The sequence below is a fragment of the Trichechus manatus genome, unplaced genomic scaffold, assembly GCF_000243295.1.
Source record: "Trichechus manatus latirostris isolate Lorelei unplaced genomic scaffold, TriManLat1.0 scaffold00197, whole genome shotgun sequence".
NCBI classification, from domain to species: domain Eukaryota; kingdom Metazoa; phylum Chordata; class Mammalia; order Sirenia; family Trichechidae; genus Trichechus; species Trichechus manatus.
In genome coordinates, this window is record NW_004444133.1 from 1,107,623 (window position 1) to 1,179,711 (window position 72,089).

At 44.0% G+C, this 72,089-nt stretch overlaps 1 protein-coding gene across 4 annotated transcripts; it reads right to left on the reverse strand.

Annotated features, from left to right (window-relative positions):
* Window positions 1-10,498: 10,498 nt before the first annotated feature.
* On the reverse strand, window positions 10,499-38,449 carry GDNF (glial cell derived neurotrophic factor). Of its 4 annotated transcripts, none has more exons than XM_012558929.2 (3): window positions 38,390-38,449; window positions 33,664-33,840; window positions 10,499-11,054 (listed from the first exon to the last, which is right to left on the reverse strand). In XM_012558929.2, the coding sequence occupies exons 2-3, from the start codon at window positions 33,812-33,814 to the stop codon at window positions 10,570-10,572; spliced, it is 636 nt and encodes a 211-aa protein (XP_012414383.1). In that variant the 5' UTR covers window positions 33,815-33,840; window positions 38,390-38,449; the 3' UTR covers window positions 10,499-10,569. The 4 variants fall into 4 exon arrangements, with proteins under 4 accessions (XP_012414383.1, XP_004387948.1, XP_004387947.1 ...); XM_004387891.2 differs by lacking the exon at window positions 38,390-38,449 and adding an exon at window positions 34,631-34,655 and having other exon boundaries at window positions 33,742-33,840; XM_004387890.2 differs by lacking the exon at window positions 38,390-38,449 and adding an exon at window positions 34,631-34,655.
* Between the last annotated feature and the right edge of the window lie 33,640 nt (window positions 38,450-72,089).

Genomic DNA, 72,089 nt, shown 5'->3' on the forward strand with positions numbered 1-72,089 from the left:
CATTGACTCTGGACTTGGTGCCATTCTGATCCCACCTCAACTCCTCTCGCTCTCTCGACCTTCTCATACCAGTCCTTGAGCAAGCCCTCTCAGCCACTGCTTCCCATAGTCCAAGCGACCATCACCGCTCCTGTGGACTATTGGGGTGGCTTCCTAGCCAGTCTCCCTGCATCCACTCTTGTCCCTCTACAGTCTATACTCCACAAAGCAGCTAGAATGATCCATTAAAAACACAAGTCAGATCCTGTCACCTCTCTTCTTAAAACCTTTTGGTGGCTTCCTGTCTGAGTCAGAATGAAATCCTTTAAATCCCTACCATGGCCTAAAAGACTACATGATCTGACCCATAGCTACCTCTTTGACTAGATTTCCTACCACTCTTCCATCCCTTTGAGCCTTTATACTTGCTATTCTCCTACCTCTGCTTGACTGCTGTCCTTCTCTTCAGGGCCTATAACATACCTCATCATCGTAAGAGCTTGTTTCTGTCAGGATAAGTTAAGATATGCCACAGTAACAAACCAACCTCCAAATCTCAGTGACGCAAAATAACAAAGGTTTATTTCTCACTCACCACACCACATCTGTCATGGGTTGGCAGAGTGGCTGTGTTCACTGTACTCATTCAAAGTTGACAGAACAGCCACCATCTCAAATGTTGCTGGTTGCTATCTTAGAGGAGAAGAAAGGGACTATGGAGGGTCTCATAATGGCAATTAGATACTAGGCCCAGAAGTGACATGCATCATTTCTGCTTATAGCTCTTTGGCCAGTCACTGGCCTCAACCAATCACAAGGGACACCAGACAGTGCAGTCCTACCACATGTCCAGAAGTGGCAGAGGTCTGTAATTATTTAACAGACAGCACTAACGACAACCTTAATGGCTAACTTTTCTGTGTATGTGGGATGCATTAGAACCCCTTTGAGTGTCTTCCACTCCACAACTATAAACTATGGCAAGGTCAGCTGGGTAGGGTTAGGGTAAAGGGTAGAGGGGGACTGAGGACAGGGAGGAGAGTGAGTCAAGCTCAGGGAGAAATGAGAACATGATTGAGTTTGGCTGCTCACTGGCCTGGTCCAAATGATGCATGTAAGAAAACTTGGTAGCCATTTGTCAGGTCCTTCAAGCTAAGGGTGCCTTTACACAGGTGGTGGCCTCTGGGGTGTATAAGGAGTGGGCTGGGAAGATTCTCCTGTCCACGCATAATTTACCTCCTGATGTCTATAATTTTCCCATTAGAGATTCATTTCTTTGGTTCTAGAACAGCATTTTCCAAGTTGTGGCCAGCAGAACACTTCTATTAAACGTCAGTAGATGCTCTATCGTCAAATAAAATTGTGAGATACTGGGTTCAACAACATTAAACAGACTGTTCCTCTGCTGGCCTTCTCAGTCTTGTTAAATATGCTAACGTGTGTTGTCACTCTCTGATCCGGGCCTGAAGTACATAACATTCCCCAGTTTTTAAAATCAAGGAACCTGCTCCCATGAATGCTTCCCTAGTGTCCAGTTGGGTAGTTTGGCCAACGTTGCTCTGGAAGATTTTTCAGTCCCCTTGAGTCCCCTGTGGAAAGGCGCACTTGGTGACAGAATGAAAGCAGCGCAGGCAAGGCCTTGGGAGAAGGGGGCTTGGGAGCGGAGTTAGGAGAAGACGAAGGGTTCAACAGGGACAGAGCAGGTGTGAAGACCAAAAGCGATCTTTTTGCCAAAGATTGACCTAGACCTGAAGCCTGACAAAGCAAGAGGTCTCTGTGCCCCCTCCCCCATGCCCCTCACCACCCCCAGCTTCGCTGCTGCCATTCCCCCCAGGAAAGACGCCTTTTCCAATGAGGCCCGTGAAGGCTTGCCACAGCTTCATCTCCACCTTGCCAAGTTAACAGCAGCCAGGCTGCTTCTAGTCTTCATGCCTTCATCCTTGCAATCCCTTCCACCTGGAGTGCTGTTTCCTTCCCACTCCTGTACGGGAAATCCCTACTCATCCTTCAAAAGTCTGTTTAGGCAACCGCCTCCAGGAGATGATCCCTTGATAGCTTTCCCCACCCTCCAGTCCTCTTTGAAGCTCCTATAACACACTGGACATCTTTATCACTGCCTCCATTGTGGTTTTTTTTTTTTTTTTATTGTGGTGAAATTCACACATTTAAGTTAACCATTTTAAAGCGTACAATTTGGTAGCATTTAGTACATTCACAGTGTTGGGCATCACATTGTATTTGAATATTCTGTTTTCTTCTCTCTAACCTGGGATCCCCTTGAAGGCAGGTAATATCTTTGTTATCTTTACATCTTCCTCTGGCAGGAGATAAATGTTCAATAATTAATTGAAAAATTAGACCCAAGCACAGAGCAGGGAGTGGGTTAAAATCACCTACATGTACTACTTTGAAGACTTTCCCAAGTTGAAATAATCCCTTCCACATATTTAAAAACCCCAAGCTTGTGTGTCATTGCCTGACTCTGCTGGCTTTCTGATTCCCTGGGGCCTGAAGTCTTCGCTCTACCTCTCTCCCATCCATTGGGTCCACCCTGTCTGACCTTGTTCTTCCCTCTCTGAGCCCCTTTCCTGGTCACCATTCATTTGACCATCATAGACATGATTGCAGTCCTCCGCAGGAACCTCATTCCTGTTGCCCTTTCTCAAAAATCATTCATGAGTCCTTAGGTTTGTGTTTCCCTAAGTAGGAAGTGGAATCTCTGGTTAATGCACTTGGCACTCAGCTGCTAACCGAAGGGTTGGAGGTTCGAGTCCACCCAGAGGCGCCTCAAAGAAAGCCCTGGTGATCTACTTCCAAAAAATCAGCCATTGGACTTATGGAGCACAGTTCTGTTCTGACACACTTGGGGTCACCAGGAATTGGAATTGACAGAAAGGCTACTGGGGAGAGAAAGTAGGAAGTAAATGTAAATATCTTCTGGCTTGAGGAGACAATTTAATTTGAAGGGTGGGAAGAACTTTTTTTTTTTTTTTTAGGAAGAGGTTGGCATTTATGATTGGACAAGACTGGGAAAACTAGAAGCTGGAAGGACACAAAAAGTTTGTTGTCAGCAGCCCTTTCCTCCATTAAAAACATTAAAATTATATTGTATGAGCAATTAGTATAAAGACAAATAAAATCCAGGCTGAATTTATAATTATATATTCATTATTATTTGTATATTTATTTTTCCTTCTGATTTCAAAAGAAATTAAAGTATTTTTGTGGGTACCTACAAGTATCATGGGCCATAGGCACTGTATCAACAGTACCTAATGGCTAAGTCAGTGCTGAGCCCACCACCCTATCTACTACTTCTTGAATGCATCCTGCCGTCTCATCCTTTTGGGTCACACTGTTCCTTCTGACTGGAATGTCTGTCCCCCACCTCACTCCTGCTTCTGCCCCCCGCCGTCCTCAATTTGACAGATTCCTGCTCACCTCTCTGTCCAGCCTGTATGTGACTTTTTCTTCTCAGGAGGGTTGCCAGATTTAGCAAATTAAACTACAGGATGCCCAGTTAAATTTGAACGTCAGATTAACAACAAAGAAATTTTTAGTACAAGTATGTCCCCAGTCTTGCATGTTCCAAATGTTGCACGGGACATACTTGTACTAAAAAATTATTTGGGTTTATCTGAAATTCAAATTTAGCTGGGAGTCCGGTGTTTTGTCTGGCAATCCTACTCTGTACTGTCTGTGGTCTGTTTTCCTCCCAGCCTTTCTTCCCAGACGTTGCTCGCTCTGAGCTGTTCTAGAACTCTCTCTGCAACTCTGTAATGGCATCTCACCTCCCGGCTTGTCCACCCCAGTCTGCATTTCCATCATCATTCCCACGCCTGCTACGAGACCGAATGCGTGATGTTGTACTAGTCATCATATATGAGCAAATGTGCGCTTCCCTTTATTTCCCCAACTATCTATTTTCAGGGATGACTTGGCAGCACTTGGTTTTCATTTCATTCGGGATGCTGTATGAATGAGACTAAAGACTAGTTAACTATTGCATGAAACAACAGCATAGTTTCTGTTAAAAAAGATGTGTCCCAAGAAGAAACTTTGGATCAGGCATTTCATTACCTGAGGGGGAAAGTCCCAGAGGCCTGAGTTTGAGACCTGTGCTCCCTCCACCATTTTGCTCTGGGAAGCAAGCATGGGCAGTATGAAGTCTTGGGTTTCCTCCCTCCTCCCCCATGCTTCTGGTGCAGACAGTAAATCAGCCCCGTGTGAAGGGTTCAGGTCTTTCTGTTTGTGAGACTTTGTTGTTGTTGTTAGTTGCCTGGAGTGGATTCACTCATAACCACCTCAAAGCTACCCCATGTGACAGAGAAGGACACTCCCATAGGGTTTTCTTGGCTGTGGTACAACGGCTAACTGCTGGGCTGCTAACCGAAAGGTTGGTGTTTCAAACCCACCCAGTGGCTCCTCAGGAGAAAGACCTGGTGATCTACTCCTATAAAGGTTAAAAACCAAAAGCCATTGCCCTCAATTGATTCCATCTCATAGTGACCACATGTGATGGAGTAGAACGGCCCCATAGGGTTTGCAAGTCTGTGATCTTTACAGAAGTAGATCCCAAGGAGCGGCTGGTGGGTTCGAACTGCCAAGCTTTTATTTAGCAGCCCAGCACTTAACCAGGGTTCCTTCTGTAAAGATTACAGCTTAGAAAACACTGTAGGGCAGTTCTTCTCTGTCACATGGGGTTGTTATGAGTCATATCAACTCTACAGATCCTAACAACACCAAGAATCTTTGCAGAAGCAGATTGTCAGGTCTTTCTCCTGTGGAGCCGCTGGATGGGTTCAACCACCAACCTTTCAGTTAGCAGCCGAGTGCTTATCCGTTTGAGAGGCACAGGGAATTCTGTTCTGTGTTTACCATGGGAGTGGACTGATTACTTCACACAGCGCTCACTACCACCCAGAGCACCTCCCTTAACACATGAAAACCGGCTCAAGAAGGTCTCATGTGCATGAGCTACAGCCCATGCCAGGGCCTGGTGTCTGGGCTCCTAATCCAGTGCTCCTACAACCATTCTCAGCAGCAAGGAATTCGGGGCTGTACCCCCAACGAGATCAGCATTCCTTCCAAGAACCCCTGCAAGGGGACATAAAGCCTCAGACTTTTGAAAACGAGGCAAATCACCAGCCTTTCCAAACAACTTGAGCCTGGTCAGGGTTTTTCGGCAAGCAATGGTGAAAGTTCCTTTTTTTATTGCTGCCAAGAGTTTCCCGGCTTTCAACACCCTCTCTGTTTCTTGGCTGGGTGAAATTTCCAAAGCTGACCGCTGGTTCATTGCTGGTTCATTGTTTCGTTATTCATGCTGAACAAGAAACCACAGTGCCCAAATGTCCAGAATGTGTGTGTGTGAGGGGAGGCGTCCTGCCCATGGAGGATGCCTTGCTCAGTAGTTCCCGCCTCTTTATTGATCTTTAGTCTCTACAAGGAAGACCGAAAAAGAATTGACACCTTTGAATCATCGTGTTGGTGAAGAATATCGAATATACCATGGACTGCCAGAAGAGTGAACAAATCTGTCTTGGAAGAAGTACAGCCAGGATGCTCCTTAGAAGCAAGGATGGTGAGACTTCCTCTCATGTACTTTGGACATGTTATCAGGAGGGACCAGTCCCTGAAGGACATAATGCTTGGGAAGTAGAGGGTCATTGAAAAAGACGAAGACCCTCAACAAAATATATTGACACAGTAGCTGCAATGATGGGCTCAAGCATAACGATTGTGAGGATGGTGCAGGACTGGGCATTGTATCGTTCTGTTGTACATACGGTCCTATGAGTTGGACCCTATGGATCTAACAACAACAAGTCCTGGTCTTAGCTCACCCCGATGCTTACAGGGCAGGCAACTCACCCCAAAGTACTTTCAAGAGGAGGTCAACAAGTGTTATGAGAAAGAAAACAAAGCAATAAATTGTTTCATGGCCAAATCCATTTGGAGAATTCTGCCCACTATGCCCTTGTTGGACTGCCACAGAGTTCTTTAGTAAAGGCTCTGATAAGTCCTACAATTACACTTTTAACTTTAAAAAACTGTCTGATGTTATTTGACTCAATGTTTTCCAAATTTATTTCACCAGAGAGGTTGTTAGTGGTAGAATTCTCACCTTCTATGTGTGAGTCCAGGATTCGATTCCCATTGAATGCACCTCAAGTACAACCACCATCTATCTGTCAGTGGAGGCTTGTGTGTTGCTATGATGCTAAACAGGTTTCAGTGGAGCTTCCAGACTAAACAGACTAGGCCTGGTGATCTACTTCTGAAAATCAGCCAATGAAAACCCTATGAATCACAATGGTGCAATCATGGGAATGGCACAGGACTGGACAGCGTTTTGTTCCATTGTGCATGGGGTCACCATGAGTCAGGGGCCAACTCCACTGCAACAACATTTCACCAGAAGACAACCCCCTCTTCTTTCTGAGGAGCATCTCAGCAGGTTAGTAAACCTGGGAACATATTTGGGAAAATGGCTCTGAAAAGGGAGTGGAGGTAAGCCAGAGTTTACCATATTTGGGTTTCCTCTCTGAGTCATTTCTTCCATATCAGAATCATGGCTTAGAGAAAATGCAGCTGGACTCATCACTGCCCTCGGCCTCTTCCAGCCAGCCTCGGCAGAAGGACTCTAAACACCTGAGACCACAAATTGGTACGAGAGACTCTGCTGAGTCTCGATGTGGGGGACAGTGTGCATTGGGAAAGGAAGGACATTTCAGGCAAAGCCTAGCACTGCACTAAGTGCTGTCCATTGGAAAGCCTAGGCTAGTGGCCACTTCGAAGAGTAATAAGAGCTCCTGGGTTTTGTTTTAGGCTTTAATTCACATGGAGGAATTAGTCATGAGATTGCTTGTGGCATAATATGGGGTGTGTGTCATCTGAGGAGGAAGCATGCTCTCTTCCCCAACCCAGGGCACTCACATCTCCTTTCTTCAGTGTGTTTTTCTTACCACCAGAATACACCAAGCTCAGGGCCACCGTTTGCACAATCCCATGTAGAAGCAATGTAAATGGGTCACCGAGAGTTGTGCAAAGTGGTGGCCCTGGCCGAACTTATGCCTGCCTCGGAGCTTTGCACAAGTGCTTCCTCTGATGGGGGTGCCCCTTATTTGGCTGGCACCTTCCAGTCTTTAGGAGTCCCTGGGTGATGCAAATGCGTATCATGCTTGGCTGCTAACTGAAAGGCTGGCAGTTAGAGTCCGCCCAGAGACAGCTCGGAAGAAAGGCCTGGCGATCTACTTTAGAAAAATCAGCCATTGAAAACCCTTTGGAGTGCAGTTCTACTCTGAAACACAGGGGTCGCCATTAGTTGGAATCAACTCAATGGCAACTGGTTGTGTCTAGTCTTAAGTTTAGCCTAAATGTCACCTCCAGTGAAAACAGGCTGCCCTGTTGTTTTCTACTATAGCTTCCTGTTTGTATTCTTCGTAGCATTTTATCACCACCTAGAACACTGTATTATAGGGTCGCTGAGTTGGAATTGACTTGACATCAGTGGGTTTGGGTTTTTTTTTTTTTTTTTTTTTTTGGTTTGGAACACTATATATTTCTTTGAATATTGTTTGTCTTCCCCACATTAAAATATCAGCTCTAGGAGGGCAGAGATTTTGTTTTGGCACTGTTGGATCCCCAGTCCGACTAGTAGTGCCTGACACAGAGTACGTACATTCTAAATATTTGTAAATAAATGAAGAACAACTTTGTAATTTTTCCCCGCCTGGATGGTGATTGGTTGTGGAGAGTTGATAGGCAAGGCAATTGCCCAACCAGTGGGCTGGATGGTGGTGAAGGGGATGGCCTTCTAACCCAGGACCCAGATGAAAATAGATACTTGTGGATGGCGGGCCAGGGCCAGCTGTGGCCCACAGGCACATGAGGTAGCACAGAAGTACAGACAGTGATAGAAATGAGTTTTTATTCGTAAAAAGTTACAAAATGATATTGTACAAAAATAAAGTCTGAAGAGAACTTTGGTTGTATAACACAAACGACTGAGACAGATCAGAGAAGTCAGAACTTCCAAAGAAGTGCGCTCCTTACCATATCGGATGGTAGTAGCAATGATAAAGAAAAATCACAAACTTTACCCTTTTGTGAATTTGGTGGAGCAATTTGCTTAAAAGTTAAAACCTGCTTATGGTGTGTAGATGATGCTGGGAACAAGTTGTCAACACCCATTGGAATCCTATAGCCCTTATGGGCAGGGATCTTCCTTGGGGAGCTGGGGGCTGAAACCTGGAAACCTTGGCCACCAAATCTGCCACTGTTATCTGAGTCAGACAGATGACCCTGGGGCTACGTCCAAATTGTGCCTCAAGAATGACAAGGCAGCTGGGTTTACCCTGCTTTGAGCAGGCTGCTTCTCAGCAAGTACCCTGCTTTGGCCCCAGGAGAGGGTGAGAGGGAGGCCGTTTCCTCTATTTCCGAGTCATGTAAAAGGAGCAGGAAGGACAGAGATAGCAGAATGATGGAGAGCTTAGGTCTTTTGGGGCAGGGGAGGGGATGTCTGGTAACTGCTGCTTTTTGGTTACTTAGTAAAAATAACATGATTACTTGTGGGAAGCCAGGAGGTCATTTATTCGTAAAATCTGTCATCCTTTTGTGGTTAATAGCCACTAAGATAATGATAGGGTATCTTCTTAATAAAAATCCCTTTTATGATATTTGTAAAAAGCTCTAATACAGGGCCCAGTGCATCCCGCCTGTGTTGGCTGCCAGAAAAATCCACAATTTGGGGCACTTACGAGGGTTGTTCCCATCCTACGCTTCCTCCCCTCCAAACTCTTTCATCGTCAAGGTAGTGCACTCTACGGGTGAGTGTGAGGCTTTGCGCGTATAGGCGTATACCGTGGCTAGGCCAGATGTCTTCCTTATCCACCCTGCTCAGCCACCTTCTTCCAGGGTTCGGGTATACAGAAGCAACAACCATTGAGCCAAGATGACAGCCAAGTGGCTCTTACGGGAACCAGGCTGACCTCACTTCTGGATTGAGTGATCCTTGGCCTGCACTGGCCAAACAGACTGTGTCTCCTGAAGGCAGTGGGTAGGCAGGGATGGAGGAAGAGGCTCAACAAGTCAGGCAAAACCATGGCTACCTGACAGAATGTTTTACTTTACTTTTGGGTCAACATTAAATCCAAACTACCTACTAAAAGGAATTTAACCTTTACATATATGGTTACGCATATTATAGATAGATATATAAGGAGGGGAATAAAAGCTTAAATATGACAGGAAGTGGAGCTTATGGCATAATTTGTTCAGTGATGGAGCAACGAAGAAATAAAGCCAAGTGCCAACGGTCTCTGCATGCTGCCCCCAGAAAGGTGGCCTGGCAGAGACATTCCTTCTGACTTTTTTTTTTTAAATAAAAAAATGGAAAATGCTGAAATCTGGGGAAATTAACCAGGGCTTTTCTTAAAAAGGTAAAGTAAGTGATTTTTGGCTAGCAAAAAGACTTTTTTTTTTAATACTTTGAAAAGCATGGACCCTTGTTCCCAATTAAAATTTCCTTTGTCACCTTTCTTTGTGTTTTGCAAGCACATATACTTTGGCACCTTTGAAAAGAAACTTTAATAAATAAGGGAAAAAGAGAGAAATTCATTAGTGAACAGTAATAAATAATAATAACTTAAATCTCAATAAATAGCTTCTCTATATTTCTGTATCTGAAACAGATGCATTGCATCGAGTAGCTTCTCTGGTCACTGGTGACCACGCATAAACGGAGCTGGGGTGTATGTAACATCTGTCTTTCTGTAAACCGACAGGCCATGTGGGTCTCCCTGTCCCCCTGCAGAGGGGGCCCTCCCCACTTGCTCTCCTACAAGAATGCTGCCGAAAGCCACAACTTGTTTCCTGTTTCCAAGGAGAGAAAGGAAATACCTTCAGGTTTGTTTTAGTCATGAGGACAGCCTCGTTGGTGCCTATCCAACTTCTTCCCACCCCACACACCATGTTCTGAATCAATCGTCAACTGTTCACAAAAACGCTGGTTGTCGTAAACCTCAGGCCTCAACTTTCAAATTCAAAGGTTATTATCTCTTGTGTCTTTGTTTTTTGTTGTTTTCTTTTCGGGGTATGTCTCAACTGAGTGACAGAAAAGAACCCTTTCTGGCTTTCAGCAGTAACACGTCATGACAAGTGGGCTCACCCCAGGATTCCTGTTTCCCTGGTGTCTTCGAACATGTGAAAACGAACCACAGGAGACACACTGGTTTGGTTTCTTCAAGTGCATCCGCCACTGTGCCAGTGATTGGTGACGGTGGACTGTATCAGATGAAATGATGGCAACACCCAACCAGGGACGCCAGCCCTGAGCTTCTGATGACATTGGCTGCCGTCCTGCAGGAACCAGACGGCCGCTTTCTCTGTCTCCTGTCCAGTTTTCTGAAGCTGGATCTCCTTCTACCAGGCTCCCACAATGGCTGCCTTCCTCCTCCTCCTCCTCCTCAGCCTCCGCTTCCGCCTCCTTGGTCCTCATCTTCCAATCTGGGCAAACACTTCCTGGGAACCTTGGTCCCTTACTTTGTACTGTAGCAGGAATGCAATACACAGCAGTCTCTGGAGCCGGAGTCAGATACATCCACACCTTTTAGCGGAATGCTTTCTTAGAATATGGTAAACCAGGTTATCATCTAAAAATGACAGGTCATCGTCAAAGGCGATGGGTCTGCAACATGCCTGCCCCACTTTGTCACTCACCAGCCTTCTACTTTTGGATAAGTTTTTTAATATTTTGTCGTACATATTCTCAGCCGCATCGCAAGAGCCGCTGCAGTACCTAAAAATCAGTTCCTCCTTGGTTTCGTAGCCCAAGCCCAAGTCAGTGACATTTAAATGTACTGAAGTTAAGACACAACCCCGATTTCTGCCCCTCTGGCCTCTCCGGCCTTTCCCTCTGGAATTCTCCAGGTTAGCAGCTGCAGCTTGTCGATTCCGCTCTCTTCTAGGAAACACTGCCATTTGTTTATCTGGTGACCTTTTCAGTCTTTTAATGGTGGCTTGAATAAAATCCATGACATCATCAAACTGATCAGGATAATCCTCTGGCATATTTGCTGTTCAACAAGAAAAGAGAAAATGTCACACAAGACCATAACAACGATCATTTCAAGCAGTTTTCCAGATCAAAGTGCCTCCCCCAAAGTTAGCCAGAATTAGACCCACAGCAAAACTATTGGCCAGTTGAGCTAAGTGACCACTGTAATCCCCCAAGAACAGAGGCTAAAATGCACCTTCTGAGATTTCAAAGAAGAAGGATTATTTAGTTGAAAGAGGCGGCTAACACGGTGGATGACACACTTCCTGGTAGGAAACAAATCCTTAGAAGTGTATTTTTTTCATCAGAATAGCATCTGTCATTTTTAAACAAGCCTAGAAAGATGTTGGAGATCCTGGGTGGTGCAAATGGTTAACATGCTTGGCTGCTAACTAAAAGGTGGGAGGTGTGAATCCACCCAGAGGCACCTCAGAAGAAAGGCCTGGCGATCTACTTCCAAAAAATCAGCCTTTGGAAACCTTATGGAGCACAGTTCTACTCTGACTCGTGGGGGGTCGCCATGAGCTGGGGTCGACTCGATGGCCCCTGGAAAAAGAGATGTTGTTCCCCTAAGTCCATTGTTCCTGCTTAGTACCATAATCTTGAGTAGTGGTTCTCAAATGTGAGTGGGCATGAGAATGCTCTGGGATGTTCCCTGAAATGCAGATCCTGGCTTCACCCCAGACATCCTGAGTCACGTGGTCTGGAAGGGGGCCAAGGGATCTGTATTTTTAATAAGCCCTTGAGGAATTCTGACGTAGGTGGTCCATGGACCAAACATTGACAAGCACTGTCTCAGAGGGTCATAAAAGGATTATCTTGGATCTGGGAGGTCTTTCAACATACTACTTTATTATGAATATCAAGTGCCACTGTAGGGGTTACCATGACAGCCGACTCAACACCTCTGCATGGCTGAGTGGGTTGAGAACCATTTTGAGAGAACAAATCAACTGCATTTAAAACTTCCTTAAAAACATTAAGGGACTAAAACAAAGTCAAGTTTTCACTAACAAAGATACTAATTTACCACCTCCTTAGAATAGCATGACTTGAAAAAAAATAGCCGGGTGATACTGTACTATGATATTTAAATGATTCATGGTAATGAATGGAAATGAGATGCTGTTTGTGGATAGATCCAGCCCTGACCTCAGGCTGTCGGTAACAGTAACCAGTTGCCTTCAGTCAGCTCTGACTCATGCCCACCCTATGTGTGCCAGAGTACAACTGTGCTCCACAGGGTTTCCAATGGCTGATTTTTTGAAAGTAGATTGCCAGGCCTTTCTTCTGAGGTGCCCCTGGGTGGATCCAAACCTCCAACCTTTTGATTAGCAGCTGAGTGTGTTAACTATCTGCACCATCTAGGGACTCTGGGCTGTCACTGTTGTTGTAGCGTGCCATCGAGTTAATTTCAACTCATAACAACCGTATATGACAGAACAGAACTGCCCGGTAAGGCTTCCATTATGGAAGCAGATTGCCAGGTCCTTTCTCCTGTGGAGCTGCTGGTGGGTTTGAACCACCTACCTTTCAGTTAGCAGCTGAGTGCTTAACCATTGTACCAGCAGGGACTCCAGGCTGTCCCTAGGACTCCCATTGTCCCTGCTGCTTCTTTAGTTGTTAGTAAGACAGAAGATGTGGACTTTAGCGTGATTACATGGCGGGGAGGGGGAGGGAGTGAGACCTTTGGATAAGAAATATGAATTAGCAATTTCTTGGTGTTTTCAGCAGTGTCTCAGTATTTGTTCTGGCTGATCATGTAAGAGAAAAATAACTATTTGAACAATATAATAAATTTATAAAAAGGAAAGCAACTTTTTCCTATGTGTTAGGTACTAGATCTTTGACATTCCTCACACCCCATTTTCAGGTAATTTAGTCTATTTAGGGTTACATGTGGCTTAGAAAAATATAGCTCAATTAATTTTACTCAAAAGAATTGTCAGCAAGAGTGAATGTTTTTTCGCCAAGACGATCTTAACACACAAAAGGATTATATTGTGCCTAACCCATGTCAAGTTGTTTTGTCATAAATCTAATCCATTTAATTGTTAAAGCAGACACCAGATATCCTATTGTATAAAACAAAACCTAGCTAAGGTAACTTAACTGGCAGCATGATACGTAGTAATGAAAAGAGTGAGGACTGCATGGAATCCCCAAGATCTCACCGCCTGATATCTGACCTTGGAACTGGATGGTTCTGCTGCTCAAAGTCAGGTAGCTGCTTCTGCCCTGGCCCAAACCCTCATCATCTCTTGCCTGGACAACTGCAACAGCCCCCTAAATGGTCTCTCTCCTTCTGCCTTTGCCCCCCTTCAATCTCTTTCCCACCTAGCAGCCAGAGGGATCCTCTTAAAATGTTAAGTCAGATCATGCTCCTCTTCTGCCCAAACCCCTCCAACAGTTCCCCAATTCTCTTGGAATAAAAGCCAGAGTCTACACTGGCCTAAAGGCCCACCTGGCCTGGCCACTCCCTACTCCCCAGTCCTCCTTGCCTCTGACCTCATCTGCTACTTCTCTCCTCCATACTCCTCCCCTCCAACTACCCTAGCCTCCTTGCTAATCCCCAAATGCAGGACTTTTCAACCTTGGCATTACTGACATTTTGGGCTAGATTATTCTTTGTTGTGGGGGCTCCTCTGTGCATCATATGATGTTTGGCAGCATCCCTGGCGTTTCTCCACCAGATGCCATTAGCACTCTCCACCCCAGTCATCAGACATTAAAGTTCCTCCAGACATCCCCAAATGTTCCATGGGGGCTGGGGAGGGGGGTGCAAAACCATCCCAGGTTGAGAACCACAACTCCAGCACAGTGAGAAACTCAGGGCCTTTGTACTGGCTGTTTCCTCTGCTTACAATGCTGTTCCTTCAAGTCTTTGCTCAAACGTCACCGTCAGCAAAGCCTACCCTGACCTCCCTGTTTAAAATGGAATCCCTCTCCAACCCAGAATCCAGATCCCCTTGCCCTGCTCTTTTCCCCCGTAATGCTTACACACAAAATGCCTAACACACTATATAATTTAATTATGTGTTATGTTTCTTAATTGTAGTCTGTCTCCTCTGATAGAATGTCAGCTCCAGGAGGCAGAGAACTTTGTCTGGCTTGTTCACTGATGGATCGCAAGTGCTTAGAAGAGGGCCTGGACCACAAGAACCCCTCATAAATATTTGTTGAATGAATGAGGTCCCCTTAACACGAGGAACCAGACCAGTTGCCGTCAGGTTGATTTCGATTCATGGTGACCCCATATGTGTCAGGGTACAACTGTGCTTCACAGGGTTTTCAATGGCTGATTTTTCAAAAGTAGATTGCCAGGCCTTTCTTCCAAGGTGCCTCTAGGTGGACTCCAAACACTAATCATTCGGTTTGCAGCCGAGTGTGTTAACTGTTTGTATCACCCTGGGACTTCAAGAAGGGGAAAGCATCATTAATGTTTCAAGGACAGACCTGGACTTCAGATAAGAATGGCATCATTATGAAAGAAACAGCCCACATCACACAGAAAGCTGTGATGCCCTGAATGGCAGAGTCATCTTCCACCTGAGAGCTGAATAACCATCTCCAAACTGACTTTCCCTCACTAGCCTCCTGCAGCCTTCAAATGCTGGCTCTCAGTGCCCACCTCCTCCTGGGCCTTGGCAAAGGGCTCACGCTCCCTGGGAGTAACTTACTAACAAGAAGAACTGGAAGAGCATTCTTAGTTCATTATTTCCTTTTGAAGTTTTTTTTTTAACCTTTAAATCGCTTTGATTTAAGACATATAAACTACTTACATAAAGAAAAACATGAGCTGCTTATGCTATTCGTGATTTTTCAATAATAAGCTATAAAAGAGGAAATAAATATAGGTGTGCTCAGTTTCAAAAAACCATGCTTATATAGAATTCGGACTTCTAAAACTGGTATATTAGGAGTGATTAATCAAAGTGCACAAGAATCTTCGAATTCCAAAAAAGACTCTTTGTTTTACAAAGTGACCCACACCATGGAGTCCCCAGCTCTACTTAAAAATTCCTGAATAGATCATTAACTTAAGAACCTGGGAACATAGAAAGTTAAGATCGATTCAGAGTAACTGCCAACTGAAGATTGATCAGAAATGAGGATGAAACATTACTAAAATTTTAATATAAGGTAAGGGGAAAACATGAGTTACAAAAGTTCAACTGACACTGGGACTCTAATCTATATCATATGATAAATTATGTAATTTATATTACTGGAATTATTGTAATGACAAGTGTAGGCACCTACAGAGTTCTTATTTAATGCTCGATACTTTCAAGGTTCTCGAAAAAAAATTTTTTTTCCCTTTAAGGCATTTTGAATGCATGGCTTTGTTTGAAAATATAGTAGGATTAGGGTTCTCAGGTAAAATACAGATCACTCAGTTAAATTAGAATTTCAGGTAAATGCGGGCAGTCCCCGGGTTACGAATGAGTTCCATTCCTCATTCTGTCTTTAAGTCGAATTTGTACATAAGTCGGAACAGTTAGGTACAGTATGTATCTAACATCAGTTAGTCAAATGTTTGTCTTAGTATGTAGTATATAGTTTACCTTTCTATGCATAAAATACATTTAAGAAACACTTCCAGATACACTAAAACATCTTTAACATACTAATACAGTAATAATAATAATTACAATGTTTTGAGGCACATTGCAAAGTAGTGCCCGTTTGTTACTACAAACGATTGTATGTACCTCAGATTTTTAACATAATAGGTTTTACGGGGATTGGTTCATAACTACGGGTTGTACGTAAGTCAGAAGTTCACAACCCAGGGACAGCCTGTAGAGAATAAATTTTTAGTATAAGTATATCCCAAATATTGCATTTGACAAATATTATAATATTTGGGACATACAGTTATTCTTCACTGGAGTCCCTGGACAGTATAAACAACTAATCTGTTCGGCTGCTAATCAAAAGGTTGGAGGTTTGAGTCTGCCCAGAGGTGCCTTGGAAGAAAAGCCTGGTGAGCTACTTCCAAAAAAATCATCTATCGAAAATCCTGTGGAGCACAGTTCTACTCAGACACGTGGGGTTGTCATGAATTGGAATCAACTTGACGGCAACTTTTTTTTTTTTTTTAAATATTTCATTATGAGAAGGTTAGTTTGCTTTTCCTTATTTTAAATTCCACTTGGCCTTTTCAGTAGGCAATGTGAATGCACAGACCATTTCTGTTTTTGGTTGATGTGGTGAACAGACAATTAACCCTGAATTAAAAGGCTTCCTGGCATCTGGGAAGCACTCAATAAATGTTCGATGTGTTAAACTGAAGGGTGTAGTTAACGTCTCCCTTCGATAGGAAAATCTCCCTCATACTTTGCTATTAATATCAAAATATTTATTTAAGCCCCATGTTCAGGCCATAGGCAACTCTTATTGAGCCGAAGGCATTTTTTCCCCCTCATTCTTGAAAAATAGATCAAACAATAAATAATTATGCTGAAAGTTTAACATGAAAATGAATTTTGGAAACCAGAGAAGGGCAACATTATATTTTTCAAACCACAGAGCAAATAGGCCTGTCTCTTTCAGCTAGATTCTAAATCTCAGATTTTTTTATAGCAACTGAGTTAATTCACAGAGAGAGCCTCAGTTTATCAACACTAGGCATTTTGGGGGCTTTAGGAGCCCTGCACTGCCACAGGGGTGTGCTGTGTGCTGGGTGAACCTCACTGGGCCAGTCTAGAACCCAGCCCGTGCAGGAAACTCCCTCTGATGAACCGAGAAGCCCACAGCCGCATCAACCTTCCAGGAATTCACTGAGCTGAGACGAAGGAAAGGGGTCTGAGTTTGGATTAGTTCCCTGAATTAAGACACTTAACAGCATATCACTTTCTTCTGCATCCTATAAAGAGCTTGGCAGAATGTCAGATTCGCAAACAGCCCTCTTTAGTGTTAACTTTGATAGTAAAAAGCTTGCAAACCACAGAAGAGGAGCATCATTTTTTAAAAAAGGTCAAACACTTGCTCATTTCCCAGACCCACTTGGAAGATATATCTTGGAAAACATGCCCATCTAAAAGCTAAAGTTTTTGAAATATCAGAATGCTCAAATGCATTTAAGTCATCATTCAGAGTGCAACCAAATATTTTGGCATTATTCTATTTAAAATATTTTAACTTTGATGTGTCCTTTGTATAAACAGTGCTATTTAAACAAATGAACCTTGTTCTGGGGCAAGACTCTGGGAACAAACCGTTCATTGCAAAGACTTTGCCTCCCTCGATTATGGGGAAAAAATAGTAATGTCACCTCAGGAACAAAGGACTGGAATACTGGTGATTTCGTAAAGTTAACTGCGCTTTTATAGGAACAACAGTAATCGTTGAACTAAAAACTACATAATTCAAAACGTTATCTTGGTTTAGCTGGCAGCAGTGTACAAAGCATTCTCCGAAAATGTTAGATTTCTCTTAAAAACAGTATAAAAACCAGAAAACCAAATCTGATGCCATCAACTCAGTTCTGACTCATAGTGACTCTACAGGACACAGCAGAATTCCCTCATAGGGTTTCCAAGGAGAGGCTAGTAGATTTGAACCGCTCACCTTTTGGTTAGCAGCCGAGCTCTTAACAACTGAGCCACCAGGGCTCCTAAAACAGTATAGGTTTAATATACTTTAATCAAAGGGGTTATTTTTATACTAGTACTCGGTTGTTCCCTCCTCACCCAGCCAAGCTGGCCTTCAGCCCAAGTCTTCAAACAGTGGGTTCAAGAGGGAGGCAGCTCGAAGTTGTCTACGAAGTGGTGAGTAGATAATTGCTTACCCAGAGTGGGAGTGGACTCTAGAGGATAGAGGGAAGGTGCTCTGAGGCTTGGAGGGCCGTGGGAAACATGGAGCCTGACCCTAGTACCCAAGCCAGGCTTGAGTTCTGCCTGGGCCAGTTTCAGAGGAGGCAAGGGTCCTGGAGACAAGGCCCAAGTGCTTCTTGCCAGCCTCCATATTTACTGTCAAGTGCCCAGCTTCTATGTTCAGGAAGGGCAAGGGTTAATATATAGAGGCCTACAAGGATGAGCTATTGCCTTAGCCACACAGGTGAGAGGTACATCTGGAACTAGCATCTGGGTCTCCTCACTTCCTGGTAGTGCCCCCAGTTCTGGGTGGCTTGCTGTGCCTGGGGCTGCCAAAGTGTTGGGCATTCTGACCTGATGTGCAGAGCCTCTATGACGGGCTAGCCACTGACCATCCCCTCACCCCCCAAAAAAGTCAGTTGCCATTGAGTAGACCTCATTAAGTCGACTCATGGTGACCTCGTGTGTTAGAGTAGAACTGTGCACCACAGGGTTTTCAATGGCTGATCTTTCAGAAGTCAATCACCAGGCCTTTCTTCTGAGGTGCCTCTAGGTGGACGCGAACCTCCAATCTTCTGATTAGCAGCCAAGCGCATTAATCATTTGCACCACTCAGGACTCCTGTCCATCAACAGGGAGGAGAAAACTGGAAAACCCCCTGTAAGTGGGAGGTATTTAATCTGGTGGTCTTTCTCCTGCCTATAAAGTATTGCTCTGTAGACAAGTATATGAAAAATAAAATTTCTCGCTGTCTATACCATGTGTGTGCATGTGTGTATGCACGTGTATGTATATATATATACATATATAATACATACATATATTACTATATATACACATACACACATATTTATGTGAAAAGAACATATCACACACACTCATTTTTATATGGAAAGAAAATATCAGCCTCAGATTCTCAAGAGGAATCCCAACAAATGTGACTTTTTGAGAACAAATTATTTTTACCTTGTCCCCAGGTGGTGCAAACAGTTAACATGTTCGGCTGCTCACTGAAGGTTGGAGGTTTGAATCCACCCAGTGGCACCTCGGGAGAAAAGCCTAGCAAAGCCTAGCAATCTTCTTCTGAAAAGTTAGCCAATGAAAACCCTATAGAGTACAGGTCTACTCTGACACACACAGGGTCACCAGAAGTCAGAACTGACTCGACAGCAACTGGTTTATTTTTTACCTTGCAATAAAGTTGTTGTTGTTGTTAGGTCCCATCAAGTCGGTTCTGACTCATAAAGACCCTTTGTGTAATGAAACGAAACACTGCCTGGTCCTGAGCAATCCTCACAATCGTTGCTATGCTTCAGCCCATCGTTGCAGCCACTGTGTCAATTCATCCCCTTGAGGGTCTTCCTCTTTTTTGCGGACCCTCTACTCTACCAAGCATAATGTTCTTCTCCAGGGACTGGTCCCTCCTGATAACATGTCCAAAGTACATGAGACGAAGTCTCACCATCCTCATTTTTAAGGATCATTCTGGCTGTACTTCCAAGACAGATTTGTTCATTCTTTTGGCAGTCCATTGTATAGCCAACATTCTTCACCAACACCATACATAAGTCAAAGGCATCAATTCTTCTTCAGTCTTCCTTATTCATTGTCCAGCTTTCCCAGGCATACAAGGTGACTGAAAATATCGTGGCTTGGGTTAGGTGCACCTGAGTCCTCAAAGTGACACCTTTGCTTTTTAACACTTGAAACAGGTAGTTTGTAGCAGATTTGTCCAATGCAATACGTTGTCTGATTTCTTGACTGCTGCTTCTATGGGCGTCGATTGTGGATTCAAGTAAAATGAGATCCTTGACAACTTCAATATTGTCTCCATTTATCATGATGTTGCTTATTGGCCCAGTTGTGAGGATTGTGCAATAGGGTACAAAAGGGTACAAACATAATTTTCTTTCAACTAATTATAAAACATTATTATAAAAACTACATGGCTGAGTCTTACCTTTAGGCAAAGTAAGCAAAATGATTTATCAAATTTACAAATGAAAATAAGGAAAAATTCCTCAGTTTACAAATTTCATAATCCTCTATCTTAAATAGCAGCTTCCTTGAGGCACTTAAACATATGAGCAGTTATAAAGGAGGGCTGAAGGTCTACTTGTGTCAGGCTCTTTCACACATTAACTTTAAAGCCGACAACAACTGAGCCCGAAGAAGACAAATATTGGTCCAAGGCCACAGGGCTAGTAAATGTGGACCCAGATGGTCTGGTTTCAAAGCTCAGACTTGTTCTAGTACTCCGTGCTGCCTGTCTGCTTTTGAGTAAAAATTCTACTACCACAACTCACTGTGTATGCTAATTTACTCTGGTACAAGTGCAAGATATGCTAGTTTCCCCTGGACACATTTATCAAATTCAGAACTGAAAGTGAGAAATAGGTACACTGAGTAGATTCTAAAGTTAGACTGCCCTGGGCCATGGAATACAGGAACTTATCTCTACAAAGGGGAAAGCCATCCCTTCTAGGGGCAGGTCTCTGGCGTCCTGGTTCTTGCATGTTTGGCACTTTCCCAGTTAAAACCGGAAAACCAGCAGCCAAGGGCAGCAGATTCAGAGAGAGGCCCGTCTCCGGAAGCTCCTCAAACACACCCTGGCACCAAACAATGAGGCTCACACTGCAGAGCTGGAGAGGACAGAATGCTGAATTCCAGTCCTGGGTCAGTCCCTGGCCAGCATGTGACTTTGTACTAGTCACATAACCCTTCTGAGGTGAACTCAGTGCTCTCTGGGGCCCTCCCCAGCTCTAAAAACCTTGGTCGAAAAGTGCCCCAGACATTCACTTTCAGTCACCTCTGTCAGGGAGAAGACACCTCTGGCTGAAGCCCCAGTTGTAATTCGGCTCAGCCAACACCACAGGGACCCCACAGGAATTATTTTAGGATCTAGCAATTCTCCATCTGTTCCATATACCTCTTGGCTCAACATCTCGGCTGTATTTGAAATAATCACCACCAATCAATCCTCTCTCAAATCCATCAAGTCATTTTCCTTATGTCTCATTTAGGAGACATGAAAGAATGTGTAGGAAGGGCCCTGGATCAAGTCTCAAAGTACCTGGGTTCTAGTTTCAGGAGTCCTCAAACCTCAATTCCCTCACCTGTAAAAGTAAAGATGGGCCCAATGATCTCTGAGAGGACACGCTGTGTCAACATGATGTGATTCCTTCAGTCTCCATCACCAACAAGTCCAACACTGAACTTGCCATTTTCTTAAAATCTCGATTTTATTCATTTCTGTTTTTGATGCTTTAAGCACATTTAGTACAGACCCAGCTTCTGGCTATGACTCCAAGGCTAGAATCACCCGCTGAAACTGGTACAAAATGGATCGGGAGGGCCATGCAGCTTGTCTTTGAAGCTCATCTATGGGCTGTCAACCCTTGTTCTTATTTGACCTCCAGGGACCTCTGAAATGTGTAGTGTTAGTCCATAAGAACGTTCCAGTTCTCTGAACGATTCTGCAAAGTTCTGTCATCTGCTACTTAAAAGTGCTGATTTTGCCACTTAATTGAACTAATTTAAAAAGAGGAAGAAAAGAAAGCCCATAGGTCACTAAGCACTGCACACTGTGGCAGTTCACATTACATAATGACCATCCTTGTTTTCCTAGTTTGGACAGAGTACTCATCTAGGGTTAGACCGTCCTGGTCATGGGCTACTCTTGGGTTAACTGCAAGAGGGGTCTACAGCGTCTCTTCTCCTAAGAACAACCAGCAGCTGAAGCACTTTACTAAGTCCTTGTGACCACTTCCAGAGCTTCCAGTGCATTCTCTCCATGACCAGTGGTTTGTTGACAATAAGGCATGACATGGGTTTATTTGAAAAGTATTTGCGTTGTAAAAACACCAGTGTTTTGCTGTTTTAAAAAAGCATTTCTGGATTCTCTCAAGGCAGGAGAAAAAGATCAACCAGAATGCAAACCACTTCAGAATATAGAAAAAGGAGCCTTGGGAATACTTTAAAAAACCATATTTCCAACCAAAATGCCATTTTACTTACAGTCGCTGCCCACTTTGACCAACATTGTACACACTTGCTAGTTATACCATATCTTGAACTGTTATCCGACAACTCAACTAAGGAAACTTGTAATAAATGTACTGCAAATTACTCCATGAACACAAATAGCCAGGAAATATCAATCAGGGAGAGACAATATATTCATTTGGTTGCTCAGATTATGATTTCCCTGCTTGGATTCCTATGTATGTGGTCAATACTTACGTTCTGACGATGTTAATAATTTTACAGTTCTATGTGTAAGCATGGCTCCCCTGGGGGTAAAATATCCATTCTCCTGCTTTTAAGCCAGGAAAACACTCAACAGGGCGTCCATTTGCTAGCTAATCCACGAACACCTGGTGTGAGCTAAAAGTGCTCCACAGTCAGTAATAAACACCCCACACTAACGAGAACACACCATGAGCTCTGCTACTGCCCTTATAAAAAACTTAATGAGGAAGAGTGAGAAAGTTACCCAATAAAATTAAGTGCACAAAAAGCCACTAAGGAAAATAATCCCTTGTGGTATTGTCAGAGGCAGGTGGTTGCGGGGAAAACCCGAAAAGAACCCCATACAGTATGTCTCTGCTTTCTCCTTCCCATAAAGCCGCAGGATTCTACTGGGATTTAACTTCCCTCAGCCCTTCCCAGGAAGGCAACTGAGCTGTAGGTAAAAGGAATGTTGAGAGCTTTAGGGACTTGGGTGAGAAGAATGAGGGAGTAAAAAAAGATAACAGGAGAATAAAGGGGGTGAAAGAGAAGTGTTCATTATTAGTTGAGCCTGCTTGGCAGATTCCTGTGGTTAGATGTGAGAAGGCACTTTCTATGCCCCAGGTGAAAAAGTTTACTGGAATTTAAAAGACTCTTCAGGTAATCAGATAGAGGTATCATTCCCAAACTACTGTGTTTACAGAGCTCCAGCGCCTGATTTTTCTCCCGACATTTTCAGGCAGCCGGAAGAGTTACACACAAGTGTCTCGTGTGCGTAGAAAGTGATCTTGTGACGTGGTTAGGGGCTGCCTTGGGTACAGATCCTGGCGAAACTGCTGAACCATAAGCAGCCTCAATCTCCCCGTCTTTCAAATGAGAATAGTCACACCTACCCTTCAGGTGAAGATTAAATACAATAATGTTTGTAAGTGTTTAGCACAGTGCCCAGCCCATAGGAAGCATTTAACAAATGGTGCCTAAAGTAAGCCAATAGGGTTGTGACAACGTCTGGGATACTTCTTCAGTGAGTTTACGCAGGGGCAGCAGCAAGAAAATAGTTCTACTGGCTGTAGGCGAAGCAAGATTACCCCAGATGGGATGCAGACACTGGTCCCTTGTGAGTCTAGTGCATTCCGTAGTGGAGACACCTCTGTGCAGGAGCCCGGGACCCCTGGCATGGCAGTCAGCAGTCTGTGGGCAGAGGCAGCAGGCCTACCTTGCGAGTTTTCACTGCCTCTTCTATGTATCTGTGGAGCCCTGGTGGCGCTGTGGTTAACAGCTCGGCTGATAACCCAAAGGGCAGTTCCAATCCACCAGCCGCTCGTTGGAAACCCTATGGGGGCAGTTCTAATCTGCCCTATAGGGTCGCTATGAGTCAGACTTGAATTGTTGGCAACAGGTTTGGTTTTCAGCCTGTGTATCTAGAAAGGCTTGCTAATTAACCACACAAACGTTGCTTGATTCCATAGTCCATGAATGATATTTTTATAACCAGTATGACTTATATCGGAGTCCCTGGGTGGTACATTTGGTTAATACACTTGGCTGCTAACTGAAAGGTTGGAGGTTCAAGTCCACCCAGAGACAACTTGAAAGAAAGGCCTGGCAATCTACTTCTGAGTCAGGATCAACTCAATGGCAACTGGTATGGTTACATCAGCTGAGGCATGTGTCCCTCTGGGGGTACATGAAGACTTTCCAAAATGCCTAATGGGAGTTTTCAGGGAATCGGTTTCTAGATCCTCAATGTCCACGTGTGCTATGCTCTAAGACTGGTCTGCCTGAGAATACTGCTGAGAATGCCGGGTCTCCTTTCTCACATCCCCTTTTACAACCACCCTTCTGCTGCACCCAGAGAGGCGTACTTCTCACTCATCTTACTTGTTTTACTGGGGACACCTGGACATAAACACCCTTAGGTGCCACATGAGGACAATTCAGGTCTGTGTTGTACCTTGGGACAAACTTACTGTGGGGGCCTCCTGATGTGAGGACCCAGCATCACTGACACAGTGTTCCAAGCACAGCTACCTGGATCTAATCATGTGGAAACAACCAGACATTTCCAAATTGAATGAGTCTGTAAAACAACAGGCAGGATAGCCCACACTCTTCACAAGTGTCAATGTCATGAAAAATAGAAAGGCTTGGGAGCCATTCCAGGCTCAAGGAGACTGAAGAGACGTGCCAACCAAATTCAATGTGTGATTCCTGACTGAATCCTGGATTTACAAAAAAAAAAAAGCACCAAGCTATCAAGGATATTATCACCACAGTTGGGGAAATATGAATGTGGACTGTATACTGGATAACAGTATTGTATCAGTGCTCACTTTCCTGAGCGTGATAACTGAATTATGGTTAAGAAGCCCTGGTGGCACAGTGGTTAAAGTGCTCAACTGCTAATCGGTGGTTTGAACCCAGCAGCCACTCTGTGGGAGAAAGATGTAGCAGTCTGCTCCCGTAAAGATTACAGCCTTGGAAACCTCAAGAAGCAGTTCTACTCTATCCTATGAGTCGGAATTGACTTGACGGCAATGGGTTTGGTTTGGGGTTTTTTGGTTTAAGAAAATGTTCTTATTCCTAGAAAATTACATGCTAAAATATCTAATGTTATGATGTTTGCAACTAACTCTCAAATGGTTCAGAAAAAAAGAATGAGGCAGAATGCTTGTTCACAAGAGGTGCATCTTGGTGAAGGGTATATGGGTATTCACTGTGTTACGAACTCTTCAAAGAGAGAGAGTTCCATGTGAACAAACCAAGAAATACTGAAGGGGTGGCTCCCTATTTCATCCTGTCCAGGCACTTATGGCAAAACTCAGTGCTTTACCTGCCCGTCTGTCCATCCACCCAGGCATCTATCTGTTGTTGTTGTTAGGTGCGGTCAAATCAGTTCCAACTCACAGAGACCCCACGTACAACAGAACAAAATAATGCCCGGTCTTGCACCATCCCCACAATCATTGTTATGCTTGAGCCCATTGTTGCAGCCACTGTGTCAATCCATCTCCTTGAGAGTCCTCCTCTTTTTCACTGACCCTCTCTGCCAAGCATGACATCCTTCTCCAGGGACTGATTCCTCCTGATAACACGTCTAAAGTATGTGAGATGTAGTCTCACCATCCTTGTTTCCAAGAAGCATTCTGGCTGTATTTCTTCCAAGACAGATTTGTTCGTTCTTCTGGCAGTCCATGGTATATGCAATATTCTTCACCAGCACCACAATTCAAAGGCGTCAATTCTTCAGGCCTCCTTATTCATTCTCCAGCCATTATTCATAGCCATCTGTGTAGCTTATAGTTAAAATCCAGAAATGTGATGGCTGTCACGAGGTATATATTAACTTGTGTATTTGAATTGAAAAACGAAGTCAGATCTTTTCTGACCAAAAAGTCAGTTTATTTGGGCTGATTAGTTTGATGGTTTTCCATGAATTGAATAAGCTAAATTCACAGTCCCAAGGTTTTGCCAAAAATACATTTAAAACACATATACAGTTTCAGAATGGGCTGGAAACTATATCTGGTAAAACTATTAAAATTGTGGTGAAAATTTTAGATGTCAACTTAAAAGTGTGCAATAGTTTTTTCAAAATTCTTTTTGCAGGCTGGCAAGCAAAAACGTTTGAAGGCCACGGCCTTTTAACATCATGCTTTCTACCTTATTTATCTTATTTAGTTCCTACAAAAGTGATTTTTGCCTCTACTGAGCTAAAGAGTTGTTTCCCAATAGTGACCCAAACTGCCTATGCAAACCCAAACCACGCTGAACTGCAGCTATTCTCACTGTAGCAAATGCTGTTTCCAGGTGAATGTCCCCTTTCCCTGGGCAGAAGGGGAGTAATCTGAGAACAACTATTTCCCACAAGCCCTCCCAAATGCTATCAGGCACTCAGCGAGACCTCCTTTTGTCCCCAAAAGTTAGGGAGACATCTCTTACTGTGAAAAGCATCAGTATTACAGGAATTCTGATAAATCTTTTAAAAATGTCCTAATCTTGGCTTTGAAGTGACCATTCATAACATCAGCCTTAGCCACGACTTGACGGCACACAACCACAACAATAGGCCCCCCGCAAGAGTCCCTGGGTGGTGTAGATGGTTGGAGGTTCGAGTCCACCCAGAGGCACCTTGGAAGAAAGGCCTTGTGATCTACTGCCAAAAAATCAGCCGTCAAAAATCCTATGGAGCACAGTTCTACTCTAACACACATAGACTTGCCATGAGTCAGAGTTGGCAACAACTGGTATCGCCACTGCAGCCCCAATGGAAATAAAAATAAAAGAGCCTAAAGGAAACTTAATATTTTCTGCTTCTCCTTTCTATTAGCTTGCTCACTTGATTTTCTTGGAAATCTACGTTTCAGGTTTAGTGGCTATATTTTCAGCAATCCAATATTTGTCTCCTTAATTTGATAATTTGGGAGCACAGCCTGTGCTAAGCCAAAAAATATTGGCTTTGGATCTAGAAGTCTGAGGTTTGAATTCTTGCTTCACCACTTACTAGCTTTTGTGAAGTTGAACAAACCTTCAGGTCTCATTTCTTCATCTGTAAAATGGGTATTAATAGTATCTTCTCTTGTCCAGTAGCGCTCAAACTTATTTAATTTTAGGACAAGATATAAAACCTATTTGTTAAAAACTGGGTTAACCATGTGGATAGTTAAGAGGTCCTATGATCCTAACTTTAATATTAAATTTTTATTTGTAGCCATTCACTTGAGGATTAACAAGTTGTTCAACTGTGCTTATTCCTAAGCTTTTTAAAAACAAGGGCACAATTCTTCAAAATGAGAATTATGCCTATGGTATAGACCTACTCATGAGCAGCCTGGGTACTTGAGTAACTTCTGCTGCAAGATGGCAGTCCCACCCGCTGCCACCTGTTTGCTCCCGATACCCCAGTGGTGCCCCAATGCCACTGACAGCAGAGCCAGTATCTTTTTTGCCTGGCTTTCATGGTGTCTTATAATCTGGGTAGCACCTACTGAGATAGCCTCAATTTCACACCACTTCCTAGTCTTCTTCCCAGTACTTGGAGACTGGTTGGCCTCCTCCTTGTATCTGCCAATGGACCCTTTCCCACATCATGGTCACAAATTTGCCCATGCCTCTCCCTAGTCTGGAATGATTCCCTCTCGTCTCGCCCTTCCCTTTCCAGTACTCAGCTTTCAAGTACCAGCTCAAATCCTTCCTCTTCCCTGAATCTTTTCCTGCTATGACCTCCAAATTCCAGTGACCTCATTGCTATGAATTCCTACTGTGACTACAGCTAATGTAAACCCCTTGCTATTCATATGTCTCTGTCTGTCAGAGAATCTGCCCACCCGTTCACCCATCCACTATCCATTCGCTTACCTGTAGTTTATAACTAGATCACAAGCTATTTAAGATCACAATTCTGCCTTTTTGATGACACACAGCACTTAGCACATGAAAGATACTTAATATTTGCTTCTTGATTAAGCTCAAGTGACTAATTAATGAATAAATATTTTAATCAAATGGAGGTGCTATGGATCATAAATGCTAAATAAATAAAGATAAAAGGGAAGTTAGGAGAGGAATATGCCAGATAGCTTTTATTTTTATATCAGCAAAAGTAGACTCTTTTGAGCTTAATTCTTAATCTGCTGGATCAGCCAGAGGTCCTAGGATTGGCCAGCTCACATTAAGCCTTAGATAGATTTCTCTAAAAAGCAACAGATTGAAATAGGTCTCCAAACTAGGGCCAGAGTGAGATGCTGGTCTCAGATCTGAAGTGAGGAATACCAAACCAAACCCACTGCCATCGAGTCGATTCCAACTCATAGCGACCCTGCAGGACAGAGAACTGCCCCCATAGGGCTTCCAAGGCCGTAAATCTTTACTGAAGCAGACTGCCACATCTATCTCCCACGGAGCAGCTGGGGGTTTGAATCACTCACCTTTTGGTTAGCAGCAGAGTGCTTAACCACTGCGCCACCAGGGCTCCTTGAAGTGAGGAATTAGTGTCTCCAAGAAGAGTCTGATACGATTCTAAGAGCACCTTCCCAAAGGGGCAGTCCCGCCTTACAGCATCAGGAAATTTATTGTAGTAGGGCTCATTCATACACTCCCGAAGGCAAGGGGAATCGATGAATGCATGGTGCTTACTCAGTCTGAATTTGATGTCATATAACATTAGATTTGAAACCTTAACATTTAATCAACTTGTTGTGGCTAGAAGCTTCCTTATCTAACAGTGGGCTGAAAGCCAGGGCCCTTTCCATCACTAAAAGTTTATTGCTAGGTTTATGAAACATCTGAAATTAGATGCCCAGCTGGGATCATTTAAGCCAGAAATACTATATCTCAATACAAGTAGCCTCCAACTCACAACCCCTCTATTCACTCATGTATAAAGATTTTACCCTGCCCAGGCTTCCTGCCAGGAGAATAAGGTCTTCCTCAAGCAGACCATGGCACCCCAGTAGGAAAAATTCCATAGGAAATATGTGGGATCAGAAAGTGGGGAAGGGCAGGAGCTGTGAAATCTGCAAAGAGCCAAGGGGAGCTGACCCAGGGGCAGAATCCCAGGCGAGTCGGGCCTGGCCCACATCCTGACTGACGGAGGGGCCCAAAATAGCCTCCCCACAAGGCTTGCATTTCTTTCACTTGTGGTACTCTGCTGTCCTGCCTGAAATTCCATCATTTGAGAGCTACATCCTGGCAGAGATGTCAAAGTGAACGGCCGTGAAAGGAGAAAGGCATTTACTGGGTGCCTGGGGATGGGCACTTGTAAGTAGGAGGGTGGCAAATAACAATGACAATACCTATTTATGGGACATGGGTTTTACAAAGCATTTTCTCATTTGACCCTCATATCAACGTCATGAGGCAGATACTACTATTATCCCTATTTTACAGAAGAGAAAACTGAGGTTTAAGAGATGTTAAGTAACAGCAAGGCCGGGATGCAAACCAGATTCTGATCTGAATGTGTTAACTTCAGCTCTTGCTTGTTGAATCTTCCTGGTATCTTGCTCTATGCCCTCCCTGTGCAGACTATGGGCCATGGGCACCCTGGGCAGAAACTCTAGCCTAATAATATTGTGAATTATAGTTCAGTTACATCATGGTTTAGATAGATTTTTGTGGGCTAGCCTGGGAACGTGATAGCTTGACTTAGACTATGTCTAAGGGAAATTTTGTGACCTGCTACCAAACTGGTGGAATATAATCACATTATATTACAATTGGGGTCTACCTGAAAGTACAATTTAAAACTGCTCACTGTCTCAGTTGGCTTCAAGTCAAACAAAAAATTAAGCCTACCTTACTAGCCCAAGTTTCCTTCACGTTTTTAGTTTTTCAGGTGTACCATACATGTACATTTGCTAGAAAGTATATTCCATGAGGGTAGGGACTTTTATATATTATGTATACTAAGGTATCCCCGGAGCCCTAATAGAGCAGTGGTTAAGAGCTATGGCTGATAACCAAAAGGGCAGCAGTTTGAATCTACCAGCTGCTCCTTGGAAATTCTATGGGACAGTTCTACTCTCTTCTATAGGATAGATCCACTAGACGGCAATGGTTTTTTGTTTTTTTTTAAGGCATCCCTGGCACCTAGGACAGAAACCCTGGTGGCATAGTGCTTAAGTGCTACGGCTGCTAATCAAAAAGGTCGGCAGTTCGAATCCACCAGGCGCTCCTTGGAAACTCTATGGGGCAGTTCTACTCTGTCCTATAGGGTCCCTGTGAGTTGGAATTGAGTCGACGGCAATGGTTTTTTTTTTTGGTAGCACCTAGGACAGTGCCAGGCACATACAAGCGCTCATTAAATACTTGTTCGATGAATACACAGGTAGTCCCCGACTTACAATATATGCAAATTATTACGAACTGCACTTACGACCATCCTCTTTTTTTTTTTTTTTGGTACATCTTATTGTTAGTTAAGAGCTCGGCTGCTAACAAAAGGTCGGCAGTTTAAATCCATCAGTTGCCCCTTGGAAACCCTAAGGAGCAGTTCTACTCTGTCCTATAGGGTTGCTATGAGTTGCAATCAACTCGACGGCAATGGGTTTGGTTGTTTGTTTTTTTAATCTTTAGTAATATGTACTACACACAATGTTGCAGCACATAATCTGCTGATGTTATCTTTCGCAGATGCAATGTTTCCAATGCCCAAAGACACATAAAGATCGGATTTATAAAGATACTGATAATAAAAGACAACAATAATGAAAACTAAAGGAAAAAAATAATGAAGAATTCACTTTATGTCAGAACTGACTTAGGACGGAGCGGTCCTCTGAATGGAATCCTATCATAAGTAAGGGACTACCTGTCTGCTTTTAGACCAGAAATTTTTAAAACCACTTGCAGTTTATGCTTTTACGTGGGAAACACACTGACAGCTGCCACACACAGCTGAGATCTGGAATATGACTATGATTAACAAACTTTCAATGAACTCATACAATCTGCAAGACTATTTTAGGGCAGCCCTGGTGGTACAAACAGTTAAGTGCTTTACTACTAACTGTAAGGTTGGCAGTTTGAACCCACCCAGAAACATCTTGGAAAAAAGGCCTGGCGATCTGCAACACTATTTTAGTCATTAGTTAAAGACCTTCCTCCCGTATAAAGTGTTTTCCCCCAGCTAGCAAAACCGGACGCTCCTTGTTGAAGAGTGGTTTGGGAAAATTCTGGTCTCTGCTGCAGCAGACCTGCCTCCTGCCATCACAGAACTGCGGCACTTTGGACAAATTACTTTACTTCCTTAGGCCTCAGGACCATAAGCTCTAGGGTCCTTTCCTTTCAACTCTAAAATGCTATGATACCTGCAAGTTTCACCTTCTAGATTCCTCACACCTTCTCTAAACACCCTTTGGAGAAGATACTGGTAAAAAGTGAAATAAACAAACAAAGATAGGGAAAGCGAATAGCCTCGGGTGCCCCAAAAGTAAAATCACAATTCCTTGAGTTTAGACAAGTTCTGGTGGCACAATGGTTAAGTGCTCGGCTGCAAACCGTAAGGTTGGTGGTTCAAACCCACTCAGTGGCTCTGTGAGAGAAAGACCTGGTGATCTGCTTCCGTAAAATAAAAAAAAAAAAATGCCTCGAAAACTCTATGGGGCAGTTCTACTCTGTCATATGGAGTCACCATGAGTTGATATTGACTTGAGGGCACCTAATAACAACAGGAGTTACTGTAGGAGGCAACCATGGCCCATTTACTTTCCTGTCAACCTTCAAACAAGTTATCCAATTATTCTATTAAGTTAGTTCATCTTGTGATGCTGCTAGGAATAGAATTCTGACTGTTTCGTTTACATTAGAACCAGCAGAAGACACCCAACCAAAAGGATGAGTCTGCAGACGGGATACAGTTCCCCTCTGAACAGCGAAGAATGACTGTTAACATGGTATGAAAGATTCTTTTGTCGGTCTTTAAGTTACAAGCATTCAAAGGGACCCAGAGGGGCCAGAATTTATAGTACTTTCTATTTTCAAATGAAATGCAGTGACTTAATGTTTTTCTCCGTAAGCCTTCACCAGTTGCACCATGCACAGTGCAGGATATAAATGTCAGCTCTGTGACGGGGGCGTGTTGATACTGTTGGAGTGTCCGAAGCCTGCACACTGTCATTATTCTGCCTTGCCCGAACTGACAGCTTGCTACCGAGTTGAACATACCTGGAAAGAAGTCAATTTGGCTTAGTGTGCGGCTCAGTTTCTCTTTGGGAACATTTCTCATTCAGGTTTCCTCTAGGATCTATTGGGTCCTCCCCCAGGTAAAACAGAATTGGGTGTATTCTGCTGGTTCAAATGTAAATCCAGTAATCAGAATCTTCTTTTAGGTCCATTGATGACTTAGTATCTGGTGTGTAAAACAGAAGTCATTCTTCACTCCACAATGCCCTCCCCCCACAATATCAGCAGGATTAATGTTAACTTGCTTGCTTGTAGCTTGTTGCACCTTCTATGAACCACTGATGCCTCCTACAGCCATTCTAATTCGTGATTTTTGTAGGTATCATCAAGTGATAGTGATTCAACCTTGGCTGCTCCCTAGACAGCCAGGTGAGCCTGGGGAACATCTAAACACCCAGATGTCCAGGCCACATCCCAAACCAACTACATCACAATATCTGGGGTGGGTCCCAGCATTTGTGCTTTTTAGAGTTCAGGTGATTCCAGTAAGCATAAGTCTCTTCCCAAAGGATGAGGAGGACAGGAGTATGAAGGCCAGGTAGCAAATCTTGTAGCCGTTGGCATTTTGGAGTGGAAAAGTCTCCCTTTATTCTACAGCTGTAAACTGTTCATTGAGTCCTAAAGTAAATAAGTAACTTGTCCAAAGTCACAGAATTGTTGAAGGTGGAGCGAGAACCAGAAGCCAGTATTAAATAAGCAAAGGTAGACAGGATACTAATATGCCAATTAAATCTCTGTGACTTCATCAGCTTTAGAATCAGGCACAGTTCATTTTTCTCTCCTGAATGCTCTGGTTGGAACAGGTACTGTTCTCTTTCTAATCCTAAATCTTTCTTGATGTCCTAATCTGCCTTATAAAAATGCGCATTTTTTTCTTTCTTGGGACTTCTGGAAGAAGATGATTCGGTTGCTGTAATTAGGCATAAAACAAGCCTGTTTCCTAGCCCAAGGCCATGGGGTTTGGAGGACTCTTAACTCATAGCTGAATTGTGTAGTATGAATTGTGTAGCTGAATTGTGGGTATGACCACAGTATGTTTCCTGTGCAAAACAGCACATTTTGGGGTTGTGTGTCAAATTTCCTGTTGTTACCTTTGTTATCTATATACCTCCCTAATAGCCTCGATAATTTGTAATGTAATGTAACTATATACTACATATAAACTTCTGGAAGAGTGGTGGGTAAATGACAGCAAATCACAGTCAACATGCCCTAGTAGAATTTGCTATTTAAAACATACCAATTTTTGAGAGGCAAATCACAGATTTATTCTCTAATAGGAATAACCAGGCCTTTTCTTAAGAGTTAACATGGTCACCTGAGGTGTGTACTACAGCTTTCTTTCCCTAAAGCCAGCCAGCACTATTTTCCCTAAAACTTTCTAGAACCGGAACTTTTCTGAACAGATTTGACACTGCCCAGATGTTTGTTCTGGAAATGGAGGCTCTTCTGTGTTTTCTCTGTCTCTGGCTTGGTTTTTGTGAAAACCAGGCACCTCCACTTTCAGGGGCATTTTAGGGTGGAAGTGCAACAGTTTTCAGAATTAAGCGTATCCAGGCACAGCAAAAACAGATAAAGGGTTTTGGAAGAGAGAAAAAGAATGGGGTGTGTATATATAATATGGAAGCCAAGAGAAGGGGACAATTGTGTTTTACTGTGGTGGTAATATAAAAATCGGGCAATGTAAAACTTCGATACCCTTCGTGCTGGGCAAACCAGCCCATTTCATTTACAGACAAGGTGTCCCAGGCCTTTGGGCATCTGCCCAGCGCCGCTTTGCCGGCGGATTGGAGAGACCACACTGGAGGCTGGTTTGGGGTGTGTGCGGACAGCGGAAAGGGGTGCGTGAGGGTCCACCGGCGGCCCGCCCCGCGGGGAGAGAACGGTTCTTACAGTCACTGCTCTGCGTGAAGGGCGCACGGCGGCGGCCGAGGGAGCGGTCTTCAGCGGGCGCCTCGGGAAGCCTCTTACCGGCGGGCAGCGGGAATGCGGACGCAGTGTGGAGCAGCACCAGGCAGACAGCCACGACATCCCATAACTTCATCTTAGAGTCCCGTCCAGCGGCGGCACCTGCGCGGGCGGGCCGCGGGAAAGAGAACCAGACAATGCACTTTAGGCATGGGCACCCCCTAGGCTCCGGCGCTTGCTGCCCCAGGCATGACATCCCTACGGGTCCCTGCATCCTCTCCAACCTCGTCACCGCCTTCTTTCCAGACACCCCTGGACATCCCCCTTCCCACTCCAGTTCTCCGCTCCCCTCCTTCCCCGGCGCGCCCTCCCAGCGAAGTCCAGGTCGCAGCTGCCCTTGTCCTCCGCCACCCCGTCCTAGGGGTCGGATTTTGAAGCAGGGCCGCTGCTCTGGCCGATAAATCCCCCAACACAACGGCACTGGGACTCCAGGCTGGCCCTTTATTGGCGAGCAATACCTATCTACCCCCTTCTCCGGAAGCCTAACTGAGTCCCCAGCCTCCCCTGCCAGCGACTTCCCCTCCCCGCCCGACAGCTCCCAAGAGCCTGGGGAACTGGCCCTGAACCCAAGCAAGCGACGAACCTTTTTTGAAAATTTTAAATCAAGCGCACCCCTTTGTCGGAGGGTCCCGACCCTGCTCCACGCGCCGCGCCAGGCTTCGCCGCACCGGTCACTCCGCCTACCACCCGCGCTTCATTCTTCCCACCCAAAAACCAAGAAGTTAGGGATTTGGAGACTTTAAGCCTGTATGGGACCATCTGCGTAAAATTACTTAACTTCTGAGGCATCTACTCGACTTAAAATACTAGTCTCACCTCTTAACATTTAAAAAAAAAAAAGCATGAAAAGAGCCTAGTAGGGCATACAGGAAGCATTCAATAAATGCTTTACCATTGCTGTTAGGCAGGGATTGCATTTCTTTTGAAAACTTAAACTCTCCGTAAAATACCCTAAAATCCCCTCTTGATTTTACTTGGCAGCCCTACTGGATTCTGGCCCTAAGTCCCTTCCCTTCCACGGAGAGTCGCGAGCTCCCCGCGCCCCTGTCCGGCCACTCCAGTCACCCGAAGGCCTAGGCCGCGAGATGGCACGGGGTCGGGGCTTAGATTCTGTCAGTCAGGGAGCTCCGGTGGCTTGTCGAAAAGTCCTCACACCCCTAGAAAGGAGGGCCACGCAGCCTGAGGCTGGCAAGAAAAAAGGCACTGTAAACTCCAGACCAAACCCCACCCAATGAGAAGGTGGGGAGGGGATTGGTGCACCTCGGTGTGTGTTATCCAGTCCCTTCTTAAAGCCAGTGTTCCAATCTCCGAGGGTGCGGGAGAGCATTCTGAAGCGGAAACTACTCGGGATTTAAGCAGCTCATTATCTTCCCTCCCCAAATAAAACGGATTCTTAAAAAAAAAACTTCCTTGAACTTTCTGCAGGGAAGGGGAGACACTTTCTAGGCAAACTGCAAAAATCTCAGCACCTCTCATCCTTATTAGTTCCCAGGCGTGCCCGACTCCCTTCCAGCCCCGTCCTCCTGGCATCCCACCTAGAACCCCAGCACCGGTGCCCGACCGGGCCACCCTGGGAAGCGTTTAATTCGGCCGCCACCTCCCGCTGCGGAGACAAATGCACTTTCCATCCCTTGGGCATTTACCCCCTATGCAGCTGTTGGGCTCGGGAAGTTTGCAGGGACCGGGAACTTCAGGCAGCTTTAAGATTGGGCGTCTCAAGCCACACAGGCTTGTTTGCAAACCCGGGAAAAAGCAGCGGCTCTGGGGCGGGTCCCGGCGCACTGGCCCAGGCAAAACTGCACCCAGGCGATGCAAAATTAACGCAGCGAGGCGCTTTGGCAGCGGGTACGGGGGAACGCGAGGCCTCGGGCCCTCTCTGTGCCAGCTCCCCGGTGCGTGCGAAATGGCTGGCGACCGGGAGGAGCAGGGAGGCGCGGGGTTAATGCGCCATTCCAAATCGCGGTGCCCGCCAGCAGGAAGCGACATAGGCACCAGATTTCCCTTCCGCATTAAGAGGGTTTTTCCCTTTTTTCCCGCTTGGCGGACTTAGGGCTTATTAAATTGGACGTGGAGATCCTCAGTTAGAAGTGTGGCGAAGCTGGCCAGAGGAGGCTCCCGGCTCCCGTTCCCGCCCCCGGCCGGGCGCGGCCTGGGCCCCGATAGAGGCCCCCCCCACCCCACTACTCCGGGACAGGGAAGGCTCATTTTTCTCTCCGGGCCAGAGCGGCTCTTCAGTTCCTGGTATTTGCTGGGCGGTGACGGGGGTTAGGCATACACTGACGTCCACTGGAACGCGCTTCTCAGTGCCCGTCTGCGTCCCCTCGCACACCCTGCGGCCTCCCAGTTTGTCTCTTTATCACTTTCCCAAAGCCCGTCTGCCCGACTCGTCCCCCCTCCCAGCCCCCTCAGTCATTCGCCTACGCTGCGCGCGCGAACTACTTAAAGCGTTGCCACGTGCAAGAACCAAACTCTCCTCGCGAAGTCAGCTCTGCCAGGTGCCCCCGCACTCTTTCTTGTGCCTGACAGGCTATTATTCCTCCGTGCCCGGGACCAGCGCGCCCCGGCGGGGCTAAAGGGACGCTCCACGGGCGCGGCACCTGAGTCCCCAGGCCCGGAGCGGAAAGGACGCCCAGGTGAGAGAGAGGCGCGCCCGCTGAAGCCGCAGCTAGCTGCCGGGCGCTTCTGGGTTCTCAGCACCAGGGGGCACCAGAAACCGCCCGAGTCCTGCAGCGCCCACGCTGCCGGGAGGCTGAGTTGTCATTTTAAGTATAAGCCGGAGAAGAAAAAGCACTCCTCCTACAATCCTTCCCAAATCTGAATTAGCCCTGGAACTTCTGGATGTCCTTTCCAGCGTCCCTGCTTCTCAGGCTTCTACCCTTCCATTCTCTCTCCCTAGTTTTTCTCTTCTCACCTCACCTGAGCTGGTTTCTTCGCAACCTGCCTTTAGAACTGCGGTCGCCGCCCCCTCCCCCGCTCCCCTTCCCGGAGTCACAGTGACAGCTTCGCTGCTGGTGAGAGATCCCGCCACCAGTGCCCCCGCACCTTCTTGTGCCTGGCAGGCTGGGAGGTTTATTTGGGCTTTGCCTTCAAGATCCAGATCTCAGGGAGAGAAAAGGGAGGCGGTGGGACTGGAGAGAGGGCGGTTGGCTGTACGCTCGGCGGTTTTCTTTTGGGGTAGGGAGAGAGGTTGCTGAAAGAGCTACTGCTTGTCTTAGCTGCCTCGTGTCCTTGACTGATGGAGGCCTTATTCTCTCCCTCCAACATCTGTGCCCAAGCGTGGAAAAGAAAAAGAATGCGGGACGCTTCCCGCGGGCAGGCAGGAGGAGGGGGGTCTGTCTGTTAAAGGGGGCAAGTCCCAGGTCCAGGAGCATCTGAGTCCCTTGAGGGAGTGGGCTGCGGATCAGACACTTGTCACTTGTTGAAAGGCAGCATCAACCCCCTCCCTCGCCAATGCGGGACGGTTCGAAGCAGGGAGGGAAACCCAGGGGCGAACTGGGCTCCCACATCGAGGGCTTTGCGAGAGGGAGTGCGTGAGTGAGGTTGGAAGCAGCATCTCTTCCTTGGAACACTTAAGTGTATTCAAAATACTGAGAAAGAGTCGAGGAAGCTCGAACTTTTTCGCGCCACGGGCCGGAAGAGTTGAATTTGTCCTAGCCAATGAGCAAAAACATTTGGAGCCTGGGGCTGCGTAGCCCCCTGGGGCGCGCTCTTCGGCTCTGCCAGCGGAGTCTGCTGGAGCCGAAACTAGAAAGGTGCCTGCAGGCTGGGGAACCCGCGAAAGACCGGGATTCCGACCCTAAGGAGGGTTCGTTTACGCGGAGTTGGTCTGGAAATCGAACCACCGCGGAATCTGACCCGTGGTGGTGCAAGGTGGAAGGTGCTACTGGAAAGGAGACGCAGAGTACAGGAGAAAGGAGATCATTAAAATAATCATCTCGATGACCTGGCGGGGACTTTGAAGAGTCCTAAGAATCTCTTCAGGCGGAGACCTGAGTCTCAGACTGCCAAAGGAGCCCCTTACCTAAATAACCTCGACCAGGACGGTTAGTTGGGGTTGGAGGGCATTAGCGAAGTGCAAGCAACCTGGTCCTGAAAAGGGCGAGACCACGCCCGGAGGAGGTGAGCCCTCTATTTTTAGGTTCTCAGCACCTTTGCAGCAGTCTCTCCCGGGGCCTGCGTTTTCCCTCGCAACAGACCAAAGGAAGCTGAGTAGGAAGTTACACTCTCGGCAATGACAATATCTCTGCAGCTGCACGTCCAGAGACAGAACCCTCCCTGGCCACGTCGGTTTGAGAATAACCCTAGCCCGCACCGTCCCGGGACGTGACTGACGAGGGTACCACCTAGTCGAGGGAAACAGCCCCTCTCGGGCATTCCCGGGGCCAGGACATCAGGGTCTCCAGAGATTTTGGCCCCACGCGGAAAAGGCAACCTGCCCCTCTGCAAGGCCAGGCTCTCTCCGGTTCAATTTTACTCTCTTCTCTGTCCTCTTGGTGCCCTGGCTCCCTCTAGTCTCTCCTCTTTCCAATCTCACCGCTTGCTCTGGGGCCCAGCTGCGCTCCTCAGTCCCGGGAGCCCCGCAGCCCGCCGCGCCCGCCGGCAATACCTGCGCCAGCTGCCCCCTCCACCTCGGCCCTCTCCCCCCACTTACCTCGGATCCGGTCTCTGCAGACCCCCAGTTGGACATTAACTCCAGGAACCCCGAGTCCCAGCCAGGAGAAGCATCCGGGCCGAGGGTAGGAGCGCGGAGCCCCGCCCAACAGGTTGGGGGCAAGAGTTCGCAATCCTGGGGCCGCGCGGGGCGGCGAGGGCGCGCAGGAGGCGGCGGCCAAGGCTCCTGCTGCCGCCGCCGCCGCCGCCGCCGCGAGGAGGGCGAAGACTGCTGCCAGCCCCCCACACCCACAGAAGTCGAGGTCCGAGCAGCCGCCGCTGCTTTGGGTGGGGGGCGACACGGCTGCGCGCGGCGCGCTTTTGGCTGGGGCTGCACCGGCCCGGGGCGCGGCGGGCAGCTCAGCGGCGGCGGCCGCGCTCTGCGCCTCCTCGGGGCGCAGCGCTGGGGAGCACGAGACGGGCGGGGTTGATGCTGCCGCCGGAGCTGAGGTCTGGCCTGGAAATCCGAACGAAACACCACGTCAACCGGCGCGGGGAGTCCCGTGAAGACATGAGGGCGCCAGGAGCGCAGGCTGGTCCACGAGAGCCCGGGCCGGGGGGCCGAGGTGGGGGAAGGGAGCGCGGCCCCCGGGAGGGGAGGGGTCGGGAGGAGGCGGCGGCGGGGCCCGGCGGTGGGGGAGGGAAAGAAGAGCAGCGAGGAGGCGTCCAAACTCCCGAGCGGGGCGCGGGTGTGAGTGGGTGACGCGAGGTGCCCCTCCCCGGGGTGCAGGGAGAGCGCTCAGCGCGTGGAGACGCTGCGGGGCTCGCGCCTCCTCCTCGCGGGATAGATCCGGAGGAATGTGCGGAGCTCGGCGCAGGCCAACCGAAGTGGGCAATCCAAACTTGACCGCGGCGCCCGCGTCGTCCGCGCCTGGCTTCGCTCCCGCGCCCGGCGCTCGGAGCGGGGGGGGCCCTCTGCCCGGTGGAGGGCTGACGGGACTTTCCTCGAGCCTGTCGAAGTCTTTTATTTCCTCCTCAGCTCTCTCGCCCTCTGGCTTTCTGCAGGGCAGAAGGCAGCTGCGAGAAGGGGAGCTGCCGGCAGGAGTTCTCAAAGCACCACGAAGGAGAGATGTGGAGCGGCCGTGTGCGGGAAGCCGAGAGTTTGCCAGGGAACGCTGCGAATGGGGATGCATTTATAGCGCTCTCACTCGTGACGTGCTCTCCAGTGGCTTTTCTGATTCGCTTTCTGACCTAAACAGACATTAGTTTAGTCCCCGTGCTAGAGCCAACACGGTCTCCAAATATCTGCTGGCTGAAGTCAGAGGCTTTGCATATCATGTATTACATGGCAGGCAATGAAGAAGGCTTCTGAGGCTGGCCGGCTGCTCAGTCCTAGGCTCCATTTTCATGCTCATGTAATATAATACCAGACATGGGGTAGGCACATACATTCAAAATCCCAATTCCAGAGGCGTAAGATCACTTTATCAGGATCAGGTCAGGGGAGGTAGGGCTAAATCTGCTTTTATCCAGATTTTTGAAAATGCAGATGGAAACCTAACCAAGCACCCCTTTGGGCGCTGCGTTTCCCGCGAGCAGGAACCCAGCCCCCATCCCAGAGCACTGTGAACCGGAGAGGTGAGACCTTTTAGACATTCCTTTTTGTTGGTTAGCTCACTACCAGAAGTAGCCAGAAGCCTTCTTTTGTAGAGGACACGAGGAGGGCAAATCCTTACGCACCCCACCCATGGTTATAACCATAAATACATTTCATTTACTTGGGGCAGGAGATCAGCTCTCCCTTTAAAATAATGTACTGAATGAGGTATGACTTTGCTAAGCAGAAACCTGCTTTCCGGAAGCCATTGGACCTGATCAGTGGGACCTCTTTTATTTTTTTAGCTGGGGCCAGAGAAAGTGTAAACAGGCTCAGTTTACATCCATGTACCTCTTGTTTTATGACTCATCCGGTTGTTGGGGAGTATGTGTTCTTCAAGTAGCTGATACAGACAATAGGGGAAATGTGTGTGGCAATGTAGGGAGAAGATCATGTATTATTAAACTTAAAGTCAAAGATCAGCTACTTTGGAGGTTTGTCAGTGAAGCTAGTGTGGGAGGAAAATTGTTCTTACTAACATTTCTGTGAGTTAAGTTTAAGCCAAGTGAAAATCAAGTCATCCAAACACCTTGGCTGGAATTAGGATGCTCTTTGCAGTTCCGTGGAATGTGACATTTCCTTTTTTGATGGATTCATGGTAGAAGCATAGATGCGGTTGGAAACAGGAGAGCAGAATAAGTTTAGCATATTTCTCCTAGTTTAGCATTGTTTTTGGAAGTTGAAGACGACCCTCGTCAGTGTTCTTACCCTGAGTGGTTTCTTAATTTTTCCGCAGGCTTTTCACTGGGGTTGGTCAGGCTGTTCAAGCACCTACAATTAGTTAGCGCTTGTTATGTGCTAGACCCTGTGAATTATGCCAATTGGGTATTTTGGGGTTGCAAGGAATAGATATCGCTGAGTTTACTCGAAGTGTTGGAGTTTACTGTGGAAGGAAAGCAGACCGGAATCTCCACCACTCAGCCACGTGTCTCAGGAAAGTCTTCCGGAAGGGCCACCTAGCCAGGCCGCACGAAAACTGGATTGAAGTTCAGGAACTGGAAGGTCATTCAGGATACAGCTCTGTGGCTGGGTTATCTTGCTGCCCCCTCAGCAGCAGGCATCTGCTGATCCTTCTAACTGGCTTAGCCACCAAGGTGATTCAGCTCCTCTCTCATGGTGTTTTTCTCTGTGTGTCTTTTGGCTTTTGCTCCTGCTACCAACTGCTCAGCTCTCCGTTGATCTCCCATTTAAACTCCCTCAGTGAAAGAATCTAATTGGCCCTGCTAGGCACTAACCAGGTGCTAGAGTTAGACTGAGCGTTTGTATCAAGCCTCCTTATAGGCTGCTGGATGCCCTGCTGATCTGCAGACTTGGGTCAGGTGCCTATTTCTGGGTCAGTCACCTGTGTCCAGGTTGTTGGGGGTCACATGGTACAGAGCTTGACCAGCTTTGATTAAGAGACTTCCTAGGGTTCCTCCTCTACTTCTATAAGTGTGGTATAAGGTGATAAATGCTCTAATAGAGGCGTATATGAGGTGCCTGCATACTGCAGCCTGATCCTCCATGGCCAGTGAAACTTTGGCTACACATTAGAATCACCTAGAGAGATTTACAAAGAATACCCATGCCTAGGCCTTATCCGGAGCCCTGGTGGCATGGCAGTTAAGAGCTCGGCTGCTAACCAAAAGGTCGGCAGTTCGAATCCACCAGCTGCTCCTTGGAAACCCTATCAGGCGGTTCTACTCTGTCCCATAGGGTTGCTGTGAGTCAGAATCAACTCAGTGGCAACAGGTTTGGTTTTATTTTTGGTTTTAGACCTTATCCAGAATTCCTGGGTGGCACAAATGGCTAAGCGGTTGACTACTAACTGAAGACTGGTAGTTCAAACTCACCCAGAGGCACCTTGGAAGAAAATCCTGGTGATCTGCTTCCAAAAGGTTATAGCCTTGAAAATGGTATGGAGCACAGTTCTACTCTTCAACACACGGGGTCGCCATGAGTCAGAATCCACTCAACAACTGGTGGTTAGGTCTTATACCAAGTCAGTTGAGAGAGAATCAGTTGGAGCCCAGGAACTGGCATTTTTTAAATACTCCCCAGGTTGTTTTAAGTACAGCCACGGTTGAGATATCAGTAGCTTTTTTTTTTTTTTAAATAGTTGCAATCATTTTATGATTCTTTTGAAAGCAAAACTGAGAGACTAACCATATTTTGATAAGTTCCTTTTGGAATATTACTATTTTAAAACAATAATAAAAAGGGAAATGTAAAATTTAATTTAGAATTAAAGCAAATACTTCTAATTTTGAAAGAATATTTACACGACTACAACATGCAGATAAATGCAGAAAAGATGTAAAAATTTCAAGTGCCCACTACTCCAGAGTTTAACATTTAAATGTCCTGTAATTGATACTGACAAAATTTCATCACACTCAACTTTAGAGAAAATGAAAAACAAAGTAGTCCCTTCCAAAATGACTGCTTCAGATAGGTAAGTGAGAAAGCAAGTGTTTGGTATCTTGGGTATAATTTCAAAGTCCTCAAAAGCTGAAAGTAGGGAGCCGCACAGCTCCACAGCTCCCTCATCTCACTTCTCCAAGAAATAAAAACGTGTTTAATTTGAAGCTGTTCCTCAATAAAGTCCGGAAGAGAAAAATTTGCAGCACCACTTTTGCTCTTAATAGGCAGATTGTCCCCTGATAAAGTAAAAACAACAAACTACTAAGAATTCTCACATTGACCCTAGATCTTGGCCTATCATCTGGAAAACCTTTCCGGAAAACCTTTCCTGAAAATCAGAAAGAGAGAAGAGAGTATTGCTCAAGCATCTCGTATCCTCTTTGAGAAAGAACGTTCAAAGCCCTGTTAATTTACCATTTCATTATGGTAGCATTGTTTTCAGAACTTATTGTGGATCTCTAATAGAAAGATGTATACATGATTGGTGCTTTTGGCTCTTGCAGATCTCAAAGTCTTTGGGAAGGGAAAACACAAACATAAAATGATTAAAAATAATAATACAGGAGCAGTTTGAACCTACCAGCTGCTCTATGGGAGAAAGATGTGGCAGTCTGCTTCTGTAAAGATTTACAGCCTTAGAAACCCTATGGGGCAGTTCTACTCTGTCCTGTAGGGTTGCTATGAGTTGAAATCGACTTGATGGCAATGGGTTATGGATCTCAATAAGGTCCCTGGGTGGCGTAAAAGTGCAAACAGTTTGCACTCAACTACTAATCTAAACCCTGGCCGTTTGAGCCTACCCAGCGGTGCTGTGGAAGAAAGGCCTGGCTCTCTGCTTCCATAAAGATTATAGCCAAGAAAACTCTATGGAACAGTTCTACTCTGTAACACATGATGTCGCCATGAGTTGGAATCGGCTTGATTGTAATGGATTTTTTTTTTTTAATAGGCCTCAAGTATTACCATATTTGGAACTCAAACTAGGTCTTGATTAGGGTTAAACAGAGAGGAGGGGTGGGCAAGGGGGACATTCCAGACAATGTGAAAGTGGTCTCTGGAGACTTAATGCTAAACACTCACGGTTTCTTGCCAGCCTCTGTGAGCCTGTAGGGCTGCAGCCTGTAGTGGCTGTGGGGTGGGTGGGTCAGCCTTTGGCCATTAGCAGAGAGTCCTCAGCAAGCTCCCACTGGGGCTTTGCAGCTGCTTTGCCTTTAAGGGCCAGGACCCGGGTCCCTGGACTCCCTCATAACTTGGGTCATGACGGCTGAAACAGAATCCATCACTTGAGCAGGGCAATTTCCTTTTCAAAGTCACCACTTTATTGGGCAGGGATTTGTTTCATGCTTGCTCGCTCTTTAAGAGTCATTTCCACCAACGATACTATTATTCATAAAGAGAAGATAAATTTGCTATCCTACAGGCCACTTAAAAAAAAAAAAAAGGAAGACGAAAGAACAGGAAAAACCCAAACTGATATTTGCCTCTTTACAAAGTAGTAGTAGGAAGAGACAAAATCTCTGGAGTAAAGTGTTTCCCGTAAGAAATCATTTCTGACATTGACAAGGCAGATTTATCAGTGATTTCTAGCAGTTTCTTTCATAAATTCCAGATTGTCTAATTATCCATTATCTTTGGTTTTGGTCCCTGAGATTTCTTTATGAGACTCCTATTTTCCAGAAATAAAGCTTATTTCATGTAATTTTTACATGTCATGAAATATTTTTCTTTTGATTTTTTTCCCCCAAGCATGTAAAAATGCAAGAACCACTCTTAGTTTGTGGGCCATACAAGAGGAAGCAGAGGGTAGGATTTGGCCCGATGGCTGTAGTTTGCCAACCTGGATTAGGTTACAGTTGTAACTTTGAAGAGATGGGCCAGCCCTAGAATGATGGCATTCCAGAGCTGGGGGAAACCTGAGGCTTCTAGTCCAATCTTTTCATTTTACTGGAAGAGAAAATGGAAGAGGAGAGTGGTTAAATGACTTGGCCAAGGTCACTCTTTGAGTTAGTGATACAGTCTAAATTAGTTCACGTGTGTGTGTGTGTGTTTGTGTGTGGGATTGTATGGGGGGTGAGTTGTGTGATCTTTCAAATGGTAGGCAAGAAATGATAGTCAAAATACGGAAAAATCAACTGAAATCTTTATTGGTGGTAGTTTGATGTCAGGGAGAGTGGGGAGCAGAACTTTGAATAGACTTCGATTGCTGCCTTTTAGCAGAGATCCCAGACAGAGCAGAGCATTAAATAGATTTTTTAGTTTTTTCCTTCTTAAAAGGTTATTATATTTCTGTAATTAACTTTAGACAGCAGATACAAAGGATCTCATCATAAAGGCACAGAGATATATTTTTAAAAAAGAGATTTGAGTGGGGAATCAAGATATTTGTATCTTAATTTTTTTTTGCACACCACCTAGGGGCCTGTAGCAAAGTTTTTGCAGCCTTCCTAAAGAATTGAAATTCATAGGCCAATAGCTAAACTGCCTTAGTGGGTAGTTGACTCTGGGACAAGGACTCGGTATTTGGACCTTCAAGTCCAAATATCCCAAGGAACCTCTTTGCTTTGTACTGATTGCATAATAAACAGACTTGAATCTAGACTCTTCTCCTGTTACCCAAAATAGATGAGCTATTTGAGTCACTGTACCAAAAAAGAATTGGTTGACGTTCAACCATTTCAGGAGGTAGCATATGATCAAGAACCGATGGTACTGAAGGAAGAAGTCCAAGCTGTGCTGAAGGCATTGGCGAGAAACAAGGCTCCAGGAACTGATGGAATATCAATTGAGACGTTTCAACAAAGGAATGCAACGCTGGAAGCACTCACTTGTCTATGCCAAGATATTTGGAAGATAGCTACCTGGCCAACTGACAGGAAGAGATACATATTTGTGCCCATTCCAAAGAAAGGTGATCCAAAAGAATGTGGAAATTATGGAACAATATCATTAATATCGCATGCAAGTAAAATTTTGCTGAAGATAGTCAAAACCGCTTGCAGCAGTACATTGACACGGAACTGCCAGAAAGTCAAGTCAGAGTCAAAAGACGACGTGGAACTCGGGATATCATTGCTAATGTCAGATGGATCCTGGCTGGAAGCAGAGAATACCAGAAAGATGTTTACTTGTGTTTTATTGAGTATGCAAAGGCATTTGACTGTGTGGATCATAACAAATTATGGATATCATTGTGAAGAATGAGAAATCTGGAAGACTTAATTATGGAACCTGTGCATAGACCAAGAAGCAGTCATTTGAACACATAAGGGGATACTGAGTGGTTTAAAATGAAGAAAGGTGTGTGTCAGGGTTGTATCCTTTCACCATACTTATTCAGTCTGTATGCTGAGCAAATAATCCAAGAAGCTGGACTATACGAAGAAGAACGTGGCATCAGGATTGGTGGAGGACTCATTAACAACCGGCGATATGCAGATGACACAACCTTGCTTGCTGAAAGTGAAGAGAACTTGAAGCACTTACTTTGATGAAGATCAAAGGCTACAGCCTTCAGTATGGATTACACGTCAACATAAAGAAAATAAAAGTCCTCACAACTGGACGAATAAGCAACATCATGATAAATGGAGAAAATACTGAAGTTGTCAAGGATTTCATTTTCTTGGATCCACAGTCAACGCCCATGGAGGCAGCAGTCAAGAAATCAAATGGTACATTGGGCAAATCTGCTGCAAAAGACCTCTTGTTAAAGTGTTAAAAAGCAAAGATGTTACTTTGAGGACTAAGGTGGGTGTCTTAGTCATCTAGTGCTGCTATAACAGAAATACTGCAAGTGGATGGCTTCAACAAAGAGAAATTTATTGTTTTACAGTCTAGTTGGTTACAAGTCCAAATTCAGGGTGCCAGTTCCAGGGGAAGGATTTCTCTGTGTGTCAGCTCTGGAAGAAGGTCCTTGTCATCAATCTTCCCCTGGTCTAAGAGCTTCTCCACACAGGAACCTCGGGTCCAAAGAACACGCTCTGCTCCTGGTGCTGCTTTCTTGGTCGTTTGAGGTCCCCCTCTCTGCTCACTTCTCTTTCCTTTTATCTCTTGTAAGATGAAAGGTGGTGCAGGCCACTCCCCAGGGAAATTCCCTTTACGTTGGAGCAGTGATGTGACCTGGGTAAGGGTGTTATATCCCATGCTAATCCTCTTTAACATAATCTAGTCTTGCCTCATTCATTAACCACAGGCAGAGATTAGGATTTACAACACATAGGAAAATTACATCTATCACAAAATGGAGGGCAACCACACAATACTGGGAATCATGGCCTAACCAAGTTGACACATATTTTGGGGGTACACAATTCAGTCCATGACAGGGCACCTGACCCAAGCCTTGGTATTTTCAAACGCCTTATATGTATGCGAAACCTGGACAATGAAAAAGGAAGACTGAAGAAGAACTGATGTATTTGAGTTGTCATGTTGGTGAAGAATATTGAATACACCATGGACGACCAGAAGAATGAACAAATCTGCCTTGGAAGAAGTATAGCCAGAATGCTGTTTAGAAGTGAGGATGGCGAGATTTCATCTCATGTGCTTTGGACATGTTATCAGGAGGGATCAGTCCCTGGAGAAGGACATTATGCTTGGTAAAGTAGAGGGTCAGAGAATAAGAGGAAGATCCTCAAGGCAATGGATTGACACAGTGGCTGCAACAATGGGCTCAAACATAGCAACAATTGTGAGGATGGCGCAAGACCGGGCAGTGTTTGGTTCTGTGGTACATAGATAGGGTCGATATGAGTCGGAATAACACCACCACCAATTTGACTTTCCAACCACTATGGCCACAGAACAATATGGTAGCCTGACAGCTTAGCTCTTCTGTACTCTTACGTGTCCACTGTCCCCTCAACCCTTCTTCCCTATTGGCCTTCTCCACATTTCCTATGTGAAGGGAAATGAATTCTCATCAAACTTAACGTCTTTTCGTATTTAGGAACTTAACAGAAGTAAGTAGTAAATATAAGTGTGGACTTTGTGGTCCCTCAGGTTTTTCAGGCAACTGCACAAATATCCCTCATTGAATTGGCGTTGAATTAGGGCCCAGACTAGGATGAGGCTGCTGAGGTGAGTGAGGTGCCTAATTTTGTGTCCCTGGTGCCTCACTCACTTCATGCCAGTGCCTTCACCCTAGTCCTGATGATTAGCAGAAACTTCAAGTTGAGAGCCCCAAATCCTGAAGCTTCTAATTTGGGAGAAGTCACGCCGATGATCCGAAAGTTGGAGCTCTGTCCCTGACAAGCTGTGGGAGCTTTGAAAATTTCTAGTATCCCTAGCCTCACCTATTTTTTTTAAACATACTATTCTCTTTTTGCTCTTCTCTCCCTCACTGGGATACTGTGGGAATAGATGATATAATAAACCAGATTTTCTGAGTTCATAAATTACTACCTGGGAATAATTTATATTGCGCGCATACTTTTGCATCACTGGAGTACTATTTGGTAAATTACTGCACTCCAGCAGCGCACTAAGTGGCACCCTAGTGACCTGAAGGAGTCAATGCCTCTCTTCAAGCAGTTAACTTACTCTTGGGGCATAATTTACACTCTGAGAGGATCTGGCCGACCATATGTGAAGTTCTTGGTGTTCTTTGAGAGAAGTCAGCTCTAGAAATGTAAAGAATTAGTATTATACAAAGTGCATTTGCAGACTATTCTTTAAGAAATCTGTCATATAACTCTCCCTATAACAAACTGTCAGGTAGGTCATTGTTATCGCTTCCAGAGTCATTCTCTAGCCAGTGGAAGATCACTCCATAATATACCCAACATGAAGCTAGGGAATAACTTATTTGTAGAATGACTTCACTTTTGAAAAATCTTGGGTGAATGATTGGGAAGTGCATTTTTGAAATCTGGGGAAAAAGGAAAAACAGAAAAGAAGGTAGATGTACTGAAGTGTCTGCTTTACAATGTTGAATAGTAGGAGAGATAACCTAGATACATGAGCCTGATGTTTTAGACAAACACTTATTAGAATGTGGCCTCTTTTCTAGGTGGTCATCTGGGGAGACTATCTGCATAGCCTAATATGCTGCTATCAAAATACTTTTATAAAGTGTATTGGTTCATTCATCCAACATATATCCTTTAGGCATCTCTCTTTATAAGGCCCTGTTTTGAGAGTTGTCAAAGGACACACAAAGGCATAAGATAACATTCCTATAATCAGTAGCGGCAATTATCTCAGTTTTGGGAATGGGTTTAATTTTGAGCAAAGAACAAACCATCTGAAATAAATTCTAGTGAAAGAAGTAGGTTAGAACCAAGGCAAGGTAATATAGAGGTGGCTCTTCTGGTATGGCTTGGTGGTAAATTTCAACAATGGCCTCAATTCTTTAGCCTTCTCTGTATCCATGCCCTTTGCTATGCGACTTTGCAGTTCTTACCAAACCAAACCAAACCAAACCAAGCCAAGCCAAGCCAAGCCATGCCAAGCCAAGCCAAACCAAACCGAACCGTACCGTACCAAACCAAACCAAGCCATGCCAAGCCAAGCCAAGCCAAGCCAAGCCAAGCCAAGCCAAACCAAACCATACCATACCATACCAAACCAAACCAAAACGTACCAAACCAAGCCAAACCAAACCAAACCTGTTGCCGTTGAGTAGATTCTGACTCATAGTGACACTATAGGACAGAGTACAACTGCCCCATAGGGTTTCCAAGGTTGTAAATCTTTAAGGAAGCAAACTGTCACGTCTTCCTCCCCCACAGCGGCTAGAGGGTTCAAACAGCTGGCCTTTCAGTTAGCAGTTGAGCACTTAACCAATGTGCCCCCAGTGCTCCCTGTTCTTAATAAAATGGCATCTCTTTCCCTATCTCTCGAACCTGAACTGGCATTGTGACTTGCTTTGGCCGGTAGAATGCAGTGGTAGTGATGGTGTGCCAGTTTTGAGCCTAGGACTCAAGAGGCTTACATGTTTCCACTTGCTCTCAAACCTCTGCCATTACCATGAGAACATGCCTGGGCTAGCCTGGTGGAACATGAGAGACACATGGAACATTGCAGTCAAGATCAGCCTAGATTAGCTGAAGCCTTGCTGACCCTCTAGACATGTAAGTGAGCCAGTAAAGATCAGCAAAGCTGTCTCACTAACCACTCCGGATAGGTGAGCAGTAAATGCTTATTGCTGTATGCCACTGAGATGTTATGGTTGTTACATAGCATTATTGTGGCAATAGATGACTGATATAGCTTATAAACTGATTCCAAAAGAAGAACTCCCAATATTGAACATAACATTCCTGAGGTAAGTGAATAGTGTCCCCAGGTGACCATTAGGAGGCTGTAAGATATGTTTGGGAATATATGTCCCAGTATGTTTATTGAGCACCTATTCTCTGTTTCTAATGCACTTCACCCTCAATGTATGTAATCGCTTGTGTGCATATCCAAGGCTCTAAATGTTCCATGGGTCAGGAACCGCATCGTTTATATTTGCATCTTTACTATCTAGCTCAGAAATTGTATTTGTTGAATGAAGAATTTCATTAGGAGTCATACTTTGCATTGTGTATTATTAGTTAAAAGAGAGAAACTGAGGAAGAGGAATTGACAGATTGCTCTGGGTGTATAGGAATGTTCACAAAGGTCACTGACCAATACATCCAAGACGAGAAAAAAAATCGTAAGTCATAAAATCATAAAATTGCAAACCCTGTCTGGGATAAGACAACTGTGACAACATTGCAGCTGTTTTAAGTTTATCTTATGCAAATAATTTAATTTTAGGCAATTTTAAATGCACAGGGGCCACAGAAACCACCAAGTAACCTGATGTCAGCAGATCTCAGAAAGGGCAGCATGATTTCATTCAATCATGTTGAGACTAGCCAATGGTCAATTTTTACTGTTTCTTCATCTTCTTCTTCATTATAGTCAGCCTGTATTGAGCCATTTGTATTTTTTAGGAACAAAATGGCCTTCCTGTATGCAAACAGAATAACTGCTCCAATGAATCCTATATACGTTAATTTATTTGTGCTTTGATTATTTTTTTAACATTAGTAACTATTGTTTATTCACAATATAAGTTTGGTGTATAATGTGTAATCTTAAAAGTTGAATTAATTAATGCAATTACTCGACTAGATTATCCATGCACATGTTACACCTTTCAAAGGTGCCAAAGTATTTTCAGTGATAAGCGATTGTCTCTCTCATGCCATCTTCCAGCCACCCACTTCCCTGGTAACAGTTGCCAGTTTCTTATCAGTTCTTCCAGAAGATGTGCAATCATTAAAATAAAGCTTTTTCTAGGAAAGAAAGGACATTTTCAAACACTTTTTAAAATAATTCTATTGTGGTAAAATATATATAAGGAGCCCTGGTGGCACAAACAGTTAAACACTCAGCTGCTACGAAAGGTTGGTGGTTCAAACCCACCCAGCTACTCCGAAGGAGAAAAACCTGGCCACCTGCTCCCGTAAAGATTACAGCCAAGAAATCCCTATGGGACAGTTCTACTCTGTCACATGGAGTCACTATGAGAATCAACTTGACAGGATTCAACAACAGCAATATAACAAAAAATTACCATTTTAACCATTTTTAAGTGTAAAATTCAGTGACATTAATTACATTCATCATGCTGTGCAGCCATCACTACTGTCTATTTCCAAAAGTTTTCAATGCCCCAAATAGAAACTCAGTACCCCTTAAGCAATAACTCTCCGTTCCCTCTTTCCCCCATCCCTGGTAACCACTAATAAACTTTTGTCTCTATACATTTGCCTATTCTAGATATTTCATGTAAGTGGAATCATACACTATTTGTCCTTTTGTGACTGACTGATTTCACTCAGCATAATGTTTTCAGTTGTTCATCCATGCAATAGCATGTATCAGAACTTCTTTTCTCTTTATGGCTGAATAATAGTCCATTGTATGGATATACTACAGTTTGATTATCCATTTATCTGTTGGTAGACACTTGGACTGTTCCTACTTTTTGACTATTGTGAATAATGCTGCAATGAACATTGGTGTTCAAGTATCTGAGTCTGCCTTCAAGTCCCTTGGAGATATCGCTATCTACCTGTCTATCAATCTATATCAAATATATCTATATGTATCTATATCTATCTATCAATCTATCTCGAGATACATATATTTAAAAAAACAGAAAACAAATCAGTTGCCATCGAGTTGATTCCCACTCATAGCGACCCTATAGGACAGAGTAGAACTGCCCCAGAGGGTCTCCTAGGAGCAGCTGGTGGATTCGAATTGCTGACCTTTTGGTTAGCAGCCACAGCTCTTAACCACTGCGCAACCAGGGCTCCAACACACACACACACACACACACACACACACAAATATAGGAGTGGAATTGCTAGGTCATATGGTAATTCTATGTTTAGCTTTTTGAGAAACTGCCAAACTTTTCCACCCCAGCTGTACCATTTTACATTCCCACCAGCAATTTTTCCACATCCTCAATAATGCTTGCTATTTTTTGCTTTTCTCATAATATCCATGCCAGTGGCTGTGACGTGGCATCTCATTGTGGTTTTGATTTGCATTTCCCTAATGACTAATGATACTGAGCATCTTTTCATGTGCTTATTGGCCATGTATATATCTTCTTTGAAGAAATGTCTATTCTAGTCTTTTGCCCATGTTTTAATTGGGTTATGTGCCGTTTTGTTGTTGAGCTCAACCATTATATTTTAAAAGTTGACACATTTCTCAATTCTTTTCTTTTGGATGGTTGGACCTATGGGATGTAGTACTGTGGGCCCTTTGCTGGAATGTTGTGAGAGCTACTCCCCGTGAGTTCCTCTTTGATTCAGCAGCTTTTCCTCAGCTTGTTTAAGGTTTGAATGCTGCTGGAATTAACGCAGCTGTTTGTGTTTATTTCTTTGCTTGTGCACTTTTATCACATGAGATGTCAGCACAGCTCTAAGAGCCTGGTAATTACCAGGGAGCCAGGCAGCAGAAGGAGCAGATAAACACAAAACATTGAGTTCGCTAGGTGATGGGGAGCTGTGAGTTCTGAAGCCCTGAAAAGAACCTTTTACCATGGACAGCCCGTGCTACTATTTGGTCATGAGAGTAGGGTGAGTACACTTTTAATTTAAAACTCTTAAAGGAATCTTTACAGACCAGCATGTTGTTTCTATTTTACGAAAAAGATTTATAAACTCTGGCAAAACCATGTTGGTTTGTTCTGGAATAGAGCTGGCATTGTATCTTTCAAGGCATGTTTTTGGGGTTCTATGAAGTGGTTTAAACCAAAGCCACAAAAATGAGAAAATTTATTTTCAGATGAATTTTAGTAGACTGCCTACTGCTAGCATTTATGTGCTAAAGAGGCATACTTTTTTTTCCCTGTTTTAACAAGTGGTTTAAAAATACTCTTCCTCATGGTTCATAAAATTGTAAGTTCAACTAATTTTTAATGAAGGAGCCCTGGTAGCGCAATGATTAAGCACTTGGATGCTAACTGAAAGGTCGGCAGTTTGAACCCACCCAGCGGTTCAGCAGGAAAAAGACTTGGCAATCCGCTCCCATAAAGATTACAGCCCAGGAAACCCAATGGAGCAGTTCTCGTCTATCCTATAGGGTCGTTACGAGTTGGAATCGACCCAATGGCACACAAAAGCAAAAGCAACAGTTTTTAATGAGCACAAAATATGTACTACCTACTATATTAAATGTTTTTGTGTATATTTTCTCATCCAGTGAAATATATTCATTAACTATTATGCTATAACAAGCAAAACAAGGAAACTGCCCTTATTTAAGAAATAAAATGGTTAATGTTCTGTATCTGCTTTTTTGGTTTACTTAGTCTTGATTTGCATAATATGGTTACCCATAATCCCTGTGTAGCGAAAGTCTTCTGTAGGTTCTACACCAGACTCAGCAAGATTCATTTATATTCATATGATGGCAAATCTCAGAGAAAAAAAACTACTGCAGCGTGGCATGCATGGGATGTTAGTTTTTTCTTTTTGATGGAGGGACTGTTTCATCAAAGCGTTGCTTCAAACAGATGTGTTCTAGTGTTTACTGAGGGGAGAATTCAAGCCAGACTGATTCATTAGCGGTTAGTCAAGACGTTTCCCTGGGTAGTCTGGGGATTATGAAGCTGTCAATGGGTCATATTCAGATGATGAAAAAAAAAAAAAAAGACAAATAGCACACCAAACCTCAGATAGCTGTTTTAGGTTGTAAAATAAAAAACAACCACTCTGTATGGTTTTTATTGGAGCATGATAGGACTAAAGGGGTTGGTCTTTTCTGTAAAGGGCCAGATAGTCAATGTTTTAGGCTTTGTGGTCCATACAGAGCCCTGGTGGCACAGCGATTAAGAGCTCAGCTGCTAACCAAAAGGTTGGCAGTTCGAATCCACCAGCAGCTCCTTGGAAACCCTATGGAGCAGTTCTGTTCTGTCCTATAGGGTCACTGTGAGGTGTAATCCACCCAAAGGCAGTGGGTTTCATTTGGTTTTTTGGTGGGCCATACAGTCTATCACAATTACGCAATTCTGCAGTTGTAGCACTAAAGCAGCCATAGACAATATGTAAATTAATGAATGGGGCTGGATTCCAATAAAACTTTATGGACACTAAAATTTAAATTTCACATAATTTTTATATCAGAAAATATTATTGCTCTTTTGATTGTTCCTTTTAAAAATGTAAAAAATGATTCATAGCTTCCCGGCTATACATTTGGCTCATGGACTCTAGTTTGCCAATCCCAGGAAAAAGTGAAGAGTCTTGGATCAGTTCTGGTCCTGGTTCTATATGATTTATTTTTACACAAAACTCATTCTTTTTAAATCTAAGCATTTATATTTGTAAAATGGGGGAATAAATAGTAGATGTACTATCCCATCCCAGGATTGTTGTAAGGGTTAAATGAGGCAATGGATGTGGAAGTGTTTTGTAGAAAGTGAAATGCCATGGAAGATACTGTTAATGAATTGAATTATATCCCCCCAAAATATGTGTTGTAAATCCTAACCCCTATACCTGTGGCTGTAATCTCATTTTGGAACAGAGTTTTTGTTATGTTAACGAAGCAATATCAGTGTAGGGTGTGTCTTAAACCAATCACTTTTTAGATATAAAGGAGCAGATTAGGTACTGAACCAAGGAAGCACATACGTGGGAAGATAGATGCCGTGCCACATGAATATCGTCAAGGAATGGAGGAACAGAAGCTGAAAAGAGACAAAGACCTTCCTCTAGAGCCAACACAGAAAGAAAGGCTTCCCCTAGAGCTGGTGCCCTGAATTTGGACTTCTAGCCTCCTAAACTGTGAGAAGATAAATTTCTGTTTGTTAAAGCCACCTTAGGGAGCCCTGGTGGCGCAGTAGCTAAACTGTCAGCTGCTAATCAAAAGGTTGATGGTTCAAACCCACCAGCTGCTCTGTGGGAGAAAGATGTGGTGGTCTGCTTACCGAAACATTTACAGCCTTGGAAACCCTGTGAGGCAGTTCAAAGTTCTGTTCTGTCCCCTAGGGTCACGATGAGGCAGAGTAGACTCTTCAGCAATGTGTTTGATTTATGGCTTTAAAAAAGTCACCCACTTGTGGTATTTCTGTTATAGCATCACAAGATAACTAAGACATATAAGTTAGATTATCATTTGTATCAGGAATGCATTTGGTTATAAGTAGCCAAGGACAGGATTAACACTGGCTTAAACCATAAAGACATTTATTGTTCACTTAACCTGAATGTACAAGTTTCCTGGACTGGTACAGTGGCTCAATGATGTCATTAAAGACCCAATGTTTGCTTGTTACATTCAATCCATCTCCATGTGTTGGTGATATCTCCCTTCAGGTTGCAAAGTGGATGTCATAACTCCAAGAATCATGTCCTCACATGACAGTGTCCCAAATAAGAAGGAAGGTGGTGGGGGAGGGCATGTGTGGAGAGAAAAGGGATCCCTTTCCAGCCCTTTTTCCTTTCTTTCAGGGAGGAAATCTTTCCTAGTAGCCCTCCAGCAGCCTTATCTTCAGATTTTCTTGGTCAGAACTAGACCAATGCCTACTCTAGACCAATTACTGGCAAAGGTGAAGAGGATTGCTATGACTGGTTTGTAGATCAACCACAAATCATTTTCTGTAACTGAGCACAATGCTACCTGGACAATGTGCACTAATGTGAGCTAAATTAAATATCTCAGGGTTTCAGGGTACCACAGAAAATGACGTTTCACAAGGAATTAAACACCTACTCCAAAAAGAAAATTCTTACACAAATTCTATACTCTTTGTTCATACATTGAATTATAATTCAGAGATTACTACATTGTGAGGGAGGTTGAACCTAAGGTCCCTCAAAATTCCAAGATTCTTTTATTCTGTGAATACCATTTGACCTTGAAATTCCCTTTTCTTAACTATTGCAATTGTGTGATTACATAGAAACATCTTTATAAACAAGTTCCAAACTCATAGCCAGCTACTCATGCATTCACCCACCCATTCGTTCGTTTGTTCATTCATTTTTAGCTCATATATGGTCCCTGCTATTATGCAAATTACAGTTTAGATGAGGAGATGAACATCAAGAACCTATCTGATTACACTGATGAATCCATAACTACATACAGATTAGTGCTCTGAAGAAAGGAACACTGCATTATGAAAAGACATAATGAGGAACCTGACCTTGACTGCAGAGCAGGAAAAACTACCCTGAGGAAGCAGTGCTTGAGCTGAGAAAGGGTGAATAGGAGTTAACTAGTTGAAAAGGAGAGAGTAGAGTGGGAAGGGAAGAGTTTTCCTAACAGAAGAACAGTGTGTTCGCCTGTCCATCCGTCCGTCCGTCTGTCCGTCTGTCCGTCCGTCCATCTATCCATCCATCCAGCTAACCATCCTGTTTTCAAAACAGTACAGTACCAAGTGATCATGGATATGCAAACAAATAGAAATCATCTCTGTTTTCTAAAACTCTGCAAGTCCATTTGGGGAGACTAGAGAAGCACGTTAAAAAAAAAAAAGCAAAAATAAACTCAGAACACATTAGAAGGTTACTTCGAGTAACAATAGATGTGAGGCAATTCCAGAGCTTGCTCTTGCTCATACTAACATGGGGTTAGACTTTGTGAGCACCTAGAGGCAGCTTTCCTGGGTATTGACCTGGCATTACTTTTTCCCCATGCTGAAGGTGCAGTGTGCAGAGGATGAGACTCTTGTCCCAGCAGTGTAACCATGCTTCTATGGAAACTGCAATTTGCAGTTAAAAATTCAAGCAAAATCCTGCTTTAACAGAGGACTTGATCTAATTTCACAATGAATTACTTTTCCTAGTGCTTTTAGAAGCAATCAAAAAGCAAAATTCAGTATTTGAAAAATGGGAATTAAACTAGTGTCTGTTCTACATAAAGAGATTGCATCATGTCATTGTGACCTCCAGGAATATGGTTGCTAACACTGGAATCAGGTGTAGTTTGGGGCTTGTTGTTTAGTAATTAGCAAATTATCCATTTAGAGCTATTGTCAGGTTAATGGTGAATGTTCCACTGAGTTCACAGAATCTTGGCATTAAATTTACACCTGGAAATGAGCTTAGGGATCTAGTATAACTCTCGTTTTACACAAGAAGAAACTGAAAGCCAGATAGGTTAAGTGACTTCTTCAAATCACTTAAAAATTTATGCCCCAACTCACTCCATAGACTTTTATGAGTGGCTGTTCAAGTAGGGAGAAAGCTAAAACTAGGATCTTCTAACTCCTGGTTTAGTATGAGGGACTTTGGAATTCTACTCACTGTGCTCAAATCCCTCCTACTTACTAGACTTGTGATCCTGGAAAAATTGCTTAACTTCTCTAAGCCTCAGTTTCTTCATTTATGGTGGTGTTGTTAGTTGCTATTGAGTCGATTCTGACTCATGGTGATCCCACATGTGTGCAGAGTAGAACTGCTACACAGGGTTTTCAAAACTGTGACCTTTTGGAAGCAGATTTCCAAGCCTGTCTTCCTAGGTGCCTCTGGGTGGGTTTGAATCGCCAACCTTTTGGTTAGTAGTCAAGCTCTTAACCATTTGTGCCACCTAGGGACTCCTTTCCTCATTTATAGAAGGGATAATACTCGTACTCACCTACTGCATTGTTAAAAAAATAACAAAAACCCAAACCCGTTGCCATCGAGTCGATTCCAACTCATAGTGACCCTATAGGACAGAGTGGAGCTGCACCATAGGGTTTCCAAGGAGCAGCTGGTGGATTCGAACTGCCAACCTTTGCTTAGCAGCTGTAGCTCTCAGCTACTGTGCCACCAGGGCTCCTCACTGCATTGTTATGAGGATTAAAAGGCATGAGAAGAGTCAGGCCTGTAGTAAATGCTCAGTAAATGCTTTGCCACATGTCTTGTTTTGGCCGATAGAAAGAGGACAGAAGTGACCATGTGCCATTTCTGAGTGGGACTTCAGTAGACATGGCAAGTTTTCTCCACCTTGTGCTTCTGGACTCCATCATGAGAAAAACATGCTGGGGAGTCACTGGTCTCAGAGAAAGGAGACATATGGAACAAACCTGAACGATTGTGACTAATGTCATCATGAACATTGTTGTAGAAGGCTTTTTGTGGCTGTTGTTGTTAGGTGCTGTTGAGTCAGTTCCAGCTCATAGTGACCCTATGTACAACAGAACAAAACACTACTTGATCCTGCACCATCCTCAGAATTGTTGCTCTGTTTGAGCCCACTGTTGCAGCCATTGTGTCAGTCCATCTCCTTGAGGGTCTTCCTCTCTTTTGTTGACCCTCTACTTTACCAAGCATGATGTCTTCCTCTGGGGACTGGTCCCTCCTGATAACATGTCCAAAGTACGTGAGATGAAGTCTCGCCATCCTTGCTTCTAAGGATCATTCTGGCTGTACTTTCAAGACAGATTTGTTATTTCTTCTGGCAGCCCATGGTATAGTCAATATTCTTCACCAACACCATAATTCAAAGGCACCAATTCTTCTTTGGTCTTCCTTATTCATTGTCCAGCTTTTACATGCATATGAGGAGATTGAAAATACCATGGCTTGGGTCAGGTGTACCTTAGTCCTCAAAGTGACATCTTTGTTTTTAACACCTTAAAGAGGTTTTTTGCAGAAGGTTCATCCTTTTGTGGACATATGCATTATTTCTTTTAAGTATACTTCTATGAGTGAAATTACATTAAAAATTGCAAAGCAGTTTCCCAAAGTGGTTGTACCACTTAAACTCTGACTAGCAATGTATGAGGATCCAGGTTGCTCCACATCATCAATGACACTTGATATTCTCAGTCTTTTTAATTTTAGCCATTCTGGTGGGAGTGTGATGGTATCTCATTGCTGGTAGCCTACTGAGTTGAAAAAATGTCTTGCTTGTTTGAAAACTTCTAATACTAGCTTCTTGGTCTTCTATTTCACCCTCAAGGATGGCTTCACAAAATGATTGACTAAACTCAGATTCAGTCGTGTCATTCAGCCTTCCTTGTTTACACTACCAACTGGGAATACAGCCAATTACTGAGCGGTTGGTGACCGTTGCAGGTGGCCACACTGCTTAGGTGCCAAAGCTGTATTCTCTTAAGTGGCAAATGTGTCTGTGACTGTGAAGTAAAAATATTGGAAGTCTTTTTTGTAACTTCCATGTATTTAATGAACAGTAAAAGTTCATACTTTTTAGTAGATTAAATTCATACGGTTCTTTTGTAGCTCAGAGGAGGAATCTACTTGGGATTTTGTGGGGCTGGAGAGCCCAAGGAGGCTATGGTAGTCACTGTAATAAGCTTTCTAAATCTTCTCTTCCCTTTGCTCCCCTTTCTACTTCTGTCCCCCTTTCTTTTCTCTTTTTTCTCCTCTCCTTCCCTTTTCTCCTCCTCTTCCTTATTTTTCTCCTTTCATCAACTGAATGAGAGTTGAATAAAATGTCTGAACATGAATTTGAAATCATCAGAAAAACTCAAACCCTTGAAACATCATGTATATGCCCTAACCCCTTCTGAACTAAATACAAACCTAATTTGTGTAATATATAATCCTTATGTGTATATTATTAGGCATTCTACTTTGACCTATTATCACTACCTTTTGTAGTTCTTTCCATATTTCTAGATAACCCTCGTAATTATGATTCCTGATGGCAATATAATGCTCTATTGTATTAACATACTAGCTTGCTGAGTTAATTCACCTAATGACTGTACAGTATTCCAGTATATGGATGTAGCAGGATTCATTTGACTAATCCGCACTTACTGGACATGTATGCTATTTCCAGTTTGGGCATTATTAATAATTATATTATTAATAACAATATTATTACGAATATATGCATTTATCTCGTAATTATGACAAATTATTAACAAAAATCAATAACAATTATTAAGAATTTTCAGGTTGGGCATTATTAATAATTATATTATTAATAATAATTATTATTGTGGATATATGCATTTATTTCTTAATTATTGTTATTAATTTATATCCATACATCTACAAAGAAGACTGGTTAATACAACTATTACTCAAATTTACACACCAACCACTAAGACCAAAATGAAGAAACTGAAGATTTTTACCAACTTGTGCAGTCTGAAATTGATCAAACATGCAATCAAGATGCACTGATAATTACTGGCAATTGGAATGTGAAAATTGGAAAGAAAGAAGAAGGATCAGTAGTTAGAAAACATGGCCTTGGTAATAGAAACAACGCCAAAGATTTTTCAAGACCAATGACTTCTTCATTGCAAATACCTTTATTCAGCAACATAAACAGCAACTATACTTGTGGCCCTTACCAGATGGAATGCAGAGGAATCAAATTGACTACATCTTTGGAAAGAGATGATGGAGAAGCTCGATATCATCAGCTGGAACAAGGTCAGGGGCTGACTGTGAAACAAACCATCAATTGCTCATATGCAAGTTAAAGTTGAAGCTGAAGAAAATTAGAGCAAGTCTACAAGAGCCAAAGTACAACCTTGAGTATATCTCACCTGAATGTAGAGACCATCTCAAGAATAGATTTGACTCATTGAACACTAATGACCAAAGACCAGACAAATCGTGGAATGACATCAAGGATATCACACATGAAGAAAAAAGAGGTCGTTAAAAAGATAGGAGAGAAAGAAAAAGCCAAAATGGATGTCCGAAGAGACTGAAATTTGCTCTTGAATGTAGAGTGGCTAAGGTGAACAGAAGAAATGATGTAAAAGAGCTGAACAGAAGATTTCAAAGGGTAGCTAGAGATGACAAAGTAAGTATTATTATGAAATGTGCAAAGATCCAGAGTTAGGAAACCAAAAGGGAAGAACACACTTCATTTCTCAAGCTGAAAGAACTGAATTAAAAATTCAAGCCTTGAGTTGCAATATAGAAGGATTCTGAGGGGAAAATAATTGAACAACACAGGAAGCATCAAAAGAAAATGGAAGGAATACACAGAGTCACTCTACCAAAAAGAACTGGTCGATATTCAGCCATTTCAGGAGGTAGCATATGATTGAGAAAAGATGATATTGAGGGAAGGAGTGCAAGCTGCATTGAAGGGAATGACAAAAAACAAGGCTTCAGAATTGATGGAATACAAATTGAGATGTTTCAACAAGTGGATGCAGTGCTGCAGGTGCTCACTCATTTATGCCAAGAAATTTGGAAGACAGCTACCTGGCCAACTGATTGGAAGAGATCCATATTTGTACCCATTCCAAAGAAAGGTGATCCAACAGAATGCAGAAATTATCAAACAATATCATTAATACCACACACAAATAAAATTTTGCTGAAGATCATTCAAAGGTTGTTGCAGCAGTACATCAACAGGGAACTGCCAGAAATTCAAGCTGGATTCAGAAGAGGATGTGGAAAGAGGAATATTATTGCTGTTGTCAGATGGATCTTAGACGAAAGCAGAGAATACCAGAAAGATGTTTACCTGTGTTTTACTGACTATGCAAAGGCATTAGACTGTGTGGATCATAACAAATTATATATAACATTGTGAAGAATGGAAATTCCAGAACAGTTAATTGTGCTCATGAGGAGCCTGTACATAGACCAAGAGGCAGTCGTTTGAACAGATAAGGGGTTTAAAGTCAGGAAACGTGTGTGTCAGGGTTGTGTCCTTTCACCATACTTATTCAATCTGTATGCTGAGCAAATAATCCGAGAAGTTGGACTGTATGAAGAAGAACGCGGCATCAGGATTGGAGGAGGACTCATTAGCAACCTACAATATGCAGATGACACAACCTTGCTTGCTGAAAGTGAAGAGGGCTTGAAGCATTTACTGATGAAGATCAAAGAGTGCAGCCTTCAGTATGGATTATACGTCAAGATAAAGAAAACAAAAATCCTCACAACTGGACCAATAAGCAACATCATGATAAACAGAGAAAAAGATTGAAGCGAAAAGATTGAAGTTGTCAAGGATTTCATTTCACTTGGATCCACAATCAATGCCCATGGAAGCAGCAGTCAAGTAATCAAAGGACGCATTGCGTTGGGCAAGTGTGCTGCAAAAGACCTCTTTAAAGTGTTAAAAAGCAAAAATGTCACTTTGAAGACTAAGGTGCACCTGACTCAAGTCAATTGCCTCAATATGCATGGGAAAACTGGACAATGAATAAGGAAAACAGAAGAAGAATTGATGCCTTTGAGTTGTGTTGGTGAAGAATATTGAATATACTGTGGTCTGCCAAAAGAATAAACAAATCTGTCCTGGAAGAAGTACAGCCAGAATGCTCCTTAGAAGCCAGAATGGCAAGATTTTGTATCACATACTTTGGACATGTTATCAGGAGAGACTAGTCCCTGGAGAAGGACAGCATGCTTGGTAAAGTAGAGGGTCAGCATAAAAGAGGAAGACCCTCAATGAGATGGATTGACATAGTGGCTCCAACAGTGGGCTCAAGCATAACAACGATTGTGAGGATGGCACAGGACTGGGCAGTGTTTCATTCTGTTGTCCTTAGGGTTGCTATGAGTTGGAACTGCCTGGACGGCACCTAACAACAACAACAATAACACTATAGAAAATATCCTTTTACAAATATCCTTATCTGAATTTCTGCTTATTTACTTAGGATTAATTTCTAGATATAGGATCATAGGGTCAAAGGGTCAGATGTCAAAATGATGCTTTTAAATATTCTTGCTCATTATAGCCAATAATGTTCCAGAAATACCCTACCAACTTTGTTACTAAAACTAATGTGTTCGCATGCCTATTTCAAAATAAATGATAACTTTAAAAATAATTATATAATTAAAAAATCTTTATTATATTTTTAAATTACAAAACAACATTTGTTTGCTGCTGTGGAGCAGTAAATTACTTAATATGGCCCCTCTAGCCATAGTTTTTGGATTCCCACACAAGGATTGGGTGGGACCATGCAAATAAGGTATATGGTACTCTAACAAGGTGTGGGTGGTTGGCATAGTGTTTCAGCTTGGCTAGGCCATGATTCCCGGTATGGTGTGGCTGCCCTCCATTTTGTTATCTGATGTAATTATCCTCCTTTTTTGAAAAATGTTTCCCATACAAAAATTTATACTAGATTGTTCTGTGACCCTAACTGCTGTTCCCATACTGTGACAGCACACTCCTCCTTTCCGCTCGATTCCCCGTGTCTATTCAACCAGTTCCTAACCCTCTCTGCCTTCCCATCTCACCTTCGGACAGGCATGGGTGATTGGTGTAGGCACAGGCATGTGGCTGCAGCAGGGGCATACACTCTGAGCAATGCAGGGGGCTGACGGCTGCCCCCGAGTGTCCAGGAGGAAGACGTGTCCCTTTTCCCTAGAGCGCGTAGGTGGATGGGTTTTGCAGCCGGACTATGAGCACCTAATGCTGTTGGCTGTAAGGACGGGGTGGCACCTCTTATTCATGGGCCCCTATCTCAGGTGGCTAGGTGGCGTGGGTGGAGCCAGCAGTCCTCAGGTCCCTGATGTGGGTTGGTGAAGACCCTGCTTAATGGGCAGAGCAGTGTCAAATGTCAAGAACCTGCCCACTTTACAGCTGAAACAGTTGAAGTTAGAGTTCCGATATATACCCTGTTGTACTGTGGTAATGAGGGTCTATGCTGTTGAGATGGACCCACACAAGTCTATGCAGGGGGAAAGGCACTCAAAGTCTGTGGATCCCTTATGCCTGTGCCTAGGCAAAGGAGCTGTGCCTACCCTGGATTCCTGGCTTAGGGGAGCTGGCAGTTTATTTTCTCCCTGTTTGTTAATTTGTTCGCTCTCCAAGGCAGGGAGAATGGCTCCGGGTGTGTGATGGATCCTACTTCCAGCCCAGGGGACTCGGCAACTGCTGAGACCAGCTGGGGACCCAGTGCAGAGCAGGGAGTGGGGAGGTAAATGGGAGAGAGGTTTTTCCCTAAGGGGGGTGTTTTTGATCCGCGCGATAGGCCGTATGCCATTATTTATCTTCTGCTGATCCAGGGCTGCTTCTCGCTGGTTTTGGGTGGCTGTTAGACTGTCTGGCACTGGGTCGCTCCCGGTGCGGAAAACACGCCTCCCGAGCACCGCCGCTTGCCTGCCTCACTGCTCACCTCCGAGCTGATTAGGCCTGAAGGGCTCAGGCTCCCACCAGGTCAGGTCTGGCGACTCCTCGATGCTTCCGAACCATCCCTCCCTCCCCCTGCCACTCAGTCTGGTTCCTCAGCTCTGCCTTTGATGTTCAGGGCTCCCAGATTGCCATATATAATCAATTCTCTTTTTTTTTGGGGTCTTTGTTTTAAGAGGGTCCACTGGAAGCATCTGACTACTCCGCCATCTTGGCCCTGCCTCAATTATCCTCCATTTCATGTGTTGTAAATCAGGATTAGTGTGGGGGGTAACTTGAGTCATAGCCTTGCAGGAGGGCATGACTCAAGTCCCACCCTTACTCAAGTCATGCCCTTCCCTAGTATGTGGCCAGCATCTAATATATGTACGTAGGTGCTCTGGCAGGGCTTTTTCTCTCTGCGTCTGGATCCTGTGTCCATCTTATCATTGTCTGACCTCCAGTTCTTGAGACTTGAGGCAGTGACCTGCCATCTGACCTGCTGATTAAGGCATTTGCCAGCTTCTGCATCCCCCTGGGCCAGTAAGCCTATTGTCTGACCTGATTCACCAGCTTCTGCAGCCTTATGAGCTGGCAGCCTGTTGTCTGGCCTGCCTATTTGGGTTTATTGGCACCTGCAGCCACATAAGGCAGGAGAAGCCTTTGCCTGACCCATGGATTTTGGATTTGCCAGCCTCCACAACCACATAAGCCATTTCCTTGATACGTTTTGTGAGTTCTGTGAGATACTGCAGCTAATTATGGAACCCAAAGACGGGAGGGAGAGTACTGAGGGGAGGAGGAGTAGTTGATGTTAGAGATGATGGAGTGGTACAGCAGTTTGGAAAAGTTGGACGTTTCGGACACCTTTAACCTCTGCCTCATAGGAGCCAGCTTTGTCCTGATCCTTATGAAACAAATTAATTCATTTAGCTGCCAAAACCACAATTTTACAGAAGTACATGATTACTTGTTTAAATGTTGGGATGAAGGCTGGATTATGTTTTGGGAAGTCCCTTCTGCTTTGCAGAATCTTAGAGGCAGTGGTGGCTGCTGGTGAGTCAGGAGTATAGTCAATGGCAGTCAGTGAGATTCCTCAGTGTGTCTTCCTCAACAGCGTTCAGTTGCTGGGTTCTTTCCCTTTGTTCTTCCCTTTTTGGCAGTCATCAGTTCTTTTCTCCAAATCTCTCTGACCCTTTACTTCCTGACCCCCTTATGATTGGGTGACTAGTGTTTGGGCCATGTGACTAGTTCTGGGAAATAAGATGAGTGAAGGTGACGTGTGTCACTACCTGGTCAAGTATTTAATTGGTAGAGCAAGACTGCAGAACTTTCCCTCTGCCTCATGCCTGGTTACATGTGAGTTGATGGCCACTCCCTCAATCTGAGTCCTGGAGTTAGGAGACAGTATCCCGCCTGCCTCAACCCCCTAGACCTGTGCCTCCAATCAACCTGTGATGGATATGTAGTGGAGTAGAAAAATGCTCTTTTTTTGCCATTGAGATTTTGAAGTTATTTGTTACCACAGCATAAGCTAGCCTGTTCTGAGTGCTACATCTTCCCCTCCCTAACTTCCTTTAGACATTTGCGGATAACATACCCATGTCCATCATACAATCATAAAGCCTTTGCTATAAGCCTAACGTTAGGAGTCAACAGAAAAAAAATTGAACCTCATGTGTTACATAATTGACATGAAATGCTTATGTACACTTGCTTCATAGCTTTTATAACAACATTGGATGACAAGTAAACAAAAAATAAGCATTTTAGTTTATTTAGAGGTCCAGGAGGAGAGAGATTGATGGTGGGAAGCTAGTGGGCAGGGAATAGGTGTTGACGGCCTGCTCGGAGAGATTCAAGTCTGACCAATTGGCACTGCAGAAGCATCAGTCTAGCGTGTAACTGTAAGCTTCCCAGGGTGGTACAAAAAGACTTAAGCCTTTACTATTTAAGATCCTACCGAAAGGAGTTTTCTGCCATATGCGCAGACAGGCAGGGTGTGTGTGTGTGTGTGCGTGTGTGTGCGTGCGTGTGTGTGTGTGCGTGTGTGTGTGTGTAATGGTGAAGAACCACATCCCCAGTGGAAAATAATGCCCCCTTTTAAACAAGCTGAAAAGGTCTTGATATAAGGCAGTGTGGTCCTGCTCCTCTGTTTACAGATGAATCCTTTCATGCAGGCATGATATATGGAGGGTTTAAGCCATTCAGATCCTTTATGCTAACATACCATTTGTCTTGGATTTTCCAGGTTTCCAGGTTGTCTTTAAGGAGTACACCATTGACTCTGAAATTAGCTATTGTGTGGACAGATACATTACAAGCCCCTAAATTATCAAGTTGCAGGAACTTGTCACTCTAATACTTTAATGGAGTTTAGCTCTCTTTCAGCCCTCCCTTCTGTCCTGAGACTCTGTCACCTGGGCAATATCAGGTCTCTTTTGCTTCCGGATGTCAGAGCCTCTGTTCCTCCTCCTTGCTTTTCTTTAGCATCAACATTTCCAACTACTCTCTTCCAGTTATCTTTCTTTACGTTTTGGTGATACTTTTAAACTTTGGGTTTTCCCTTAAGGGAAAAGTAGAAGTCTTCTACATAGGACGAGTGGATGTCTTTCCCAGTTGTGCTCAAGGACTCTTTCTTTACTAGTGAGTTTTTGGAATTTTGGGGAGTTAACACACCTTTCTTGTAGATTGTGTGTGTGTGTGCGCGCGCGCGCGTATCTGACCCCTACTATCACAGAAGAGACTTAACATGTGTTATATATTTCTCTTTTAAATCAAAGTAAGTTGAAGTGCTGTTTAGAGAATGTTTGGAAACTTCCCTGAAGTAAGAAGAGATGGCCCGGGATGGCACCCACAAACCAGGTACGGGAATTATTTTCCTGGAAGCACTCTGGAATGAACATTTTTCTCCTTCCAAATGCTTTCCTTCAAGCCCAGTGTCTCCAATGTGCATCAGCTGCATCAGAATCACCAGCGTGGTTGCTAATATGCAGACCCCTGGGTCCTGCCCCAGACCTACTGAGTCTGAGCCTTTTCAGGCTGGGACCTGGGAATCTGCATTTTAACAATCACTCCTGCCCCCTAGCAGATCTCCCACTACCTGCAGAGCATCTTCTAAATAAGCATCTTACCTCACCTGGATGGAAGGAAGATGTCTCCCTGCCTCTTCTTCCAGAATTTTCCTGTGTAGCTGGGCCTAGTATCTGTGAATGAGAGTCATATAGGAAAGTCAGTGACTGAGACTTAAGAAATACACAAGGAGTGGAACAATGAGGTGTCAGAGCCTCTCTGACCAGGGATTATGGGACAAAGTACCATTTAGCTTTTTCACTCATTGTGGTTGTTGTTGTTAAGTGCTGTCGAGTCATTTCTGACTCATAGCGACTCTGTGTACAACAGAGTGAAACACTGCCTGGTCCTGCACCATCCTCATAATCCTTGTTATGCTTGAGCCCATTGTTGCAGCCACTGTGTCTCCCATCTCATCGAGGGTGTTTCCCTTTTTTGCTGACCCTCTACTTTACCAAGCATGATGTCCTTCTCCAGGGACTGGTCCCTCCTGATAACACGTCCAAAGTATGTGAGATAAAGTCTCACCATCCTTGCTTCTAAGGAGCATTCTGTCTGTACTTCTTTCAAGAGAGATTTGTTTGTTCTTTTGGCAGTCCATGGTATATTCAATATTCTTTGCCAACACCATAATACAAAGGCATCAGTTCTTCTGTGGTCTTCCTTATTCATTGTCCAGCTTTCACATGCATATGAGGTGACTGAAAACACCATAGCTTAGGTCAGGTGCATCTTAGTCCTTAAAGTGATATCCTTGCTTTTGAACACTTTTAAGTGCTTACTTACCACGTGCCCCTTGGTGCATTCTACGTGCATTCCACGGAACTTTGCATCCCCCATCTTTTTATCAGATACGGCAAATGAAGTTCAGATTTGATCTCAGATTATCCTAGAACAGGCAGCATAAGCAAAATAATTAGGAAAATTAAGACAATTCTTTCCCTTTCTCTGACTGTGTGTGTGTGTATCTTTGTGTGCTCACACATGTTAAGGTCACATTAGGGAATGGTGCTTTCCGAGTATACATATATAATGCATTTATTTCATGAATTCATTTATGCATTTATTTATTCAGTAAATATTCATTCATTCAACTAATACCTATTATTAGTTACTACCTGTATCAGTCACTGTTCTAGGTACTAGTGATATAGTGATGAAAAAGACAAAATTTTTGCCCTCACGGAGCTTTTATCTCAGAGTAAAGAATATTCTTATCTCTTTTATTGGCTAAATGAATATTATTTTGCAAGTTGCTTTTCTAGCAGAGATTGGCGATTCAACAGAACGTGAGTTAGAGTACAGAAGACCTGCCATCCTGCTTTCCTCTTTCTTGGCTTTATAAATGTTCTTTTCAGCAAAGATGCCTTCCCAGGTATTTCATTGCATGTTTGAAATATTTATACACATAACTGGGGAAAAGGAGTTAAAATGGTGAACTCTACATGGCACTTAAATCAAAATAGGAAGTTAAATGTTCAGCTGTGGATTTTGACTGGTTCCCTGTGGGAAACCCCTTTCAAGCAGAACCTTCATGGATCAAAACACTTCGAAGAGGTTCCCAGTAATGCTGTGTGTAAAACTTGTTAATTGGATCTAATTGCGAACAGCTGCCCTGTTTAGCTACTGTTTGGGTTGGCATTCACCCACCCTAGAGCTAGGTCATCTTTTTCTGTTACATTATACTCATATTGGGATCTTAATGTATTTCTTGTAATCTTGGAATTTGTTGCCGTCCAAAGGATTATGAGATAATAAATAAAAACATGGAAAATGCGTATCTGTCAAGCCCTGAGGTCACTGCCAAGTACAAAATTACTTAAAAGCAGATCCCCATTTGACACACTGTGTGGGGTCATGGTACCTTACTTAAATACATGGGAACTTTTCCATCAAAAATATCTGTGGTATTTGTTGGCCTTTGTATGTGAGTGGAAGCATCAAATGATCTTTTATTGTCTATTCTCTTCTTAACTATTGAATTTTATTGCCACACATTGTAGGAAGAAGGAGAAAAAATTTAATGAATATTTATTAGTTTATTAGGTGATATTGCTGTTGGATCTAGTTTTACAGAATATCTTTTCCAAGCAGCACTTTTGGAGCAGCTTATTGGTTAAATGTGAAGGGGGTATTTTCAAAATATTTAGCAAACATTAAGGCATGAGTTATGTTCAACTGCTAACTTAAACGTTGGAGGTTCGAACCTACCCAGCGGCACTGCGGAACTGCTTCTGTAAAGATTACAGCCAAGAAAATCCGATGGAGCTGAGTTCTGCTCCGCAACACATGGGGTTGCTATGAGTTGGAATTGACTCGGTGGCAATGGGTTTGGTTTTAAAGCATGGTTAGAGTCTCTGGGCGGTGGAGGTGATTAATACATTCAAGTGCTAACTGAAAGGTTGGAGGTTTGAGTTCACCCGGAGGCACCTCAGAAGAAAAGCCTGGCGATCTACTTCTGAAAAATCAGCCATTGAAAATCCTATGGAGCATAGTCCTACTCTGACATACATGGGATTGCCATGAGTTGAAGTCAACTCAACAGCAACTAGTTTGGCTTGGTAAGGCATTGACACTGAGCAATGAGAAAGGACACTGACCATAGTAAGTGGCAGAGCCATACTCATGCTGTTTGCTGTGTATATGTCTGGGCAAATCTCTTGAATATTTAGCCTAGATTCTAGATCCTCAAAATGTGTTAGTTACGGTTCCCCCCAAAGCAGACGCTAGCTAAGATGAGATTTGAGTACATGTATACCTTCTCCTCACTTACCAATTATCTGTCTATATGATATTTCACATTAATGACAATACTAAAAAAATCTACTATCTGACTATTTTGTGCATTAGCAATGTACGTCTGACAGTAACAAACACGAAGGTGTAAGGTGAGAGTAATGCTGGATATGATGGTTAAGGTTATGTGTCAACTTAGCTGGGCCATAAGTCTCCGTGGTTTGGCAATTATGTAATGATGTAATTTGGCAGTTATGTAATGATGTAGTCATCTTCCATTTTGTGATCTGATGTGGTCATCCTCTATTTTTGCATAATACTGATTTCACATGATGACCTGGTCTTTGGAACCTAACCATGTCAATGAGTGAGGAGAGGGTGTAGTTTATTTGGGATGTGATCCCAGGAAACATGCTAGAGGAATGGGAATGTGAAAGGAAAGGAAAGCAAAAACCATAGGGTTCATTATCAAACAAGTTATCATTGAGGATAACTAGAATGTGGTCCTGTTGGTATTCAGTATAGACCAGGCACCTCAGAATTACCTTACCCTAGGAATGAGAGAGCTGGAGTATGTATACCCAATTCCATCCATCATTGGTTGAAGGCTGCTACTTGGGTGGTAGTTCCCCAACACTTCTTTCCTGACCTATGAGTTGCAGAGTGGGCTTTGGAGCTCTGGGAATGTCCTTATGCAAAGAAATGCCAGTGCTGGCAATTGAAAGGCTGCTGAGTGCCAGGGGTATGGGTGGGCCCCACCAGCATCTGCTATGGTGGGAGTAGGCTTTTGATGGGATCTGAAATGAGGATCATGAAATATTTCTCTCTTTGCACTGGCCACATCAGTAGCAATAACCTTCAGAAGTTGTTTGAAACAAATTTGTCCTTATGGTTCAATTGGTCCTTATAAGTTAAATGGGATTGAGGAGGTGGAGTATATAATAAAAATGATGATGATAATGATAATAATTTAAGTAACTAGTAATTATTCGTTCTCACTATGTGATAGGTAAGATGTTCCCATTTTCTATATGAGGAAATCAAAGATTAGGGATGTTGAGTAACTTGCCTATGGACTCACAGGTGGAGTGGTAGATTCAGGATTTGAAATACAGCCCCTCTTAACTCCATATCAAGAAGCAGTCATTCGAACAGAACAAGGAGATACTGCGTGGTTTAAAGTCAGGAAGGGTGTGCATCAGTGTTATATCCTTTCACCATACTTATCAGTCTGTATGCGGAGCAAATAATCTGAGAAACTGGACTATATGAAGAAGAACGGGGCATCATGTTTGGAGGAAGACTCATTAATAACCTGTGTTGTGCAGATGACACAACGTTGCTTGCTGAAAGTGAAGAGGAGTTGAAGCACATTCTGATGAAGATCAAAATCACAGCCTTCAGTATGGATTATACCTCAACATAAAGAAAACAAAGATTCTCACAACTGGACCAATAAGCAACATGATAAATGGAGAAAAGATTGAAGTTGTCAAGGACTTCATTTTACTTGGATCCACAATCAACACCAATGGAAGCAGCGGTCAAGAAATCAAATGATGCATTGTGGGCAAATCTGCTGCAAAAGACCTCTTTAAATTGTTAAAAAGAAAAGATGTCACTTTAAGGACTAAGGTGCGTCTGACCCAAGCCGTGGTGTTTTCAGTTGCCTCATATGCGTGTGAAAGCTGAGCAATGAATAAGGAAGGCAGAAGAAGAATTGATGTCTTTGAATTATGGTGTTGGTAAAGAATATTGAATATACCATGGACTGCCAGAAGAACAAACAAATCTGTCTTGAAAGAAGTACAGCCAGAATGATCCTTAGAAGCAAGGATGGTGAGACTTCGTCTCACGTACTTTGGACATGTTATCAGAGGGACTAGTCTCTGGAGAAGGACATCATGCTTGGTAAAGTAGAGGGTCAGCGAAAAAGAGGAAGACCCTCAAGGCAGGATTGACACAGTGGCTGCAACAGTGGGCTCAAGTATAACAAGGATTATGAGGATGGTGCAGGACCGGGCAGGGTTTCGTTCTTTTGTACATAGGGTCACTATAAGTTGGCACCTCACAACAACAACAACTCCATATCACAAACTCCTAAAAGTGTGAGAATTTTAATATACATATTCCTCCCTCCCGCCCTCTCTCCCTTCTCCTTTTCTCTTTCAGCAAATATTTATTGAGTAATTACTATATGCCAGATACTATTTTAAGCACCACACAGCAAAGAAACAATTTTGGTCCTTTTTGATGCAGAGAGTACCCCCGGACCCTCCCTTAAAAAAAATTTTCCCTTCCCTGGGCCCTCCCCTAACTTTTGTGGGACTCTGCCAAGTGTAAAAATGGAGGCCTCATATACCATATG

Bases quoted from the DNA above. Each gene is read 5' to 3' on its own strand.
- GDNF (XM_004387890.2), bottom strand. From the start codon at position 34,655: ATGCAATCCCTGCCTAACAGCAATG. The intron at 33,841-34,630 runs GTAAAGCATTTA...CCGCCCGCGCAG, and splicing joins ATCCCTGCCTAACAGCAATG to GTGCCGCCGCTGGACGGGAC. The intron at 11,055-33,663 runs GTAAGAACCGTT...CTTGTTGAACAG, and splicing joins CTTCACGCAGAGCAGTGACT to CAAATATGCCAGAGGATTAT.